Consider the following 72,089-nt stretch of genomic DNA (forward strand, 5'->3'; position numbering starts at 1 on the left):
ATAGTTACTCCACTGTATGGTGGCCTTACATGTAAATTAGAAATCAGTATGCCGGCCTCTACCAAAAGAAAATATAGATTAAAGGGGTAGTTCATCAACTTTTAGTAAGTTATAGAATATCCAATGTCTGGCAAGTTTTTAATTGGTCTTCATTTTTCATTTCTTACAGTTTTTTGTATTTTTTTTAAATACGTTTTTTTCCTCTTCTGATTCTTTCCAGCTTTCAAATGGGGTCACTTACCCCAGGAGCCAAAAAGCAATTGCTCTGTGAGGCTAAACATTTTATTGTTGCTTTTAATTACTTATCTTTCTTTTCAGAAAAGATAAGTAATTAAAATCTGCTCCTTAAGAGCTGAATTTCCAGATAATAAACTGGAATCGCCCCTGAGTATAGTCATAATACATTCTCTAGCCCTTGTTGGTCTACAAATGTCTTTATACCCCATTACAATTTATCTATTAGGAATGCTGGGAAATGCAGTTCAGTATCAGCTGTGTGCTACAAGTCAGACACTCTTCCTATACAGGTAGGGATCTGTTATCTGTGAACCCGTTATCCAAAAAGCTCCGAATTACAAAATGACCATCTTCCATAGACTCCATTTTATCCAAATAATACAAACTTTTAAAAATGATTTCCTTTTTCTCTGTAATAATAAAACAGTAGCTAAGATATAATTGATCCTTATTGGAAGCAAAACCAGTCTATTGGGTTTATTTAATGTTTACATGATTTTCTAGTAGACTTAAGGTAAGAAGATCCAAATGACAGAAAGATCCGTTATCTGGAAAGCCCCAGGTCCTGAGCATTCTGGATAACAGCCCCTATACCTGTATTACAATATTTTCTTTTAAGGTCCTTTAAGTGAGTATGAGATATGGGAGCATTCTCAGAATGAAACTTGATCTTTGTTTGACATGCCTAGAGACCAGAGCATCTTTATAAAGTACAGCTGAAGATTTATTTCATTTGCTATCATATTTTGTTTTTTCCCCGCAGATGTTTTGCCAAAACACAATTACCTGTGCCAGTCCATAATAACTGGTGTAGGGGAAATTAATCATTTGTCATTAAATCTCTTAATAAAGGCATAATCATTTTGTAGAATATGCATTTAATATCAATTCTCAACAGATTACCCACAGAAGTATGTACTAATAAACGATCAATACCTAAAAGACCGTATTTTAATCTCACAGCATTTGTCCAAATATCACCACGTTTCTGTAGCAGTCCAATGGCGTAGGAACCAAACACTCCGGGAATGTATGCTTCCCTTCTAATGAGTACAGATTCAATTTATTGTCTGCTTTCTTGTCCAGAACAATTTGGCAAATGACAGAAAAACCAATGTAACATTTTTTGGAACAGGTAAAAAGGACATTTCTGCTTAAATACCATAAAACAGAGAATCCCAGATTTACACAAACACAAGGTGCATGAATAGCAAAGCCCACATTTCATAGAGGCCCATATTATAGTTCTGAAATAAGAATTTATTTAACTTGTTTTGATTGTCTGGCTTTTTTAGTTCATACAGCACTGATATACTTAGAATGACAAAAAATTTGCCGCACATTGTTATCCAGTGTCAGACTGGCCCACCTGGATACCAGGAAAACTCCCGGTGGGCCCAGTAGTCAAAAGGCCCTCCTGCTTCTAAACATTTGGCCTATTTCATGGCCATTCTCTATTTGTATAAGAACAAAGAGACTAAACAGATGGAATAATAGATTATAGGTTTTTGCGTGGGCCCCTGGTGTCCCAGTCCGACACTGTTGTTAGCCTGGGGAAAAGGGGTGCCCGGACCGCAGCATCTGCTTCCTTTATAGCATTCAATTCCCCCTCCCCGACAATTCTCGGTATTCGAGGGGGAATTGCAGACAGCACAAGCAGGAGCACCTATGTGTGGGGAGGGAGGCCAGGCTTGCTCTTGTTATGTCCCTGACCAAATGTATTCACCCAAAATATTTACTTTAACAGCAACTGGCTAAAATTAAGTTACAATTATTTATAAATCTAGTGTTAACTCAGCAGGACTTGTTTTAAAACAAATATATTGTTCAATATTTTCAGTATATACATCAGGTCCAACCTGCTGCCCTGCAGTTATTCACAAACTTTTCATGTTAATTACCTACCTACCTACCTACCTACCTACTGTTAGGGAATAGAGAACATTGCCCAGTGGTACCCCCTAATTGGCCGAGATTTTACACATCCACATTTACCTTACATCAAACATGTTTTACATTTATTAATGTGACATAACATCTGCCACAGGTATAGATAAAATATTAGGTGTGTATAGCTCTTATTATTTAGTAATAATAAGGAATGTATTTGCGTCTGGCAGATGTTACTTCTAAAATGAATTAAAATTAAAGTTGAAAAATAATGGCGGTAGGATTTGTTTCTTGATCACTTGGTCACTGTTTCATTTAAGTCTAGGGTATTTATAAAACTGTGCCCTGAGAAATGATGCTGGTCCAACTTATTGTTACAACTCCAAATATGCAGCTAAATAAGTCATCTGTGGCAATTAATAACATGCCGGTACATTTCACTATACATTCATACAAATATAAATGTTAAAGTACAAAATATCAAATCATTTTTTTTATATATATAAATAGGGGCATTTTCCTTTTAAAGGAACAATAACACTAAAAAAAAGAAGTATTTTAAAGTAATGAAAATATAATGACCTGTTTATTACAATTGGTGTTTGCTTCAAAAACTCTACTATAAACAAGCTGCTGTTTAGCCATAGGGGCAGTCATTCCCAGCTGAAAAAAGAGAAAGGACACAGGATACACAGCGGATAACAGATAAGCTCTGTAATATACAACGAGAGTCTTCTGTGATCTATTGTGCATCCCGTGCTTGAATGGCTGCCCCCATGGCTACACAGCAGCTTGTTTATATAAACTTTAGTTGTGTTTATGAAGCTAACACATGTTTTACCATTGCAGAACAACAGTACATTAATAACATTGTCATTCCTTTGAAACACTTTCATTTTTTGGTGTTACTGTTCCTTTAAGGACTGGGGAATGTAACAAGTATACCAAGACCCAGCTTGAACAAGTTCTAATCAATATTCAAATATATTTCTGGGTGTTCTTTGTTTAACATGAAGACATGCTATTTGTTTTAATTAAAAAAAACAATCTCACTGTATACTTGGATAATCAAATAAGATAATACGTTCTTTTGTTTATCCAGAAAGCTTGTACATGCCTTAATATAATTAATTTCCTTGTCATCTAAGATTATTTCCAATTGTCCATTCCTAGAATTCCGAGAAAATTACATTTTCCTTGTTGGGCATCAAGCATAATTGATACAGATGTGAAGAAATCAAATTTCTTTGTCTGCACTTTGACACAATCAGATTAATTGAATGCTAGTTTGTTCTTATGCAGCATTAGTTGAAGGAAGATTGTTCAAGAGCGAGAAGGTCTACATATGATCCAAAAAGCACAATATGTTGTTATAGGGTATTACTTTACCTATCTGCATAATTTTAATCACAAAAAAATGTATGTCGTTACATCTAGTACAATATTTGAACTTTTTTAGACATTAACAAGTAATAAGAGTGCATGCAATGGGCCCATGCAGTTTTAGCAGTTGGCTTTACACTATGGGGCAGATTTATCAAGGGTCGAATTTTGAAGTGTAAAATACTTCGAAATTCGACCATCGAATTAAAATACTTCAAATTCGAATATCGAAGTATTTTTCACCGAATTTGGCCACCGAACGATCAAAGTAAAATCGTTCGATCGTTTTAGCGTACGATCGAACGATTTTACTTCGATGTGTGAAGACTTTGAAAATTCCCTCGAATTCACTTCGACCCTTGATAAATCTGCCCCTATATGCATGTTTTTTTAAAGGGATACTGTCATGGGAAAAAATGTTTTTTCCGAAATGAATCAGTTAATAGTGCTGCTCCAGCAGAATTCTGCACTGAAATCTATTTCTCAAAAGAGCAAACAGATTTTTTTATATTCAATTTTGAAATCTGACATGGGGCTAGACATATTGTCAATTTCCCAGCTGCCCCAAGTCATGTGACTTGTGCTTTGATAAACTTCAATCACTCTTTACTGCTGTACTGCAAGTTGGAGGGATATCACCCCCTCCCTTTCCCCCCCCCCAGCAGCCAAACAAAAGAACAATGGGAAGGTAACCAGATAACAGCTCCCTAACACAAGATAACAGCTGCCTGGTAGATCTAAGAACAACACTCAATAGTAAAAATCCATGTACCACTGAGACACATTCAGTTACATTGAGAAGGAAAAAACAGCAGCCTGCCAGAAAGCATTTCTCTCCTAAAGTGCAGGCACAAGTCACATGACCAGGGGCAGCTGGGAAATTGACAATATGTCTAGCCCCATGTCAGATTTCAAAATTGAATATAAAAAAATCTGTTTGCTCTTGTGAGAAATGGATTTCAGTGCAGAATTCTGCTGGAGCAGCACTATTAACTGATTCATTTTGAAAAAATTTTTTTTTCCCATGACAGTATCCATTTAAGTAACACGAAGGTTCATGGGCTGGTTCACGGTGCACCTTTGCAATAATTTATAGCAAGGAGTCCCTTGTTTGCCTTTATTATTCCATCTGTACTATATTTATCAGTACTTATTTATGAGTCGGGATTGTGTCACACAAATTCAATGCAATGTCAATGAATGAGCTGTTTCCAGTAAGAGCTGTATATGTCAAAAACAAACCGTTATTGAGAATGGGAAAAAACTGAAAATAGAAAAAATATATAGTGTAATATGTCAAATAATATTTACAACCATGACATTTAGAAATCTGAATCAGTGCACACCAACTGATACATAGGTATAAGTTATGAATAGTGAAAAAAGTGTTACATCACACGTGTTCTATAAAGTGGATGAGAGAGATTCAGGTAAACGTAATACCCACACTGAGGACAACTATACTCACTAGAGCCCCAAGTAAATATAGCATGAATCTGATTGTAATTGTCCCTTTGTTGTTCTTAATCTTCTTTTCTCCTTATGTGGACAATAAGATTGAAGCGTTTAACAAATCTTTAATAAATAATTAAAAACACACAAACATTTGTGGAAAAGGCGCATGTAAAATCCAATAGACAATATCCGTGATGCAGATAGAGTTCCGCCTTAGCGTCTCTTGGAACCTACTGCGTATGTCTCTACTTCCATGTACCACACTTCTGCACCTAAATTGTTTCATTCCTGTATTTAATTAGCTTTTATTCTCGGCTTGCAGGTTACATGCGCCTTTTTCACAATTTTTTTTGTCAATCTTATTGCCCACATAAGTAGTGATGGGTTAATTTGGGGCATTTCGATTCACTGAAAAATTTGCAAAAGAGCGCCGGCGTCTCGTTTTTGACGCCGGCGTCCATTTTTTTATGCTGGTGTCCATTTTTTTGACGCCGCCGCAAATTCGCTGGCAAAAATGTGCTGGCGTCCATTTTTTTTACGCCAGCGAATTTTCGCTGCAGTTTCGCTAATTTATTCACTGGCGGTGAATCGTGGGAATTTGCTGCGAATTCCCGCCTGGCGCATAAATTTGCCCATCACTACACATAAGGAGAAAAGAAGATTAAGAACAATGAAGGGACAATTACAATCTGATTGATGCTATATTTACTTGGGGCTCTAGTAAGTATAATCAATCACCGGATTTACTGTGTAATACCGTCAGTGTGGGTATTACGTTTACCTGAATCTCTCTCATCCACTTTATAGAGCACGTGTGATGTAACACTTTTTTCACTATTCACAACTTATACCTATGTATCAGCTGGTGTGCACTGATTCAGATTTATAAATGTCACTGGTGTAAATATTATTTGACACATTACACTACATATTTTTTTTATTTTCTGCTTTTTCCCTTTCTCAATAACGGTTTGTTGTTGAGATATACAGCGACTCTTACTGGAACCTGTTCTTTGAAGGCAAAAGAGGGCCTTTTTGGATCGCTGGACTGGGGTTACACCAGGTTTGAGATTCAACTCAATGAATGAGCTGTACCTTTACAGCAAATTAATTAGAAACATCATATATGCATGCATTTATTTATTGTTAAATGACAAAGTATGGAGATCCAAAGATCCGTTATCCCCAGCATTCTTAATAACATACTTCAGGGTTCGCGAAGCCACATCAACTTACATCACTTTTTAAAAAAAAATATATATATATATATATATTATTCAATATAATTTCAACACAAGTCCTATTTTTGGCAAAGAGATGAATACTGAATGAAGGGGCTTTGTTAGGGGCGACTGCTTGAATGATTGAAATAACAGGAGAAAAGAAGACGTGCAGGGACGTTATGGCTCCTCATCTACTGGTTCATTGAGACAAACCTGCCTAATCACAAAACATCCTGATGTTACACAAGTACCTAAAAATGTACAGTTTTGTCTGTATGGGGATAGTCAGCTTAACAATCATTAGCCTTTAAGAAACAGCCTTGAGAGAGAGAGGGTGGTCTTTCATCATGTTATAATCATATTTGGTTTATATATAAATTGGGGCAAATTTAGTAAGGGTCGAATTGAAAATTCAAATTCACATTTTTTTATGGTCAAAACTGTCAAATCGAGGGAATTATCAAAACTCGATTTTTCGAGATTTGTCAAACTCTGGCCCTTTAAGAATTAGAAATTCAACTATTCGCCACCTAAAGCCTGCCGAATTCATGTATAAGTCAATGGAAGAGGTCCAGTGACCAGTGTCGCCTTCCTGACATTCAAGTTGTTTTCAGAGAATCAAGTTTTCAGGTCAGTAAAATTCTTCTGAGTTACAGATATTCTATTTATTTCTTAAATAACCCCCAAGTTGTATATTCGAATTCAAGGGAGTTTAAAAAAACTCACATGAATTTGAAATTCGACCTTTGATAAATGTGCCTCGTCATGTACTGTTCTTTGCTTTAAAAATAAAAAAAAAATAAAAAAATGATTTCTGCTTTATCTAGATTTGAATTGCAGATATTGGAAACGTTATCGGGTAACTCGTTATCCAGAAAGCTCCGAATTACGGAAAGGCCATCTCCCAAAGACTCCATTTCATCCAAATAATCCACATTTTAAAAAATGATTCCGTTTTTCTCTGTAATAATAAAACAGTATCTTGTACTTGATCTAAACTAAGATATAATTAACGCTTATTAGAAGCAGCCTTTCGGGTTTATTTGTTTACATGATTTTCTAGCAGACTTAAACTATGAAGATCCAAATTACGGAAAGATTTTTTTCCGGAATACCCCAGGTGCAGAGCATTCTGGATAACAGGTCCCATACCTGTATTTAGATAAAACCCAAAGCTCATACATATATAAATGCCATTATTATTGATTTTATTATAATGGCAGAACATATACCTGAAAGAACTGTAGCATCTGAATAGCTGGAGTATTTCCAGAATTCTCCCTCAAAGTCCTTGCTCAAGATATCATCAGGGAGAGAGTCGGTGATGTTTCAGCGGATTATCCGATTCTAACAGTTGTGACAGGTGACTCCATACAAAAGATCCCTCTGAAATGACAAACCCAGGTTGACATTAGTGCTAAAGATTTCTCTCTACTCATGCATTTACTCCTCAATCAAACTCAATTAAGTTGTAATAATTTAACTTTTCATGGCACGGTTGGAAGTGCTTTTTTAAGTGGGTGTCAAATATAAACATAAATCTAAAAAATCATTTCAGCTCCAGATTGTAAATGCATTCTGTCTAAAGAAATCGATTCCCTAATGAAGTTGTCTAATGTCCCTCTTGGTTTTTTTAGTGGCCGGCCGTGATGGGCATTCCATTAAGGCATCTGATTTCATTTGAATGGCACTTTCTTGAATATTACTTTTAAAGAGGACCAGACAATATGAACAGTATTTATATACTCAAATATAAACACGTATAGGCGATTGGCAAGTTGAATTCTTAGGCTAAGGCCACACTAGGCGATAGCGCGGCGATTTGACTCGAGGCGACTTTTCGCCGCGACTTTTAAGCCGCAATCGCTGTGGAAACTTTTGCGCTGGCGTCTATGGGGAATCGCGAGCGTAAAAACACACGCGGCGATCTTTTTTCTATTGTCGCTCGAAATCGCCTCGCTAAGCGATTTCGAGCGACAATAGAAAAAAGATCGCCGCGTGTGTTTTTACGCTGGCGATTTGTCGCGATTCCCCATAGACGCCAGCGCAAAAGTTTTCCCAGTGATTGCGGATTAAAAGTCGCGGCGAAAAGTCGCCGCGAGTCAAATCGCGGCGCTACCGCCTAGTGTGCCCTTAGCCTTACCAACCTTCTCTCCTCATCCATAAGTCAGTAACAGAAATTCAAGAAGAATATATAATATATCAAGAACATCCCTTTCAACCAAACAGCTGAATAAATTATTTCTTGTAATTTTCGTTCATTCGTCCACCAGTTGACTCCAAATAGGTTCTAGGAGGTCCCCCATAGGCTAAAACAGCAATTTGCAGCTTTTAGATGGTGAATGGTTGAAGTCGAATTTTTAAAGAGACAGTACATGAAAAATTTCGATATTCGAACCAAATTTGGACTATTCCCTAGTTGAAATACACAAAAATTAGCTCGACATTTGAATTTTTTTGATTTGAAAATTCATCTCGACCTTTGATAAATATGCCCCATACTGTAGTTTTTGATGTGTTAATTATATATAATGAAATTCATTTGCAGCACTCTTTTGCAAGGAATTGCACAGTATGTTCTTCCCATAGTTGCCTGGGTTGTTTTTTCAATTCCCCCTCAACACTAAGGGGCCGATTCACTAACTTCGAGTGAAGGATTCGAAGTAAAAAAACTTCAAATTTCGAAGTGTTTTTTGGGCTACTTCGACCATCGAATGGGCTACTACGACCTTCGACTACGGCTACGACTTCAAATCGAACTATTTGAACTAAAAATCGTTCGACCATTCGATAGTCGAAGTACTGTCTCTTTAAGAAAAATCGTCGACCCCCTAGTTCGCCATCTAAAAGCTACCGAACTCAATGTTAGCCTTCGATCCAAAAAACTTAGGAAAGCCTATGGGGACCTTGCCCATAGGCTTTCCTAAGTTTTTTGGATCGAAGGATATTCCTTCGATCGTTGGATTTAAATCCTTCGAAACATTCGATTCGAAGGATTTAATCGTTCGATCGAAGGAATAATCCTTAGATCGTTCGATCGCACTATTTGCGCTAAAATCCTTCGACTTTGATATTCGAAGTCAAAGGATTTTAATTCCCAGTCGAATATCGAGGGTTAATTAACCATCGATATTCGACCCTTTGTGAATCGGCCCCTTAATGAGATACTGAAAGCTACTTATAACTTTGACATAAAGTATTTGCACAATGCTTTTACATTACCCGTCTGGTGTCCCATGTTCCTGTATGAGGGGGCTGCTATATTAGTGCAACATGACCTATAGGTAACTTTTAGGGGCAGATTTATCAAAGGTCGAGGTGAATTTTTGAATGAAAAAAATTCGAATTTCAAGCTATTTTTGTGTACTTTGACTAGGGAATAGTCCAAATTCGATTTGAATTTTAAAAAAATTTGAAAATTCTAATATCGAAATGTATCATGTACTGTCTATTTAAAAATTTGACATTCGCCATCGAAAACCTGCCAAATTGCTGTTTTAGCCTATGGGGGACCTCCTAGAACCTTTTTGGAGTCAATTGGTGGACTTTGGGAAAAACTTTGAATCTAATTCGATCTAATGCGTTATTCCTTTGATTCGAATTCAGCCGAATACGGACCTATTTGATCAATAACGGACCTTTTCGACCAAAAAAAACCTTTGACTTAATTTCGGTTAGTCTTTTTGGATTCAAATTTTGAAGTTTTTTCAATTCAAAATTTGACCCTTGATAAATATGCCCCTTAATGTACATTCATATTTTTTAAAAAAGTAGTTTTTTAGTGTCAGTATCACTTTAAAAAACATACAGGCATAACTATTAACTTACTTAACATCTGAAGGCTGCAAAGAATTGTACCTAATAGAGAGGTGCCCGCCTGCTCTTGTCCTTCCTAGGCGCAGCTTTCCCTCCATAACTCGCCCCTTCTATGAGGGGAATGAATATATCATTTATAGTCACACTTACATCCCTTACTGACAAGTTGGGTACTGAATAATGAAGATCTTTGTAGGTGTATAACTGGACCTTCAACTTGGCACAAGTAGTTCTTAAACAAAACAAATTTATATTACATAATTAAATTACATTAATCAGTACCTTTTACATGGTACGGTCTAGGATTCTCAAAATCACTCATGGGGGTTCCATATTATCAACCTCTTCCTTAGGGCACTCAGTGAGACTATTGGTTATATCCATGATAGCCATATTGATAGATTCTATTGGGTTACATACGTCACAACTACTCCTCAAATGAAATTAGACTACTCAGTTATTCAGCCTGACTATCTAGTGAGATTGTAGCAGCATCTCTCACCAGATTTTGTTCACTGTATAAAACAGACCTTGGACCAAAGAAATGAATGAAACATTAACTCTGCTTATAGACTGACTATGCTATGGACAACCTATTGCCAGCCAATTCAAATGTGCACCTAGATTACCACCATATTTTTATTTTTACTGCTTTTCAAGTGCTGGCACAGAGCAGGTAGTAATTCTGTAGTTCTTTATTATCAGTGTCAAGTAAATCTGCAAGAAGAATATTTTTAGACTATATTCAATGCCAGAAACATTAACGTATTTCTGCTCATAATTTACACTAGAGAATGAAATATTGTCCTATTTCCGCTGCTAAACTGCTTGTCACTTCGGCTTATCACAAGCGATATCTTAAATTACGAGTGAAAGGGAATTAAAATATTGATAGGGGAAATATTTTTCCATTTTCTTTAATGCCCTCTTGATTAAAGTCAATAAACATTGTTCATTAATAGGGATGTAGCGAACGTCGGAAAAAAAGTTCGCGAACATATTCGCGAACTTGCGCAAAAATGCGAGCGGTTCGCGAACGGTTCGCGAACCCCATAGACTTCAATGGGAAGGCGAACTTTAACATCTAGAAAAGACATTTCTGGCTAGAAAATGATTTTTAAAGTTGTTTAAAGGGTGCAACGACCTGGACAGTGGCATGCCAGAGGGGGATCAAGGGCAAAAATGTATCTGAAAAATCTGCCTGTGTGTGCTTGGAAGAGATAGTGTAGGGGGAGAGCTGTTAGTGATTTCAGGGACAGATGATAGTAAGTTGCTGGCTAGTAATCTGCTTGATACTGCTCTGTATTGGAGGGACAGAAGTCTGCAGGGATTTGAGGGACATTTTAGCTTAGGTAGCTTTGCTGGCTAGTAATCTACTGTTCTCTTTAAACAACTGCCATACGTTGACCTTGTAGGCATTGTTTGCCCAGTTTTTTTTGGACGCAGCCACTGAAGCACAGTTGCCAGAAAAAATATGCCATATAAATGCTGAAAATAGTCATTTTTCGCCATACGTTGACCTTGTAGACATTGTTTGCCCAGTTTTTTTGGACGCAGCCACTGAAGCACAGTTGCCAGAAAAAATATGCCATATAAATGCTGAAAATAGTAATTTTTTCGCCATACGTTGACCTTGTAGACATTGTTTGCCCAGTTTTTTTGGTTGCAGCCACTGAAGCACAGTTGCCAGAAAAATATGCCACATAAATGCTGAAAATAGTCATTTTTTTGCCATATACGTTGAGTCAACGTATGGCAAAAAATGACTATTTTCAGCATTTATATGGCATATTTTTTCTGGCCTCTGTGCTTCAGTGGCACATGTGTTAAAATGCCTAGTCTCAACGCTGCCAACAGATTGCTTCCATTGTCACACACCACTTTTCCGATCTGCAGTTGGTGTGGGGTCAGCCACCGATCGGCCTGTGACTGCAGAGATGACAGGAGTACAGATCCGGTATGGTTTTTGCTTTCCAGGCACGTCATCCCCAAGACAGCGTGACAACGGCGTACCTGGCACGTCGAATAGCCTAGGGGAGCTGGGGTGCACAGGTGTGGAGGAGGAGAAGGAGGACCCAGCAGCAGAGTAAGAAGAAGACGAGGTAGAGAGCGATGGAGGAGTAGAGGTGGTGGCAGAACCGCGTGCAATCCGTGGCGGTGACACCAACTCCACTGTTGTTGTTGAGCTACCCATTCCCTGCTTCCCAGCCATTACCAAGTTCACCCAGTGGGCAGTGTAGGTGACATACCTGCCCTGACCATGCTTGGAGGACCATGCGTCAGTAGTCATATGGACCTTTGGCCCAACACTAAGTGACAGAGATGCGGTAACTTGGCTCTGCACATGTTGGTACAGGTGTGGTATTCCCTTTTTAGAAAAAAAATTGCGGCTGGGTACCTTCCACTGCGGTGTCCCAATTGCTACAAATTTGCGGAAGGCCTCAGAGTCCACCAGCTGGTATGGTAAAAGCTGGCGGGCTAAGAGTGCAGACAAGCCAGCTGTCAGACGCCGGGCAAGGGGGTGACAGTCAGACATTGGCTTCTTACGCTCAAACATGGCCTTCACAGAAACTTGGCTGGTGGCAGATGACTGGGAATGGGAACAGGTGGTCAAGGTGGAAGGCGGAGTGGAGGGTGGTTCAGACGGGTCAAGGAGAGCAGAGGTAGAGCAGTAAGATGCTGGACCAGAAGGAGTGTGGCTTTTAGTTTGCCTGTTGCCTTTGAGGTGTTGCTCCCAAAGTGCTTTGTGCTTGCCGCTCATGTGCCTTCGCATAGAAGTTGTACCTATGTGGCTGTTGGGCTTACCAAGGCTCAGTTTCTGACTGCACTCATTGCAAATTACAATGCTTTTGTCAGAGGCACACACATTAAAAAAATCCCACACTGCTGACTTTTTGGAAGTGTGCGATCTGGCGGTAACAGTAGAAGTTGGCGGTATTGGCGGCAATGGCGGGTGCGTTGGCCGGCTGAACACAGGTGCCGATACATGTTGTTGCCCTACTGATCCCTGCGGGCTGTCCTCCCTGCTTCTTCTAAGTCTTATTCTCCTACTGCCTCTCTGACTCTCCGTCTCTCCATCTGAACTACCCTCCTCTTGCTCTCTTCTACTAGGCACCCACAAAACATCAATCTCCTCATCATCATTCTCCTCAGATGCATCAATTTCTTCTGACACATCACAGAAGGAAGCAGCAGCGGGGACCTCCTCCTCATCACTCATTATGTCCATCTCTATCGTGTTCTCTGCCAGAATTAAATCTGGTGTAAGGTCCTCATCTCCTTCATCTTCTTCTGGCAATAATGGTTGCGCATTACTCAGTTCAAGAAACTCATGGGAAAATAACTCCTCTGACCCCAGTGAAGAAGGGGCACCGGTGGTGGAGGAAGTGTTACGTGGGGTGGCCATAGCAGTGGAGGATGAGGAGGATGTTGTGGTAAAGTTAGAAATGGTAGAGGATGGGGTGTGCTGTGTAAGCCAGTCAACTACCTCTTCAGCATTTTGGGAGTTCAGGGTCATTGGCTTTTTAAAACTGGGCAATTTGCTAGGGCCACAGGATTGCATAGCAGCACGGCCCCTAGCACGGCCTCTGCGTGGCGGCCTGCCTTTGCCTGGCATTATTTTTAAAAAAACAACAACAACAACAAAAACTCAGTTGGTTTTTCTGGAAACGATAATACACACAGCTAGATGGCGGGTTGAAGAAAACACTGTGCAAATAATGCCTACAAGGTCAACGTATACACTACTACAGCGGTGGATACGGATTACGTAAAATATATGAATGCTGCTTGAAAAAAAGTAACTCAAGTGGTTTTTCTAGAGACGATAATATTATCAATATTTAGACAAAATGTGAACAAGGTCACACAGCTCGATGGCGGGTTGAAGAAAACACTGTGCAAATAATGCCTACAAGGTCAACGTATACACTACTACAGCGGTGGATACGGATTACGTAAAATATATGAATGCTGCTTGAAAAAAAGTAACTCAAGTGGTTTTTCTAGAGACGATAATATTATCAATATTTAGACAAAATGTGAACAAGCTCACACAGCTCGATGGCGGGTTGAAGAAAACACTGTGCAAATAATGCCTACAAGGTCAACGTATACACTACTACAGCGGTGGATACGGATTACGTAAAATATATGAATGCTGCTTGAAAAAAAGTAACTCAAGTGGTTTTTCTAGAGACGATAATATTATCAATATTTAGACAAAATGTGAACAAGCTCACACAGCTCGATGGCGGGTTGAAGAAAACACTGTGCAAATAATGCCTACAAGGTCAACGTATACACTACTACAGCGGTGGATACGGATTACGTAAAATATATTATGGCTGCTTGAAAAAAGTGACTCCGGTGTTTTTTCTGGAGACGGTAATATTATGGATATTTAGACAGAATGTGAACAAGGTCACACAGCTCGATGCGGGTTGAAGAAAACAGTGTGCAAATAATGCCTACAAGGCCAACGTATACACTACTACAGCGGTGGATACGGATTACGTAAAATATATTATGGCTGCTTGAAAAAAGTGACTCCGGTGTTTTTTCTGGAGACGGTAATATTATGGATATTTAGACAGAATGTGAACAAGGTCACACAGCTCGATGGCGGGTTGAAGAAAACAGTGTGCAAATAATGCCTACAAGGCCAACGTATACACTACTACAGCGGTGGATACGGATTACGTAAAATATATGAATGCTGCTTGAAAAAAAGTAACTCAAGTGGTTTTTCTAGAGACGATAATATTATCAATATTTAGACAAAATGTGAACAAGCTCACACAGCTCGATGGCGGGTTGAAGAAAACACTGTGCAAATAATGCCTACAAGGTCAACGTATACACTACTACAGCGGTGGATACGGATTACGTAAAATATATGAATGCTGCTTGAAAAAAAGTAACTCAAGTGGTTTTTCTAGAGACGATAATATTATCATATTTAGACAAAATGTGAACAAGCTCACACAGCTCGATGGCGGGTTGAAGAAAAACTGTGCAAATAATGCCTACAAGGTCAACGTATACACTACTACAGCGGTGGATACGGATTACGTAAAATATATTATGGCTGCTTGAAAAAAGTGACTCCGGTGTTTTTTCTGGAGACGGTAATATTATGGATATTTAGACAGAATGTGAACAAGGTCACACAGCTCGATGGCGGGTTGAAGAAAACAGTGTGCAAATAATGCCTACAAGGCCAACGTATACACTACTACAGCGGTGGATACGGATTACGTAAAATATATTATGGCTGCTTGAAAAAAGTGACTCCGGTGTTTTTTCTGGAGACGGTAATATTATGGATATTTAGACAGAATGTGAACAAGGTCACACAGCTCGATGGCGGGTTGAAGAAAACAGTGTGCAAATAATGCCTACAAGGCCAACGTATACACTACTACAGCGGTGGATACGGATTACGTAAAATATATGAATGCTGCTTGAAAAAAAGTAACTCAAGTGGTTTTTCTAGAGACGATAATATTATCAATATTTAGACAAAATGTGAACAAGCTCACACAGCTCGATGGCGGGTTGAAGAAAACACTGTGCAAATAATGCCTACAAGGTCAACGTATACACTACTACAGCGGTGGATACGGATTACGTAAAATATATGAATGCTGCTTGAAAAAAAGTAACTCAAGTGGTTTTTCTAGAGACGATAATATTATCAATATTTAGACAAAATGTGAACAAGGTCACACAGCTCGATGGCGGGTTGAAGAAAACAGTGTGCAAATAATGCCTACAAGGTCAACGTATACACTACTACAGCGGTGGATACGGATTACGTAAAATATATTATGGCTGCTTGAAAAAAGTGACTCCGGTGTTTTTTCTGGAGACGGTAATATTATGGATATTTAGACAGAATGTGAACAAGGTCACACAGCTCGATGGCGGGTTGAAGAAAACAGTGTGCAAATAATGCCTACAAGGCCAACGTATACACTACTACAGCGGTGGATACGGATTACGTAAAATATATGAATGCTGCTTGAAAAAAGTGACTCCGGTGTTTTTTCTGGAGACGGTAATATTATGGATATTTAGACAGAATGGGAACAAGGTCACACAGCTCGATGGCGGGTTGAAGAAAACAGTGTGCAAATAATGCCTACAAGGCCAACGTATACACTACTACAGCGGTGGATACGGATTACGTAAAATATATGAATGCTGCTTGAAAAAAGTGACTCCGGTGTTTTTTCTGGAGACGGTAATATTATGGATATTTAGACAGAATGGGAACAAGGTCACACAGCTCGATGGCGGGTTGAAGAAAACAGTGTGCAAATAATGCCTACAAGGCCAACGTATACACTACTACAGCGGTGGATACGGATTACGTAAAATATATGAATGCTGCTTGAAAAAAGTGACTCCGGTGTTTTTTCTGGAGACGGTAATATTATGGATATTTAGACAGAATGGGAACAAGGTCACACAGCTCGATGGCGGGTTGAAGAAAACAGTGTGCAAATAATGCCTACAAGGCCAACGTATACACTACTACAGCGGTGGATACGGATTACGTAAAATATATTATGGCTGCTTGAAAAAAGTGACTCCGGTGTTTTTTCTGGAGACGGTAATATTATGGATATTTAGACAGAATGGGAACAAGGTCACACAGCTCGATGGCGGGTTGAAGAAAACAGTGTGCAAATAATGCCTACAAGGCCAACGTATACACTACTACAGCGGTGGATACGGATTACGTAAAATATATTATGGCTGCTTGAAAAAAGTGACTCCGGTGTTTTTTCTGGAGACGGTAATATTATGGATATTTAGACAGAATGTGAACAAGGTCACACAGCTCGATGGCGGGTTGAAGAAAACAGTGTGCAAATAATGCCTACAGGGCAAATAATGCCTAAAAGGTCAACTTATACACTACTACAGCGGTAGTAAAATAAAAAAAAGTAAAATAAAAAAAAAATGAATATTAAAAAAAAAAAATTAAAGTTGGTGCTGCTGAACTACTAGGAGCAGCAGATTAGCACACCAGTCCCACTCCCCAACACTGCTAGACTAATAGCACTGGGCTCTTATAGTAGTAGTAGTAGTAGTAGTAGTAAAACAACAAAAAAATAAATAAAAGCAGTCCTTACAAGGACTACTGTTATTGCAGCAGTCAGCAGATGAGATCAGAAGCAGGACAGCTGCCCACTGCAGCTACATACAGAGCACTGCAGTAGAAGGTAGATTACTAGCCAGCAAAGCTACCTAAGCTTAAATGTCCCTCAAACCCCTGCAGACTTCTGTCCCTCCAATAACAGAGCAGTATCAAAACGATTACTAGCCAGCAAACTTTCAACTGTCCCTGAAATCACTAACAGGCAGCAGCTCTCTCCCTACACTATCTCTTCAGCACACACAGGCAGAGTGAAAAAACGCTGCAGGGCTTCGGTTTTATAGGGAAGGGGAGTGGTCCAGGGGAGAGCTTCCTGATTGGCTGCCATGTACCTGCTGGTCTGGGGTGAGAGGGCAAAAAAAAAGCGCCAACAATGGCGAACCCAAAATGGCGAACGTCGCGCGACGTTCGCGAACTTCCGGCGAGCGCGAACACCCGATGTTCGCGCGAACAAGTTCGCCGGCGAACAGTTCGCGACATCTCTATTCATTAAATATCAAGTACTAATGTGTGTGATTTAAATGAGAGTAAAAAAGAGAAATGCATGGTTCCAGTGACCTTAAAGAGACTCTGCTTTCTCAAGCAAACCATAAAGTGTGAAGGATCTTTTAAATGAATATATGCTTTTAAACTTTGTACAGTTCTGGAAAAAAAAAACAAATTAATCTTAGTAAAAGCAAGGCAGCATTCCTATACATCAATTTAGAATATAGAATTGGGAATTCTCTAAAGTGCTATGGCGGCAGGTATATATTTATATACATATTTATAGTTTCAAGAAAGGGTTGGACAAATGCAATAAAAAGACATCAGCAATGCAAAAAGTGATTTTTCTTTTTCTGTACAAATAATTTTTGCTTTATGCAATTTTAAAACAGGTTTCGTGAACAAAGAAAGTATTTAGCGACTCCATCTTCCATTGGAAAAATGACTGTGAATTTTAGTCTGCACCAGGGTGTGGTGTTATTAATAGTGATGGGTGAATTTGCACCATTCGCCGCCAGCGAATAAATTCACAAAACGGACGTTTCGCGAATTTCGCAGGAAATTCACAAATTTTTCAGGGAAGTGAAATGACGCAAATTCGCTCATCACTATATATTAATAAAACTATTTGCTAAAAAAGTTACATTTGCATAAAAAGAATATGCCACTTTTTACTACGCCTTAAAAATGTGCAATATAATAACTGCTTAATGAAGTATGTTGCATTGTAGAATATAAATATTTGTTCTTATTTATGCATTTTTTTAAAATCACTTTTATTACTTTACCCTCTTAGTTTACAGCTGGTTTGGGGACTAATACAGTTGACCTTTAGAGTCAATATTTTTTTCCTCTTCGAGGGTAATTTGGGATCATTTGGAAACAGATTTAGCCTCCGTCTGGATCAGTCATGAGGATTTACTTAGACAATAGACTGAATGTACAAGTGTCTTTTCTAACCCTCAGGTGCTATGCAACTATATTAAAGTACTGGCAATAATGACATTTTTGCTTTTAGCAAAGGCTTTTAGGAATTATGTATGGGGACAGGTCAAGGCAACATGGGCAACTCACACAGCCTGAACCAGGGTTCAGTTGTTGGGGGAAGAAAGGGGAAATAAGTTTCTGTATTGAAACTTACAGATTTTGCCTAACCTTTGGCACTTTTTGTATACTTACACTTACTTACACATACTTCAGCCAAACTAAATCAGAAGACTTATTGAAATGGTATGGTATAGACTGTTTTTTGGGGTTTTTTTTTGCCCTTTTGTCATTCAAAATGTTTTGATTTCTGAATAAAAAGCTAAATAACTCAAAAACCTTCAATAATAAAAAAACTAAAACAAATTGTAAATTGTCTCAGAATATCACTGTCTACATCATACTTACCATATCATATTTATCAAAGTCCGAATTTATCTCAATATTTTCTGCTCAAAAACTCAGATCAAATACACTCGGGTATTTTGTGCTTATTTATTATTACATTCTCCCGAAAATTTGAGAGTAAAAATCAGATTTTCACGATATTTTCTGATTTTTCATCTGATTTTCAAGATTTTTTTTGATTTTTCACCAGAAAACTCAGATTTTTACCCAAAACTCTGTATACTTCGAAAACTTCGGAGTTATTGCACAAAACCCTGCGCACATCAAAAAATCATTGGGACTTTCACCCATTGACTTATATGTTATATTGTCTGAGATGCCGGATTTTCAGATTCTGACTTTTCCATCCTCTGGGTTTAATAAATTCCAAAATTGGTGATTTTTTTAAAAGTCCGATTTTCTAAAAAAAAAAAATTTTACGGGATTTTTGCATTTGCAGTTTAGTAAATAACCCCCTTAAAGGTGCACTAGCAAAAGTAGAGAACACAGTCAAATGGTCAAATGCATTTGAAAAGATACAATAGAGATACAATAGAGACCCATTTATCAACACTCTCATTTTATTGGTTTTAGAGACCATATTCTTTAAAATCCCAAATGTCATGTAATTTATTCAAAGATCCACATATAAAAAGAACAAATGAAAAATTCTGAACGATGCACTAAAAAGTATGAAAACCTTGAAAACTGGGAAAGAGTTTTTCGGACAATTCTTAGCAAAAAAAAAAAAATAGCAAACCTCTAAAGGTTAAAATTGTGCAATAGGATGAGCACAGCTCAAATTGGGGTCCGTTTACTAAAGTGCGGTAAATCTGACTTTAAGTTTCCGCATGTTATCGCTGAGAATATTTTTACGCCAGAATATTCGCAGCGACTAAGTTTACTAAACAGCGATACGCTCAGAAGTCATTGCGATCACTTGCGGTAACTACGTTAAGGAACCAGCTTACGTTAGCGGTAATTTTAGCGAGTTGCGAATTTTCTGGCGAAAAATTAAGTTTTTGCGAATATTTATGCTATAAAATAGTCTTGTTTTATGGCGGTTATTATGGCAATTTTTACTGTGACATTTATGGCCAGAAATGCACCTTCAAAACTTATAAACTTTATTGACTGATGATTATACCATCCAACAACATCACCAGAGTAACACCAATCAAACATTTATGCATCATATAAACCCTTCTGCCAATAGAATCATAGGAAATGATACCAGTCAATCTCTTTGCTTCATAGAAATGCACAGTTTAATGTAGCCAATCACAATGAAACCAAAAAAGTGGAGAGGCTGACGAATCCTTGGACTGTGATAATACACCTCTGAGCTGAAACTGCTGCTGTTGCACCAGATAGAAGCAGAAGCCAAAACATCCTGTCAGCAATAGCTACAGATCTCTCTCTTGTCAGCAAAGAATGATGGGTAAAAAAAAACAGTATTATTGGATATTTCCTGCCCCTTGAGAATTTTCCGGCCGAAAAAAATACTTTTACGCCACTACATAGGTGGCGGTAAAAGTTTGCGTAAATTCTGGCATTAATTTTGTCTTTAGCACATTTCGCTGTTTAGTAAACCATGCCTTAATGTGTACGTAGCGTTATTTTCAGCGAATGCGATAACTGGCGAACAATTATTCTTGCGCAAGAAAATTCGCAAATTTATATTTACCGCAGGTTAGTAAACTGGCGATAACATATTTGGTGAAAATTCTGTCTATATATTGTGCGAATATTTTTAATGCACTTTAGTAAACGGACCCCATTGACTTCTAAAGGCCCTCACAAGATTCTACTTGGCACATTTTTGTATTAAAGTGGTTTTTACACATAATAGATCTCAAATGTTTTCGAGTTTTAAAGAAATGTTAAAAAAAAACACATTTTTAGAGATTCGTAAGAAAAATAGAAATTCGAATTTCAGTAAGTAGGCCCCATTGTAAACAAATGAAATTATGCATTGGCCATTTAACAGAAGAATTCTGACATCAAAGTTTAGGTTAGTGAAATATTCCCAGTGCTTCGCTGATTTAAATTCTATGGGGAAAATTCACTAAGCAGCGAAAATGCGATAGCGACACCTTCGCCGCGCTTCGCCAGGCGAAGTTTCGTCAGGGCGGCGCTAATTAACTAAAATCCAAAGTTGCGCAAAATAGAGTTGTTTTTTTGCCCTATACATGTGCCTACTGTATAGTTTAGGTGCCATATGTAAGGAAATGTAGGGGGGAAGGAGGGTGCCCCCAAAAAACTTTATGATCTTTTTCAGCCTATCACCCTTAAAAAAGGAAAAGTCGCCAGCATTTTTTGGGATTTCAACTTTTTTTGAAGCAATCCATATCTACTCTATTGCACTTCGCCTGGTCTGAGGGGGCGAAGTCAAGTCTGGCACAAGAGGTAGCGTTCAGTAAAATGTACGAGTTAGTGAATTAGCATAGTTACGTCGTCCCTTCACCATAGCGCAACTTTGCCTGTCGTAAGGGTGCGAAGTAGCGCTAGAGTAGCTCAACTTCGCTAGCGAATTTACGCCAGCACCCGTTCACTAGCGTTAGTCACTTCGCCCTTTAGTAAATCTGCGCCTATGTTGGGATGGAGATAAAGGTATGACAATTTTTCCCTTTTTGTTAGTTCTAAATCAGAATTAGCTCTATTGCTCAGTAACCTCATACACAATTGGCAAATAAAGAAAATCTAACTGATTGGTGAGAATGGACTTGCCAGGTAAGTGCAGTCACCTCGACACCTATAAGTAAATTTCCCCAGAAATATTCCACTCCCAGTATTGTAATATATCAAATGTCTATATATAGATTTTTATAAAGAACATGCCTTTCACGGTAGGAAAGATCACTTAACCTACTTTGTAAGCATGGTATTTATTGTACTAAAGCCTTTGTTTCAGTTTACCTTTGGAACATCATCAAAATGCTTTCAACTATGATGAGTTCTGGACTGTAGTCTCTGTAGCCTGAAAGTATTGTACAAGGTCACAGATTATATGTGCCCACAAAGGCATCTGGTGATTTCCTGCTGCTTCAGTATATTGTAAATCACCTGCATAAAGTGTTTTTCAATAAGTGAATGCTTGAGCAAGTACAGTGAACCCAATATTCTGATGAGTCAGTGACAATAGTATAACATTCCGTATGTTACTGATAGTTCCTATATTATATATCTTAATTAAAGACCATACAACAAGATTTATCTCCGGACTGCATAATAATAGAAAACACATACCTCAACATATTCACTTAGATATGATAAAAATACTTTTAAGAAGCCATTGCTTGCATGTGGACATTCCATAGGAAATGGGGACTAAATGAAAAAGGCAAGGGCAGAGTGGGCTAAGGGGTTATTTATCAAAGTCTTAATTTATCGTATTATTTCTATTAAAAAAGTCCTTGCTTGGTTAGTTGAATAAGCTCCCAATTCTCTACACCTGAGATTCCTGGTTCACGTGCCTGAATGGCCACTTCCCAATTCTCTTGCCAAAAATTCCTTAAAGGAAAACTATACCCCCTAAACAATGTAGGTCTCTATAAAAAGATATTGCATAAAACAGCTCATATGTAAAACCCTGCTTCATGTAAATAAACCATTTTCATAATAATATACTTTTCTAGTAGTATGTGCCATTGGGTAATCATACATAGAAATCTGCCATTTTAAAAAATAAGAGCCGCCCCCTGGGATCGTACGATTCACTGTACTCACAAACATACCAAACAAAACATTCTTGTTAGGTCACGAGCCAATTAACAGACAGAGTTGTGTCTTTTGCTTCAACACTTCTTCCTGTTACAGTTAGAGCTGTATTATTTCTGGTCAGGTGATCTCTGAGGCAGCACAGAGACCATCACAAAATAGTGGTTCAAGACAAGAGATGTAAAAGGGCAATATTTACTTAAATATATATTCCAGTTTGGTAAGATTCTTTAATATGCCACTTAATATGATGTAAACTATCTGTTGCTTAAGTGTTCAATTTAGGGGTATAGTTTTCCTTTAAAGGGATACTGTCATGGAAAAACATGTTTTTTTCCAAAACACGTCAGTTAATAGTGCTGCCCCAGCAGAATTCTGCACTAAAATCCAATTCTCCAAAGAGCAAACAGATTTCTTTATATTCAATTTTGAAAGCTGACATGGGGCTAGACATTTTGTCAGTTTCCCAGCTGCCCCAGTCATTTGACTTGTGCCTGCACTTTAGGATGGAATTACTTTCTGGCAAGCTGTTTTTTCTCCTACTTAATGTAACTGAATCAGTCTCAGTGAGACTTGGCTTTTACTATTAAGTGCTGTTCTTAGATCTTCCAGGAAGCTGTTATCTTGTGTTAGGGAGCTGCTATCTCGTTACCTTCCCATTGTTCTGTTATTAGGCTGCTGGGGGGGGGAGGGAGGGGGTGATATCACTCCAACTTGCAGTACAGCAGTAAAGAGTGACTGAAGTTTATCAGAGCACAAGTCACATGACTGGAAGCAGCTGGGAAATTGACAATATGTGTAGCCCCATGTCAAATTTCAAAATTGAATATAAAAAAATCTGTTTTCTCTTTTGAAAAATGGATTTCAGTGCAGGATTCTGCTGGAACAGCACTATTAACTGATGCGTTTTGAAAAAAACACGTTTTCCCATGACAGTATCCCTTTAAAGTACAGCACCGCAAATGTTTCTTTGAATAAAAATGCCTTTATTTGAAACACTGGCAGGACCTGGATAAGTGACATTTCAGGCTACACAAAGCCTTTTTTCAAGCTTAACAAATACTAAACAATACAGCTTTTTATAGAGAAACATATTGCACCATCAACATTCGTTACAATCTTCAACAGGTTTGTTACAGTGTCACAAGATTATTTCCTATTAACTCTTAGAAGGCTGAACAACCAAAAGCAAGCCAAAGTATCTGTAAAACACAAGATTTAAAAACAATTAAACCCGGAAAATAACTTGCAAATTGTATTCCTTATTTAATCCCTGGGGGTTATTAAAAAAGTCCGACCAACTCCGAATTGGCGATTGGACAATATTTTCTGATTCTGAAAATCTGATTTTCGCACAATAACTCTGATTTCCTGCCAAAATTGGACTGTTGGCGCCAAAATCTGAAAAAAAATCAGATTTTTGGCCACAACTCAGCGTGGACCATGATATTGAAATGGGACCTTTGCCGTTGACTTCTACAGCTTGGAGATTTTTGGATTCTGACTTTTTTCAGCCTCGGGGTATAATAAATTCCGGAAAAAAAGTTTTGTCAAAAAAATCTGAATTTTTCGGGATTTTGTATTCGGAGTTTGATAAATAACCCTCATAATGTAAGAAAGACAGCAGAGTGGGGAGATTAGGTACTTTGCTCAAAATCATAAGGAATTTATTCACAAACCTCACTAGTCATCCTAGTCAAAATTGGTTGATTTGAGCATTGAGCAATTCCTTACCCCCCTTGTTTCAGGATATAATGCATTATAAAGCAACTTTATACAAAAGAAAACAAATGTCTAGGAGTTTATGAACTAATTGTTAGCCACAGGTTGCCTGTCCCTGATATTAATCAAACCATAACTTCTCATCAACATGAAAGAACATTCTATTCTATGAGCGAAAGAACGAGCCTTAAATAACTAAAAGTTTCCATAACATAAAGGTTCTAGCGGTGTGGTAACATAAGGGTTTGTTGTTTTAAGGTATGGAACTTTTTTATCAGTTAGTTTAAAAGTAATATCACTCTTCTTGTAATCTTCAGTTCTTTTTCTTTTTAAAGGACAATATATACAAGATGAGGCTATATACCAAAAAAACTTCCATTTAGTAACAGTGTGCATTCAAGTATTTTTTGAGGGAAGGTTTAGGAATTTCAAAAGAAAATTTCCAATGGCTTTTTGACAATACAAGGTATGCAAAATTCCAGACAACAAGGTGCTTGTATTCAATATGCTGTGCCCGTATTTTCCCATAAGGTGGGTTGAGTACAAGGCCAATGCATGTAGAAAGCTAAAGCTGGCCATACGAGGAGAGATCCGCTCGTTTGGCAATGTTCAGTGCTGCTCCTGCCATGAGGCAAGGTGAGAGGGGCAGCAAAAGCCGAATTTCCGTTTTTTAAAGCGGAAATTCGGCTTTGCTAGTGCAGAAAGCGTTTTAGTGCTCATTGGGCTAGCGATGCAGCCCCTTTGGAGAGGGGGGCAGCAGCCCACGGATTGCCCCTGGCGATGTTGCCAAATGAGCAGATCTCTCCCTTGGGCATATCAGTGCAGTCAGATCACGGGGGCTGCATCTATCAACAGATGCGGCCGCAATATGACGGGATTTTTAACCCTGCCCGATCGACATCTGCCCGACTTTCGGCAGAAAAAGTTTTCTTATGATTTATCATGAGAAAACTCATGTATGAGATTCAATTCGAGGAGAAATATGTTTTTCTGAATTGAATTGCATCTCAAACTGAATCTCCTCCATGAGTTTTCATGTGATAAACCTTTTCTCACTGAATTGAATCTGGTCCGTTGTCTACTGAAAAATCACTTGAATGTTAAATACATCCCACAAGATTGTTTTGCCTCCAGTAAGGAATAATTATATCTTACTCAGGACTAGGTTCAAGGTACTGTTTTATTACTAAATGGAGAAAGAAAATACATTATAAAATGTTGAATTATTTGATAAAAATTGAGCCTATTAAAGATGGCCTTCCTGTAATTCAGAGCTTTTTGGATAATGGGTTTCTGGATAATGGATGCCATACATGTACTTGACAGAGCCAAGCAGATTAACTTCCATGTTTGTTCCTGTATATAGAAGTGAATTAAGATTTGCCTCAGACTGAGTTGTACACAGGAACCGATTGGATATTGACTTTAAACAAGCAGGAGACCAGAAAACTTCAATATGGAGAAGTAAAATCTTAAAAAAAAAAAATCTCAGTTGGATTTAGTTGAAATGCATGAAAATATTGAATAATTCAGGCTTATCTGCCCCACAATGGTCTCTACAAGTAATAAGCAGGACACAGTTATTAAATCATGCTGTATAACTTTTGGAAATACCATGTTAAGTCACAGTCATAGACTTTAAATATGTAAGTCATTTTAATGAAAAATACCTTAAAAGGATTATATGAGATTATATGAAATATAGGTATGAATTTTAATAATCTTGTTAATAATCTGCTTTTCTAAACTTCTCCATTAATACAAGAAAACTGGGCACCATTCTAAAAGTAGACTAAAAGCTAGAGTTCAGAAATGTGATCATACTTTTGTAGGCAAAGTAATCATGTTATTGAAATGCAGCCGTGAACAATTACAATTAGGCATATTTTCATATTTAGGCCGCATTGATTAGTCTGAACACTTGGGTCAAAAGTTCCTGGGGAATGCAAGATTTAAGCAGAATTAATACTAAAATATCTTTTCTTGAGGAGCCTACATGCTTCCCAGAGTTATTCTATTTGCTCCTAATCAGAAGTCCTTCAATAAAAGAATGCATTGTAACGGAAGGCTTCCACTGTGATAGATTGGGCAAAAGACACGTCATCATTTGACAAGAGGTGCCAATTGTGGTGTTCATGCAAATGGTCTGTAGATGTCACTGTGCTCATACTTATACTGTGCATACTTCCTGGTATCTTAAAAGTGAAAGCTTACTGTTGTGTAATGCCTGCATGACTCTGCTAATAAAGCACTGTTATACGCTCCTCATCCTCGGCTACCCAAAACATAACACCAACCAATTCTTCTGGTGAGATTAGATTTGCATCACAATGGAAGCATAAAGGACCATGGGGTACAAATGAAAATCAGCCATCTCAACAATTCGGCAGGCGTAAAATCACTCAGAAAATGCTAATTTACTAAAATGCGAAGTTGCATTCAGGACGCCGAACGCTTGCGAATTTTCTCTAACGTTACTTCAGCAATGCAAGCAAATCAAAGCGAAGATGCACTTGTGTTCAATTCTGAGCAACTTAGTTAGAGTTCTTCGCTCAGGCTAATTGTCATACGGAGGGAAATTTAAAGTTGAATGGACGTATATGTTGCAGCAAATACATTACATTACACAAGTCCAGGGAACTTTAATAAATAAAATAGAGTTGTTATAATGCCCTACACATGAGCCCACTGTATAGTTTATGTTCCATATGTTAGAAAATGTATGGGGGAACTCGGTTACCCCAAAAAAAACTTTAAGGACTTTTGCAGCCTATCACTCTGAAAAAAATGAAAAGATGTCAGAGTTTTATGGACTTACAAACTTTTTCTACTAAAAAATATGATGTATGTAAATAAGACACTCCAATTGTTATCATTATTGTATTCCTGTTCTATATCGAGTCTCCATAACCAGTTTGGAGATGCCTCATTTTACAACTTTGCATTTTTGTTAAATTCCTACGTTTTTTTGTTTTAAAACTCAATAAAAACATTTACATGAAAAAATATTATGTAAGTTACAGAAGATTGAGGAAGATCTATGCACTGCAATGCACTTCACCTGGTCTGAACTGGCAAAGGCAAGTCTGGCAAAAGATGTAACTTTCAGTAAAATCTGTATCATGGTGAATTTGGCGATAGTGTGAATCACCGCTTGTGTCTGTCTCCTTCGCTAGCGAAGTAACGCCTTCATCTGTTAAATCGGTGAAGTCCCTGAAAACGGTAACGCTGGTAAATCTTCGCCAGTGTTAGTCTCTTCTTCCTTTAGTAAATCTGCCCCTAAGTTTAATTTAGTTGCTTATAAGAAAGACAATTGGGCTTCATTATTAAAGGGAAATAAGACAAATGTTCACAGGCTGTGTGGCATTGTCTTATGGAGTAGCAATGAGAAAGAACATGTATGTACAGATTTTTTTTTTATATACTATAAGTTGTGTGTGTGTGTCTACTCCTGTGTGTATGTAACAGGGATATTTTACTGATAGGATTATAATTTCTTATTAAAGGGGAACTCCGGCTTCCAAACCAAAATTTGATAATGAGGCCACATAACACAGAAACCCCTAATATACCCATCACAGTTACCTGTTTCTTCAAAAAGTATGAATTTTTGCAATTTTCTATGCTGAAATCCAGCTGTTGAACAGTTCTTCTCTTTCTGTATCATTTGAAATCCTGGCAAGGAAGGAGGGACTAAACACTGATGTTACAAATTGTAACAACTTCTCCACAGCTTACAGACAACATGCAGGAACTACATAACCCACAATGCATTGCACTGTGATGTTCCTTTACTTATTGAAATCACGTGTGCAGGGAATTGTGGGGTTTGGAGGATACAGGCTTTGGAGGACAGATGGCTGTTGATACAAAGTAACAGTAGTCAGCCAGCTCAGCAAAGTAGTAGACAGATCAGCAGGGGAGCAGGGGGCTAGACCCCCTGCAAACCATTAAAAATCACGAAGTCTGCATTTTTTTTTTAATTGATGTATATTGCAAAGTTGGTTGAAATTATGTTTACTTTTCAAAAAGCTTAAGTTATGTTTGTGTGGAGTTCCCCTTTAAGTGAAATTAGGGTCCTGTCTTGTCCTTAATATACTGTATAAGTCATTATATAGTCTTCCATATGACATGCCACTTTTGCCAACTGTCAATGTTACAATACATTTCCATCTCAGTTAAAAGCGGCCATTAGAAACAGTCAATTTTACTGATAAAGTAAATGTTTTGAAGCAAAAACCTCAGACTGAATTTCTAACAAACATTTTGGAATTTTAGTCACACAGACAGCAAATCATATGCAGTTCTCTCATCTGGATAGTGAACTCTGGCAAGCAAGGACCTGTCTTTCTATTTGGGAGGAGATGATGCAAGTCTAGAAACCCAGAGTAACAAATCAGTATGTTGTATTACAAAAATGGCTCTCTTGCATGCATAGGTGGATTTTCATTAAGGCTTGGGGGTATATTTATCAAAGAGTGAAGTTAGAGATCACCAGAGTCTGCTTGAGTGAAATTCCACCACTCTCCATTCATTTCTATGGCATTTGTAAAAGAGCATTTATCAATGGGTGAAAGTGAAAGTTCATCCTTTGATAAATACACCTTTCAAAATCCCATTGAAATTAATGGAGAGTGGCAGAATTTCACTCTAGAGGACTGTGGTGATCTAACTTCACTCTTTGATAAATATACCCCTTGGAGAGGCTAAGCCTCCCCAAACCTGTTTGCCTAAAGAATTATAAGAAAAGTTAAAAGACTAAAATGTAAAATCTTCTGTCTCACCAATGTATCTATTTGAGTTTGTCTGGGGGAGGGGCAGAGGGTGCTGCTGACTAGTGTCTTTAGAAAAGAAATCTGGTGACTCTAGTGACTTTGCACTGAAAACTAGTGATGGTTGAATTCCCGCGATTCGCCACCGGCGAATAAATGCGCAAAACCGCAGCGAAAATTCGCCAGCGGCAAAAAAAAGGACGCCAGCGGCAAAAACGAGATGCCAGCTCTGTTTCGCCAAGTTTTAGCCGTTTCGCAAGAAATTCATGAAATTTTCGTGGAAATGAAATGCCCCAAATTCGCCCATCACTACTGAAAACCCTGTGAGATTTTGGATGGGAAAGCTTAAAAGCTGATCTGTGTGTGCCAAGCACATTTAGGAAGTAGGTGAGATTGAGCTTTAAAATTTAAAAGTTTTGGGGTATGAGCTATCTTTATAGTAAGAACTGTGCACAGGTCCACTTCCAAATACTTCATATGAATTAGAAACATGCACAGCTTCTCACTTAAAACATTTATTTGTGCATTTTATTCACAGCAAAAATTCTTATTAATCCATTTCAAAAACACACTACAGTGCAGTGTCTCCCCCCGGTCTACCTAACTTGTGTTAGCCACTCCCTCCTGACACGTTTTGCACTATTGAGCGCTTCATCAGAGGAGATTGAGCTTTACCCTGGAAGGTTGTTTGTGCTGGGGATCAGGGCTAAGAGAGAAAAGATGCTGATCCTCCACTTGCTTGCCTGGTATGTGCAATTTACATTACACCTCAACTCATCGTGGATAAGGTTTTGGAAGGAGTTATTGAAAGGGGTTATTCATTGGCACAAAGCATACTTATTAATGGTAATTCCATTGAACTATTCAGGTAGAGGTTATCTGAAGCTCTGAAGGTGTTGCAGTCTTATGGCGCCATTATGACACTTTCACACCTCTGTGAGTTTCAGCCAACACCTACCTGAGTAGTTCAATGGAACCATTGTGATTGAATATTGGTGACGGTTTCCTTAAAGGGTTAAAGGCCCTAGTAACTTAGCTGCCTATCAAATAAATTTGACATTGCTTTTTACTGGATTGCTGCCTTAATTTGTATCACAGTTTAGACTGCAGCCCACATGCCTTTAATGTATTTCCCTATTTCTCTGGGTCAGCTCGCAGATCAGTTAGGCTACTTTCCCATAGTCTCATATACTATTATATTGAATTACTGCAGTAAAAAAACAAAAAACAGCCACTGTTTTGTGCAAGGGGACCAAAATATATCTGCATTACTTTCTCATAAAGGACACAATTAGCATATCCCTTGTGCTTTATATGAAAGCATACCAATAAACATAGTTTAATGTTAACAGCCCAATCATTAGCCCTGATTTTCAGTAATGTGGATGAACTGAACTTTCTCTAGAATTTTGAGAATAGAGTGCTATGAATATTATTTTCAAAATAGCCTGGACTTTATCCATGGCAAGTGGAAACTTACTTAGTGTTTAACCATTCAGTCTGTGGGAGCATCAGTTAGTAGCTATTAAGTCAGCCCATGTATGGGACAGAGTTCAGACTGTAGTGCTCCGACAGGGGAATTACAACTTTGCCAATGCTTATAATATGGAACTGAATCAGCTGTTTATCTGCCAGTGGAAAATCATTGTGCGCGATGACAGAGAGCTCAACCCAATTCAATAATTAACACTTATTAATAGTGCAAGGTGCTTACCCAGAAGACCCTTCCCTTGCATTAGGGTCAGTAGAGTAATTGCAAAAAAATCCGGATGCACACCTGTTTGTTAGAGTTGTATCAAAAGTATTAAGTATTAGTATTGAACCCATATACATCACAAAAGGGCCAAGTTTCAGACCCCTCCAGGCCCTTTATCAAGCCCTGTAGTGCTCCGACAGGTGAATTACAACTTTTGCCAATGCTTATTATATGGGACAGAATCACCTGTTTATCTGCCAGTGGAAAATCACTTATGTGCAATAATAAAAAAAATGTGAATTACAGTTGATTTAACACAAGGACTAAGCCCGGTGTATTTGCTGCACTTACCCTCCAAAGAGCAACGTTTGAGGAAGGCTGTTACTTCTCTGCCAAGAATAACATTCATCAGTTAGTACGTGTGTTTAAAATACATTTCAGCGGTTCAGAAAAGTAAAAACATGTTTATGGTGCCATCTTATGGACAAAGTGCAAAACAACAATGATGGAGTCACTTTCATGTTTGATGACAGTGGGTTTATAAAATCCCCACTTCTCTGTTTGCTTTTTTAAACAAATTTGTATTTAGGGGTTGCAGATCCACTTGGAGCTCTGCATTCTTTAGCAGTAGTAGAAGTTATTGGCTGCTGCATCTGCACTGAGAACAAGATGGGAAGAAAATACAAAATTAAACATTTTCAGATTTTATTTTTCCTCCATACTGTTTCCAGAAAATATCAAATCAATTTTTTATACTGACAGTACCCCTTAAAGTGTTCCATAGAGCACATTTTAGGTGTGTGAATAACTAAGTTCAATTTCTGTGGGTAAAATATAGCAGAACAGAGCATTATATTTTTGTCTAGATCTTTTCCCACCATTACTCCTATTGTGGGTCCCCATAAACCATTTTTGACACAAGAAACCCTAAGCACATATGTGACTAGCATATAATGGGAAATAGTGCAGAGTGGGAGACAGGGCTGGTCTGGAAGTAAAAAACCCTGGCAAAAAAAATCAAAGCAAAACATTTATAATAAATGCACAACACTGGCAGCCAGCCATTGGTTTACTTTATATATAATGAATATTTGTGTATGTAGTTTGAGGACACATAAAAGGTGTCTATTAACATCCAATATGCAGCAAATTAAGGCCAATGTGCTACAGTATTTATTAAAAATGGGGTGAGGGGAAATGCTTTCTCAACCTGTAGGATGGGGCAATAAATTCAATTGAAAATTTTCAAAGCAATTAATCGATCTGGTATTCGGTCCCTTCTCTTCATTTGATTGCATGTAATGTGGGATCTAATATAGCTGGCACTGTGAAAGTCGAAGAAGTCACCCAGCAATCAGTAAAAATTGGTGCTAGGGCTGGTGCGAACGGAGGGTTACCCATATGAGAAATCAATAAAGAAGAATATTGAAATGTATATTGGAATTTAGTATGTTGCCAGATATTCTGAGCATATGCTGTGGGGACATCTAGTTTAGTTGCAATAAGAGCAGATCACAGGATTGGGACTTGCACCCACATGTTACACAAGGTGCAAGAAAGCGGCTTGCGGATACCCATGGGGGAGAAAATAATAGGTGTTAATATAAACTCTCTGGTACATTGGAGCATCTTACGTGCACAATCTTTTAAATGAAGGTACAGGAGCTTGAAATAAACACCCATGGGCAACATCACAATGATCTCTGCGGATATCCCAGGGGAACCTTTCATACTACAGATGCCCATACTTGGGACAAGTCTCGTTGTTCAACAGAGCCAGTGAGCAATCAAGTGCTATTGGTAAAGGACAATTAAACTGATCCGTGTATTAAGTCAATGGAGCAATGGAGCAAGCAGCCCACGCAAGCCAAAGACAGAAATCAAGAGACCTTACATTTTTATATATTTTTAACAGACCAGTGACAAGGCAGAGTGTTCTAATTGGCCTATGAGTAAGGATCCGAGAGATATGAATGCATAATGCGGTGAGGTTGTACCCTTGAATTCTACAATAAACTACTTTTATGTTTTGACAAGCCTGCCTTGAAGACTGGTCTCTTTCTACGGTGGTCCGCTCCCTAAGCCGAGGGTTCAGGGCGATGCACCTGGACCTCCCTTCATAACTGGTGAGTTCTATCCATAATTTGTTCTACTTTCTATACTGACTTCTATCAAAAAATAGCGTGTGATTTATATATGTTCTAAGGTAGAGTCCTGCAGCGGGTTGGGTACCCGCGGGTTACTGGCAAAAACCTGCGGTACCCTGCGGGTTGAAGTTCCAGGTGCGGGTATAGACGCGGGTCGGGCCGCGGATCTTCTCAATAGTGATTTTTACTCTTTTTTTTCTGATCACACCTACTTCCGATGATGTCACTTCCGGTTTACAATGACAACACTTCCTGATTCTTGATGGTCAGCAGGGTCGCTGGTCCAGGTAGCAGAAAAAGGAATTTGCGGGTCCAATCGGGTAAGAATGCGAGTTGCGGGTCCGGGTTCCAAAAAATGGACCCGCCCAGGACCCTACGCTAAGGACCATATCACATTCAAGCTTTTACAATGGCTTAGATCTCCCTTTAAAACTCTTCATATACAGAATGCTACAGTGTTTGCTCTCAAGTTACACAGTGCCAGCGCAGTGAACACTAGGCTCCTGGTTTCCCGTTTACTCAGTGTTGAAAATCCTGTTTGTGGGAAGTCCTCAGGCATTCATCGGGTTAAATAGCTCAGCAACCTTCTTTAGCCACACCTATTTATTTATTTTTGTAGCAAGTTCCATTCCAATATATTTTATAAGGAAAAACACAGGCACAATGCAACATGTGAGTAAAATAACTCCATTTATTGATTACAATTAACTGAAAATACATCACATTGGAGTTCTGCATCATCCACTTTTTATTAGTTGTAAACATATTGCAGCTTCAACAGAGGGCACATTTGGTCCATTCGATCTATTGCAGTACTCTCTATAAAAGCATGGCAGTCACTCTAGAGGCACAATGTGATCTTTAACAAATACAGAACTACAATGCTATACTTAGTTCAGATTTCATATACAGATCTGCTATAAATGATTCGCAGCTTTCATAAAAAAAAATGACTTGCAACATCTATACACTAAAGCAGAAGCAAAACTGCAGCCAAAAAAACAAACCATGGGGCATGCAAACGTTTCCCTCAGTGACTCCAACAGCCGGGCTGATTTCCCGGGTCTGAGCTCCTTTTAGGAAAAAAAAAAATGCACTGGCCCAGGAAATAAAAACACTCTACATATTTAATTCCGATATAACAAACATTGCACTAACGGAGTTGGGGAAGGGTACATATGGCAGTATGAGACCCAACAGACCTGTGGTCTGGAGAGAGATGCAGTCCATGTTCTAACGCTAAGAAAAAAGGTTGTCTCCATCTATGAAACCAATGTTTCCAGTGAGAGGTGCACATGTAGGCTGTAGCATCAGCACTCAGAATACTGGACATACTGGGCACATAAAACTTTAGCACTGGCTTACACCCAATAATCAGACTTTGCTGCTCAGTAGAGCAACCAATATTCACACATATTATATATATTAGAAGTACTACTAATATAAATACAGACCCCTTGACTCTGGAACATGGGATATTAATCACCCAATGACTATCTCTAGTTAAAGGCACTCTTTACACCTAAGAGATCATGCTAGACATGACATATCAAACTTAAATAAGTTCCTATCATACAGACTCAATACCCCCCATCACCCCCAATTTTCATTAAAAGGAAAGGGTCGCTTGTTAAAGGAACAGTATCATCAAAAAAATTCAGTACAGGTTCCATTGTCTGAAAACTATTTCTCCAGAAATCTTTAAATACAACAATGTTATTTCCCACAATGTTTCCTTAAAGCTCTTCTGGCCAATTACCGTATAATTTCTGTATAAGAGAAAAGCTAGCAAAGACTTAAAACAGGTGTTTCACGTTTAAGTTAACTTTAGGGGGCTGATTCACTAAGGGTGAATCAGTAATTAACCCTCGATATTCGTCTGGGAATTGAAATCCTTCGACTTCGAATATCGAAGTCGAAGGATTTAGCGCAAATAGTGCGATCGTACGATTATTCCTTCGATCGAACGATTAAATCCTTCGAATCGAACGATTTGAAGGATTTAAATCCAACGATTGAAGGAATATCCTTCGATCAAAAAAAAGTTAGCCAAGTCTATGGGGACCTTCCCCATAGGCCAACATTGACTTCGGTAGCTTTTAGATGGCGAACTAGGGGGTAGAAGTTTTTTTTAAAGAGACAGTACTTCGACTATCGAATGGTCGAATAGTCAAACGATTTTTACTTCGAATCCTTCGATTCGAAGTCGTAGTCGAAGCTCGAAGTAGCCCAAAAAACACTTCGAAATTCTAAGTATTTTTACTTCGAATCCTTTACTCGAAGTTAGGGAATCGGCCCCTTAGTATGTTATAGAATGCCCAATTCTAAGTAACTTTTCAATTTATTATTTAGTATAGTTTTTCTATTATTTGCCTTCTTCTTCTCTGACTCTTTCCAATTTTCAAATGGGGGGGTCACGGACCCCATCAAAAAAAACAAAACAAATACTCTGTATTCATATTCCAGTCTCTTATTCAAGTCAATGTATGGTTGTTAGGATAATCGGGAACCTAGCAACCAGATTGCTGAAACTGCAATCTGGAGAGCTGCTGAATACAAAGCGAAATAACGCAAAAACCGTAAATAATAAAAAATGAAAACCAATTGCAAAAGTTAAAGGGATACTGTGGCTGGAAAACATGTTTTTTTTTTTCATAAAAAAAAATGTGCTGCTCCCAACAAATTTCTGCACTGAAATCAGTTTTTCAAAAGAGCAAACACTATCATTTTGCATTAAGGCATGGTTTTCCATATTGCACAAAGATACCTTATCTTTCCAGATAAAGGATCTCATACAGTACCTAGTTATGTCTAGACCTAGAAAACTAGTACAATGGAAAGATTTGTAATCCACTCATGGTTTTAAGGAATTATAGGAAAAGCCAAAATAATGTCAGCAGCAATTTTCTGCTTGTCTGAAGTGGACAGAACAGCCCTGCCTTGTGACTGTATAGATAAAATAGTTATTATAGTAATAAAACTTTAAAAGCAATATTCTCCTATTTGGACCCTATAATAAAGTTAAATGCATGAAAACAAACCCTATTGATAAACAATTATTTTACCTTTTAAATCCAGTTGATATAAGAAAGTTATTCCCTTGAACAAGTAAATGCTTTGTCAGTTAACCTTTTGGCTCTAACAACGTAAACAGTCAAGAGATTCACAGTAAAATCAGTGACATGTAAATTTTATACATAGCCAGAAATGAAATTTCAGTTTTACTAACAGAAATGTGCAGCAAGGGTATCCAATGTACATGTTCTTGTAGGAAATATATAGAAAGATGCACACATGGTTTATCAGGATTTTTTTGGCATACAGGCAAGGCTAAATTTTAAAGGCACAATTACAAATACAAAAAGCCCTTAATTGAGTTCCTTTGAAACTACATTAGCATTGCTTGAAACGACAAAGAAAGTTAAACTAAAGAAGTAGGTAGAAATGTTGCAGATTATGTTTTAGGCTTCTGTACCAGCCCAAGGCAACCACAGCCCTTTAGCAGTAAATATCTGTGTTTCCAAAGATGCCCCAGTAGCTCCCCATTTTCTTTTCTGCTGATTCACTGCACATGCTCTGTGCTGCTGTCACTTACTGAGCTTAGGGACCCACTCACAATATACAGTACATATAGAATAGAAATGTCACAATATAAGGCTGATTAGTAATTAATACAGATAATTACTACATGGCAGCACAGAAACCAGTGCAACAAGCATTATCATTGAATATTCCACCCCATAGCATCAGCTTTTATTACAGACTAACCTCATTTTCTGCTGGATAATTTGCAACAACCCCTAAGCTTAGCTTCTCAACAGCTGCTCAGAGCCCACTTTCACAGACACTTTCCAAGATGGTGACCTCCTGTGACAAATTTGAAGTCCTAGATCATTGCTGCTATTGACAAGCTGAAACTTTAGGCTGGTGCAATAAGTTCAGTACATAAAACATGGCATTTTTAGGGTTTAGTTCTCCTCTTAATGTGCAAACTGTAATACAAAATTACTTCTGTAGTAACAAAATTCCACAAGTCTTATACAGGAATTTTATCCTTTAAAACTCAAAGTCATACAGTCTGTATACAAATATGTTCCTTATTTAAATGTAATAAATGCATTCTGGCATCAGATATATGTACAATGGCACATTTTTTTATTTTATTTTAAACATTCTGGTTTACGAGAAAAAAATATTTCGACTGTAATGAAGAACGGATAACTCTACCAGCAGCGTCCTCATGCTGCCAGCTAATACTACATTTCTTTTCCTAACTTTAAAAATATACATATACATCAGATTACATACAGATTTTAGAGATGCTGTAAAGTAAACACCCTAAATATTCTTCTGAAAAGAATGTTGCAATACTGCAGAATCGGAATCAATTTTCTTTACCTTTTGGAACTAGAAATGAACTAAATGTGTATTAACATTAATGGCACTGAAAAAAGTCTATATGGGTGGTTGCATATTATATATGGCTTAAGACTATGTTCCTTGGTGGTTCTGCTCTATTTTTGAGTCCCACCACAGGTATATGCTATATTCAGACTCCTGAATTCAATAATAATTCATATTGTTTTCATCTAAAGCATAAAAAAAAAAATAAAAACATAAAATAGTTCTGTTCATCGTATGCCTTCCTTAGATCCGTTTATAACAGCCGAGCAAAGAGTGGCAGTTTGGGCAATAGTGATCGACATCTTTTAGGGAGTCAATGCAAAATGGAATCAGACAGCAGCCACCTATACACCTGTATAAGACAAAAACATGGTTGGGAAGAGATATGGTTAACATGTTAATATGTTCATAGTAGGGACTATGCAGAAGAACACTTTGCAAACTTGTAGGGGGGTTATTAATCAAAGTCCAAATACCAAAAACTTGAAAAATTATAGTTTGTTTTACTATAAAATCCAATATTTTAGTGAAATTTTTTTTTTCGGGATTTATTATACCCCAAGGATGGAAAAAGTCAGAATCAGAATATCCGGCATCTCAGACCTGCCGTGGTTGTATATAAGTCAGTGGGAGAAGTCCTGAAGATAACCTGTGCTGGGATTCGTTCAAAAATCCAAAGATTTCATGGTTTTTGGGCAAAAATCCGAAAAATTCTTAGGATTTAAATTTTCGGACAATCTTCACGAGTTTTTCATTTTTTTTCCGCAAAATGGAATTTTTCGGGAGAATGAATTGATAAATAACGGGAAATAACCTGTGCCGATTTGGATGGAGTATATTTCAGAAAATAGGATAAGTTTGGATTTTGATAAATAACCCCTTAAGACAAATGGAAAAGTTCACCCTCATAGTAATCATTTTAGAGCCAATACTCATGCATTAATGCCACTTTTTAGAACATAATTAAATTAAGGATGCACCGAATCCACTATTTTGGATTTGGCCGAACCCCTGAATCCTTTGTGAAAGATTCGGACGAATACCTAACCGAATCTGAACCCTAATTACCATATGAAAATTAGGGGTGGGAAGGGTAAAAAAATTTTTTACTTCCTTGTTTTGTGACAAAAAGTCACGCTTCTTCCCTCCCTACCCCTAATTTTCATATGCAAATTAGGATTTGGTTTGGCCGGGCAGAAGGATTCGGCCGAATCCGAATCCTGCTGAAAAAGACTGAATCCTGGCCAAATCCCAAACCGAATCCTGGATTCGGTGGATCCCTAATTTAAATGTATCAATCTGCCATTGGAATCAGTAAATCTCAAATATGTCAGTGGTGCTTAAAGGGATCCTGTCATGGAAAACATGACCTGGGGCAGCTGGGAAATTGACAATATGTCTAGCCCCATGTCAGATTTCAAAATTGAATATAAAAAAAATCTGTTTGCTCTTTTGAGAAATGGATTTCAGTTCAGAATTCTGCTGGAGCAGCACTATTAACTGATTCATTTTGAAAAAAAATTTTTGTTCCCATGACAGTATCCCTTTAAATAAATGGACCAAATAAAAACTTTAAAAAAACAAGCTAATCTTGGGACTTGAAAGTGCAATATTAACCTATAAAGTTAAAGGGGTTGTTCGCCTTCAAACAACTAGTTTTCTCCAATGACTTTCTAATTTCTATGCTTCACCATTTTTCTAAAACTGAAGTGTAAAGTGTCATTTTTCACCTTCTAAAGCAGCTCTGGGAGGGGGGGTCACGACCCTGTGAACTGTTCTAAATGGACAAATTTAGTTGATACATTTCTTATATTTGTCCCTGCTGAGCAGAATCTCTGGGTTTCATAAAAGGCAGCTGTTAGAATTGATACAATAGTTGCTAATTCTCCAGAGATGCTGCTGAGAAATGGATCAACTCAATGTTGCAAAATTGTAACAGTTCAGAGTCTGCTCCTGGATTGCTGAGCTGCCAGACTGAAGCACCAGAGACAGGAACATAACACTTTAAAATTATATTTTGAAAAAACAGTAAAAATCTTTATTTCTGGAAACAATCTGAACAACTGAACTGAAAAAAAGTGTTTGGAAGGTGAACAACCTCTTTCAGAGCCAAATAATATGGTTTCCATGCAAATTCCTAGGGCTCATTTACAAGGCAGATTGCAGATTATTTTTTAAACTCTATTAAATTAAAATATACTAGAAATTGGACTGGGGGGGTTATTTATATAAAAAAAAATTGAATATTGAAAACTCAGACAAATTTTGACTAATACATGAACTCGGCAGGTTTTAGGTGGTGAGTAGTCCAATTCGAGTTCTTAAGGGCCAGAGTAAGATAAATCTCAAATTCAAATTAAAACAAATCGAGTTTGGATAATTCAAAATTCTAATTTGAGAGCTTTGACTATTAAAAAAATTCAAATTTTCAATTCGACCCTTAATAAGGCTGCCCCTAAGTGTTCCTGCACTTGCACCCCTGGGGTAAGTAAGTGACCTCTACTATTTTCTAATAAAAATATAAACCTATATACACACACCTTTGCTGAACACAATATATTGGATTCTGACTATTTTTTTCATTTACACAAAAAACCCCAATATTTTAATTTTTTCTTTTATAAAGCCCTAACTGATTGTTTAGTTCATATACCCCTTTATTGTACTGCCCTGCAGTATATGTTGGCGGTTTTGTAAATACATAATAATAATAATAATAATAAAAATATTTACCCAAGTTAAGGAGGAGCTTATTGTTACAATAAATACCTGGTTCATTTTTATATTAAAGAGGGTAACTACGGGTTAGTCAATGGATTGGTAATATTACCCTGTTAAATATACAAATTAATCAGGTATACTTTTCTTTAATAATATGCAAGAAGTATTTTCAGCACAATTAAATAATTTCAGCTAATTTTTCACTAATGACATAAAAATGTAGGAGGCCCATACCCCAACAGGCACAGACCACCACAGGATAGCCAGGCCAGAGCTCCAGAACTGTATTCGAGGCGGGTAGTAATCATACTGTTGCATGATCTGCAGCACATCTGAACTGGACGGTCATAAAGTGTCATTGCCTGCTGGACGTAAACTGTCTGAACTGTAACTGAAAACAGAAACAAATTGGTTAAAATTGCCAAATGCAAAGAAAAATATAACTTGCTAATCACACACATACACTAAAATGATTTATATATACATTTTTTTGGTAATACTGCCTAATATTCCTGCAAAGCAGATTTGCATTCTAAGAAACCAGGAGGTCAGTGGTGTAACTGGATATTACAGGGCCCACAGCAAATTAATTCTAGGGCCGCTACCATATCCAGAGGTTGCCCTTTTTGGCCAATATATGTTGAACTTGCTCATTATTTAGGGCCTTATGGGGCACCCAATACCTCCAGGCCCCCCCTGTAGCCACAGGATCTGCTTCCTCTATAGTTACGCCCAGGAGGTGGTGCTCCACTGGAGTAATAGTATAGTATAGTATATATTTTCTGAAAATACAATGGAGCAGGCAGTCAAAATGAAGGCAATCTTCCACCAGGCAGTTAAAGCAAAGTGATAAGGTTTATTATGTCCTCAGGCTGAGGATATAATTACCTTACCTCTTTGCTTCAACTTCCTGGTGGAAGATTGCCTTCATTTTGAGTGAATGTTCCATTTTATTTTCGATTTATCCACTCCCAGAGCTGACGGCTCAGGGCAGTGCTCCTGGGCCACTTCCTTAATGTGGTGAGTAACAACTTTACTATTTACTACACTCATCCAGACTTTATTAGTATATATTTTGTGTATTATAACAATGTGAGTCACCTATGCACTTAATAAATATTTTCTTATGATTGTGGCCTTTCAACTATTATCAGTGTTGAGAGCATTCTTGATTTTGTGTATTTTTTTTTCTCTTTGAAGTGAATTAATAAAGGTATAATAATTTACTAAGTGGCACCACCATCTAAAAGTGTGCTACATGCAATTAAATATAATGCACAGTTACTCTGCACAAAGGAGATGGCACACAGGGTGCTTTATCACCCAGGAAGAAATAATACTCATGGGGACAACAAAGGTAATTGCACCATATGAACCATGATTTCCCCACAAGAGACAAAGCTCCTAGAATGTAATCACACTAAAAACGCACATTAATCTCAGAAACACTACTACAGTTTATTTAAATAAGGTGCTGTGGCCATGGGGGCAGCCATTCAAGTTAAACTGGGCAAAAAAGGCACAACGTTACACGGTAACAGAATATCTAGAGTACAGATATGCTGAATAGTGATGAGTGAATTTATTCGCCAGCAATGGATTTGCAGCGAAATTCTGAATTTCTCCATGTGTGAGTTTTTTTCAAGAAACTGCAGAGAAAATTTGCCATGGACAAATTTGCCATGAAAAAATGCCCATTGAATTTAATGCAGTTGGCGAAAAAAGTCACCATAAGAAAAAACGCCCATTGAATTTAATGCATTTGGTGAAAAAAAAAGTCACCATAAGAAAAAATGCCCATTGACTTTAAAGGGATACTGTCATCGGAAAACATGTTTTTTTCAAAACGCCTCAGTTAATAGTGCTACTCCAGCAGAATTCTGCACTGAAATCCATTTCTCAAAAGAGCAAACAGATTTTTTTATATTCCATTTTGAAATCTGACATGGGGCTAGACATTTTGTCAATTTCCCAGCTGCCCCTGGTCATGTGACTTGTGCCTGCACTTTAGGAGAGAAATGCTTTCTGGCAGGCTGCTGTTTTTCCTTCTCAATGTAACTGAATGTGTCTCAGTGGGACATGGGATTTTACTATTGAGTGTTGTTCTTAGATCTACCAGGCAGCTGTTATCTTGTGTTAGGGAGCTGCTATCTGGTTACCTTCCCATTGTTCTATTGTTTGGCTGCTGGGGGGAAAAAGGGAGGGGGTGATATCACTCCAACAGTAAATAGTGATTGAAGTTTATCAGAGCACAAGTCAAATGACTTGGGGCAGCTGGGAAATTGACAATATGTCTAGCCCCATGTCAGATTTAAAAATTGAATATAAAAAAATCTGTTTGCTCTTTTGAGAAATGGATTTCAGTGCAGAATTCTGTTGGAGCAGCACTATTAACTGATTCATTTTGAAGAAAATTTTTTTTTTCCCAAAGAAGTCACCAGAAGAAAAAACACCTATTGACGTTAATGCATTTGGAGAAAAAAAAGTCACCATAAGAAAATATGCCCATTGACTTTAGTGCATAAGGACAAAAAAAGTCGCCATAAGAAAAAACACCCATTGACTTTAATGCATTCGGAGCAAGAAACAGTCTCACATGTAAAAATTTCTTAAAAATGCCCGTTGACTTGCGTTTCGCCGTTTTACAATTTTTTTGCCGAAACAGGACATATTCTCTCATCACTAGTGCTGAATACTATGGGTTTAGTTCTTGCATGGAAGATAAACAGTAGTAGTATTACCAAAGATGTTGCCCAATCTAACTCCCGTCGTTAAAGTGATACTGACACGTTCCTATAAAAATAGGAACGTGTCGGTATCAGTGAAAAGAAGCTGCACGCAAACTATAAGCAGTGAAAAGCTCCCCAAATCCGCCCCCAGTGTGGCAAACCTTAGTAACAGTGACCCTCCCTCACCATTAAATCATCTTGCTGGGATGTTTCAGTCACGCTGGACTGGGGGTGGCGCGATCCCTCCATAGGCTGGAGTATTGTTTTCATTTGTAATTAGCCTATCAAGGGATCGGGCAGCTTTGGGGAGCTTTTATCGGATTATATTTCATGCGCAGCTTCTATTTACTGATACCGACACGTTCCTATTTTTATAGGAACGTGTCAGTATCACTTTAACACAGAACCATGTTTATTACTTGCAAACTTCAACATAAACTGTAACCATTTACTATTCCCAGCTCATCCACTCACACTCATATCTTTAGTCACCCTTTTAGCAATATACCTGGAGGTTGCACAGGTATTGACTGGACAATATATGGAGGATTCATGTTCTTTGCATCCATGCCTGGATGGGGTGGTGGATACGGGTGAGGCTGAAATGTGGCCTCTTCATATGAAGGAGGTGCTGATGGCACTGTAAAGCCAATGGGAACAGGATGATAATTTCCTGAGGTCTGCATTTTGCCTGAAAGGGAAAAAAAATGTCAAAATTCAAATAGATAAAGTTTTGTGTATGAAGCTTCAGAAAAGAGATACCATGTGTATTGTATTACTTGGCTGGCACCAGATGTGTGTAGGTTTTAAACACAAACACAAAAGTAAGGCTGTGATCTTGATACTTGATACTGTGGCTGTTTATAAAGAACACTCCCAGCATAAACCATATGTACAGCCACTGGATCATGGGAGTGTAGAGAAATGAACTCAGTGAAGCTTTCTCCGCAAATGAATAAAGAAAAAAAAAAGTAACAATAGGAATTTTTTTTTTTTTTTTATAAACACCAGGGACTCCTGCACATCTGTAAATTCAGTGATATTGCTTTTGCCCTATGCCACTGAAATCCCAGAATATGCGTCTGCAAAACTCTTGTACACACTGCACCGGGTGGATGACTTTCTGCTTCTCAAGCCCTTTTCCTCATTCCAGAAAAGCAGATACCATAAGGTTCCAGAATGAGAAAAATCACAATGGGACATTGGGGCTGCACAAAGCTGCTGCTGCTGGGAGAGAAACATATACGGTTTATTTGTATAGACAATCACAGCAATAGGCCTTGTGGGAAAACAACTGCACATTCATTGCCACATCCTCTGCATGTAGCACAGCAATAGGTTTCACTTTGTTCAAGAAAAGGACTATGTAGAATATATACAGTATATATGCACACAGTAGCTTAAAGGATGTACCTTCGATATCTCAAGGTGGAATGAAACTGCATTTTTCAGAGGCAAAAATGGCTTTAAGTAAACTGGTGGGTGTGTGTGTGTGTACATATGATATGTAGATGATTATGAAGAGGACCAGCACTCCGTTTCCAAAAATCAATAATTTATTGTAGTGTCACAGTATCTCAAACGTTTCGGCCCGCTTTGGGGCCTTTATCAATAAAAGCTTAATGGGTGGTCCCACATTAACCGCCAACGTCAAATAAATCATTCATGGTTCACATTTTTCCTCAGGTACTATTTTTACTGTTCAGAGTCTGCTGTTCATGTACTTTATGAAGCAAATGTTGTGGAACTTTGCCACTCATCTGGATGGCCAAAAAAAGCACTGACCCAACCAACCTCCCAAGCTGCATATTCTGGGCCAGCTTCCGCCTGACAGTAAAATGGCTACACTGTTTATCTTACTAAACAATGGAATGTACACGAGGCATGTGATGAGTGTTATGCAATGGACATGGTAGGCAGGCTGTTGTCTGTTTTTGTTCCACCCCCCCATTAGCATCAGTCAACACACCATTTATCTAACCTCTGAAATCACATGACAATCAGGTATATGAGATTGTACCACCATTATGGCCCAGTATCTTACATAGTTACATAGTTAAATTGGGTTGAAAAAAGACAAAGTCCATCAAGTTCAACCCCTCCAAATGAAAACCCAGCATCCATACACACACCCCTCCCTACTTTTAATTAAAATTCTATATACCCATACCTATACTAACTATAGAGTTTAGTATCACAATAGCCTTTGATATTATGTCTGTCCAAAAAATCATCCAAGCCATTCTTAAAGGCATTAACTGAATCAGCCATCACAACATCACCCGGCAGTGCATTCCACAACCTCACTGTCCTGACTGTGAAGAACCCTCTACGTTGCTTCAAATGAAAGTTCTTTTCTTCTAGTCTAAAGGGGTGGCCTCTGGTACGGTGATCCACTTTATGGGTAAAAAGGTCCCCTGCCATTTGTCTATAATGTCCTCTAATGTACTTGTAAAGTGTAATCATGTCCCCTCGCAAGCGCCTTTTTTCCAGAGAAAACAACCCCAACCTTGACAGTCTACCCTCATAATTTAAGTCTTCCGTCCCTCTAACCAATTTAGTTGCACTTAGTCTCTGCACTCTCTCCAGCTCATTTATATCCCTCTTAAGGACTGGAGTCCAAAACTGAACTGCATACTCCAGATGAGGCCTCACCAGGGACCTATAAAGAGGCATAATTATGTTTTCATCCCTTGAGTTAATGCCCTTTTTTATGCAAGACAGAACTTTATTTGCTTTAGTGGCCACAGAATGACACTGCCCAGAATTAGACAACGTGTTATCTACAAAGACCCCTAGATCCTTTTCATTTAAGGAAACTCCCAACACACTGCCATTTAGTGTATAACTTGCATTTATATTATTTTTGCCAAAGTGCATAACCTTGCATTTATCAACACTAAACCTCATTTTCCAGTTTGCTGCCCAGTTTTCCAGTTTAGACAGATCACTTTGCAAAGTGGCAGCATCCTGCATGGAACCTATAGTTCTGCACAATTTAGTATCATCTGCAAAAATAGAAACAGTACTTTCAATGCCCACCTCCAGGTCATTAATAAACAAGTTGAAAAGCAAGGGACCTAGTACAGAGCCCTGCGGTACTCCACTAACAACACTGGTCCAATTAGAAAATGTTCCATTTACCACCACTCTTTGTAGTCTATCTTTTAGCCAGTTCTCTATCCAGGTACAAATACTATGTTCCAGGCCAACATTCTTGCCATACTGAAAGGCAGCACTGGTTTCCCTTGTTCTGTAACGTACAGTTAGTATACACAGATTATTGTATGAATAAGAATTCACAAGGTACATACATACATACAAGGTTGCAATTCTTAAAAACATTCCATTGATCTTTAGTATTTACCTAGGTCCATAAGCACAACCCCATGCCCTATACACAGCAAAGGTTAAAGGGGTGGTTCACCTTTAAGACAGAGCCTTCGGACAACTACGGCAACTTCAGACAACGAAACGCTCCAAGTGCCACACCGTCTACATTTTAATCACAAAGATCTTTCGTTGCTGAACGATTGCTTTCAGTGCAATCCGACCAATCCGTCAAATTATCTTGAGTATAGTGGGAATCAAACGATCGTGCATCTTACGATTTTTCATCCGACATCTGTCAGAAATTGGTCTCAGTGCAATCTATATATGTTTGCAGGACCAACCCCTCAGTTTTCCTGGCAATATCACTTGAAATGGTCATTTTATTTGATGGACAAATTGTACATTTAAACGATCGTTCGAGATAATCGTGGTCTCACGATAACGAAAAGATCTTTTAAAAATCTTTACATCTATGGCCAGCTGACGGGAAGGCAGGGGAGGCAGTTCAGGCTTCTCTTCTTCGCCCTGAAGAAGAGGAGATTTGTCGCCCGGCGGCTAATCTCCCCAAATCTGAGCGTGTGTCTCTGCCCTTAAATTCATTTTCAGTATTTTATAGAATGGCCAATTCTAAGCAACTTTCAAATTGGTCTTCATTATTTATTTTGTATAGTTTTGAATTATTTGCCTTCTTCTGACTCTTTCCAACTTTCAAATGGGGGCCCTCATCTAAAAACAAATGCTCTGTAAATTTTTAATAATCATTTTTCAATTGAAGGCCCTCCTATTCATATTCCAGTCTCCTATTCAATTTAATGCAAGGTTGCTAGGGCAATTTGGACACTAGCAACTGGGTGGCTGAAATAGAAAACTGGAGAGCAGCTAAATAAAAAGCCAAATAACTAAAAAACCATGCATTTTAAAAAATGAAAACCAAATGCAAATTATCTCAGAATATCACTCTGTGCATCGTACTAAAAGTTAATGGAGAATTAAACTCTAAAATGAATGTGGCTTAAAATGCCATATTTTATATAATGAACTTATTGCACCAGCGTAAAGTTTCAGCTTGTCAATAGCAGCAATGATCCAGGACTTCAAACTTGTCACAGGGGGTCACCATCTTGGAAAGTGTCTGTGACACTCACATGCTCAGTGGGCTCTGAGCAGCTGTTGAGAAGCTAAGCTTAGGGGTTGTCGCAAATTATCAAACAGAAAAGGAGGTTTGTCTGTTATATAAGCTGATGCTACAGGGCTGATTATTAAATTCTGATGCTAATTGCACTGGTTTCTGTGCTGCCATGTAGTAATTATCTAAAATAATTACTAATCAGCCTTGTATTGTAACATTTATATTATATATATTCAGTATATTGTGCATCGACCCCTGAGCTCAGTAAGTGACAGCAGAACAGAGCATGTGCAGTGAATCAGCAGAAAAGAAGATGAAGAGCTACTGGGGCATCTTTGGAGACACATCTTTACTGCTAAACAGCTGTGGTTGTCTTGGGCTGGTACAGAAGCCTAAAACATAATGAACAGCATTTCTAGGTACTTCTATAGTTAACCTTTAGTTCTCCTTTAACAACCCCTTTACGTACATAACTAACAGCATGCCCCTGCATTATTGCATGCTGATGTCTCATCATTAGGCACCTCAATGTCCCACTGCATTCATTAAAATGCAAAATACATTTTAGTGCACTATACATGTCCTACAAAGTGCAAACAGCATGCTATTGGGTATTAAAAGCTCTTGTATTGTGCGTTAGTGGCGTGCAGTCAGATATAATACACAACATAAGCCAAAAAGAACATTAAATTTAAGTGCTACAGTTAGCTCTTTTGCTCTTTTTTAACCTCCAGTAGTCGTGTTGGCTCTGAAACAAAGAGTTGCTAGGCAATGCATGATCCTACTCATTAGAAAAGAAAATTGTCAGGAAGAATGTTAAAGATACTAGTTTTGTTTATTGCCATACAGAAGGCTGCTGTGCTGGCAACCCAGGAGTTAACTTATTATCAGCTGAATAACCTCAGCTTTCAACAGTTTCTTTCCATGGGAGCTTCCGGCCATTGAAAGCTGAAACTGGCAGACAAAACTGTGTTGATTATTATTGTTTTAAGTGCTCAGTCTAGAGTAAAGAGAATAATTAGTGAATAGTAGTGTTCTAAATATATATCCAAATGTAGAAATGCTTCCCTGTTAAAGTGAAAGATATCTGAATTGTTTAGTAAAGATAATGACATTAATATTGTGGTAGTGTATTTCACTGTTTTTAATTGTAGATAATCGTATTTAAGGATACGTTTTAAGTTGTCAGTTTATTTAAAAAAAGGTTAAACAAATAGTTATAATAAGCATTGAAAAGGGTTTTTTTTTCTTTTTTAATAGAAATTATTGATACACTTTACAAGATATTGGGGAGTTCAAAGTCTCAGTAACCTATAACTAAACACGTTGGTGGTAAATACTCCAATAAAATGTTTGTGACATAAACATATGCTCATAATGTGAAGCAGCTGTTGGGAGAATGAAACACAAGCTATATTACTCACATTGATATTTAGACAAAATATAGCCATTTTTGAATGGATCACTTGGCCCATAGAAGTATCTGAGCTGTACTAACAGCTGGAGGGATGGAGTGGCTTCTTTCCAGACCAGCATAGCATTACAGCAATGCAAATTAGTATTTCTCAGTAAATACATTTCTAATGGGGCTATTGACATGAAATTTACACCAGATGTCGGCAACAACCCAAGTAAAGTAGAATGCCACAGTCAATAAGTATTAAACACATGAAGGAGGTGCAAAACAGGCATGGAAAGCTAAGCAATCCTGCCCCCTATCCGTGCAAATTAATATCCACTGTTTTAGTCCTAATTTATGGCCTATAAAAAGGTTTCTCATTACCAAGATATCTAACAAGAAGCATTTCATGACGGGTAAAAGCAAACAGCTCTCTCAAGACCTTTGAAACCTTATTGCAAACCTCCCAACTGTCCAGTTTTTAGCAGGACAGACCTGCTTTTGACAGCTTAATCCGCAGTGCCGCATTTGTACTGAAAAGTCCAGACTTTCCCTGCACTGAACAGCCAGAAAAAAAATAAAGTTTCTAACTTAATTGGCTTTTGGCAGAGAATCCAGAACAGCTACCAGGTGCAACCAAGATACTTTGTAACAATTTTGAGATAAGCAAATAAGTAATTTTAACAATTAAGATAAGGGGGTCTCTTGGGAAAAGTAAAGACTCAGCTTAAAGGGCAATTCACATTCATTGGCAAAACTGTAAACACAGAAATATGTTCAAACTTTCATAACCTGCCAAATGTTGTACATGGTAATTAGGGGGTGTGGCCACAAAATTGGGCGTGGTTGAAAATTTGATGTGTGCAGCAAATTTTTTTTTGTCCCTCTTTTTATTACCAAAATGTTCGGAGGTATGTTATTGTTGTAAAACATACGGATGCCATTGGTTACAAACGTATTTCTAAGATTCTGAATGTTCCAGTGAGCACCATTGGGCCCATAATCTGGAATTAGAAAAGGAGTCAAAAGAATAATCAGAAGAGGTTTTCCAAAAGCCAAGGATCAATTGCGGTGAGCTTTTTCAACAATAGTCTTTACTCTGTATAATTTAGATTATAATATTAAAGCAGGTATGAGACCGGTTATCCAAAATGCTGGGGATCTGGTGTTTTCCGGCTACCTTAAGTCTGCTTGAAAATCATGTAAACCTGAAAAAAAGATGTTTTAAAGTAATGAATATATAATTTATTGTTGCCCTGCACTGGTAAAACTGCTGTGTTTGCTTCAGAAACACTACTATAGTTTATATAAATATGCTGCTGTGTAGCAATGGGGGTAGCCATTCAAAGGAGAAAATGCTTTACTTTAAAAAACAGATTTTTTGGAATTACTGTTCCTTTAAATAAACCCATAAAGCTGATTTTGCTTCTTATAAGGATTAATTATATCTTAGTTTGGATCGTGTACAAAGTAGTGTTTTATTATTACAGAGAAAAAGGAAATCATTTTAAAAAATTTGGATTTGATTATAATGGAGTCTATGGGAGATGGCCTTTCTGTAATTCGTCGCTTTCTGGATAACGGGTTTCCAGATAACAGATCCCATACCTGTATATTATTTTTGAAAATATTACATTGACACTGATGTATAGAAAAAGTGGCAGAATCAATTCTGATTCAGTTAAACAGTTCTCTGACCGTGAAAAACCTTCTAAATCTGTTGGTAGGATGACCCCTCTACTCCAAATGGAAGGGCTGGGAAGATCTGTCATAGGGTTTAACAACTTGATCTCCTCTGGGCATGACATAGTGCCAGTTTATGACATGTCTGTAGGTGCTGAAGAACAATAGTCTGTAGTTTTGCTCCCATTACGGCTTCCTTGCTGTTTCTATGACTTTCCCTACAGATCACCTTAATTTGCAGTGCTCCCCAACCAGTGGCTCACGAGCAACATGTTGCTCACCAATCCCTTGGCTGTTGCTCCCAGTGGCCTCAAAGCAGGTGCTTATTTTTAAATTGGTTTTGAGGCAAGTTTTGGTTGCAAAGAAAAAAGTTGGGGATCCCTGCCTTTATGTATTTTTTTTATGTAATGTTTAAAAACACAGCCTGCAACATCCACGGTGCAAATATCTTCCTGACAAAGCAATTGTGATGATACACAACAAACAATTTCCCTACACTGAATTGCCTCATAAAGTCCCCTGTTCTCTTTGGGAGGTTATAGTTATTGCATGATGTATGATTTAAGCATGACCTGTGAAATCTTTCATACTGCATAACTTTATATGACTTTTAAGCTTAGGCCTATGGCACACAGACCATTTTCTCTGCTGCCTTCAGTGCAGTCAAGTTTCAAGAAACCGATACCTTCACGCAAATATTAAAATGCCAGTGACTTTTCCACCAATAACATGAATTTCTTTTTCAAAACTAAACTACTGCACACATATTATTCAAGTAAAAATATTTTGTTTTTATTCTGAACAAATCATTTTTTTTAAAGGGGTAAGTTCATCTTTAAATTAACTTTTTAGAATGATATAGAATGATGTTCTTCAGATAGGCATTAAGTGAGGTCACCAAACGAGTGGATCTCTCCCAAATATACCCCAATATACCCACCTTGAGGTGGGCGATATCAGGCTGATCCAATCGTGGGTCCTAGGGCTGACTTTTGGCCAGATATCGATCGGGGAAGCCTGTCTGAGGGCCCCATACTCTATTAGCTTTAGACATTTTGCAACTGATCTTAATTTTTATGGTTTCTCAGTTATTTCGCTTTTTGTTCAGCAATCTGATTTCTGGCGTCTTATTTCCCCCAGCAACCAGGTAGTTGTGTGAATAAGAGAGTGGAATAAAGAATAGGACAATAAATACTAAAAAATAACAATAATAATAAAATTGTAACCATTTTTTGCCTACTGGGGTCAATGACCTCCATTTGAAAGCTAGAATGAGGTTGAAGAGTAAGCAAATCATTTAAAAGAATAAATAATAAAGACCAACTGCAATGTTGCTAGGAATAGGGCATTTTATAAAATACAGGTATGGGACCTGTTATCTAGAATGCATGGGACCTGGGGGTTTCTGTAAAGGATCTTTCCGTAATTTGGATCTTCATACCTCAAGTCTACCAGAACATCATGTAAACAAACCCGACAGGCTGGTTTTGCTTACAATAAGGATTAATTCTATCTTTGTTGGGATCAAGTACAAGATACTGTTTTAGTATTACAGAGAAAAAGGTAGGGATGCACCAAATCCAGGATTTGGTTCTGGATTCGGCCTTTTTAAGCAGGATTCGGTCGAATCCTTCTGCCTGGCCAAACCGAATCCTAATTTGCATATGTAAATTAGGGGCAGGAAGGAAATCATGTGATTTTTGTCACAAAACAAGGAAGTAAAAAATGTTTTCCTCTTCCCACCCCTAATTTGCATATGCAAATTAGGGTTCAGATTCAGTTCGGTACTCGGCCGAATAATTCACAAAGGATTTGGGGGTTCAGCCGAATCCAAAAAAGTGGATACGGTGCATCCCTAGAATAAAGTAATTTGTTTTAAAAATTAGGATTATTTTATTATAATGGAGTCTATGGGAGACAGCCTTTCCATAATTCAGAGCTTTATTGATAACGACTTTCCAGGTAATGGATCCCATACCTGTACTAAAAGTTAACTTAAAGGTGAACCACCCCCTTTAAGGAACACACTACAGAAAGGTTTTCTGCAGGGTCTTAACAGACCCGATTTCTAGCTAGCAACAAATACCACCACAACACAAGCATAAACTTTATTTGAAGGGTCTCAGTGTGTATATCCTGTATTCCGCCGTCACATTCTTATTAAACTGTGTAGAACAGCACCCATAATAACGGCAAATATGGTATTTATTGGTAGTAACCAATAAGACAAATTATAAGAGTGTGGATATAAATATGTTTATACCATTTAATTGATTTGTCATAGGTGAATCTTTTACTACTGATATTTCAGGTTTTGGTAAAGACCTGACTTATCCAGGACGCTGCAATCTTCCATTTTAAAACCTCAAGGTGGCTTCTATTTGACTTTATGGTATTAAATGGGAACACCCTGACAGAACCAGTAAATGTCACAGTCCCCAATTAGAGAGGCCAAATAAAATATGCAGAAAAAATTGTGTTTTTGTACTCATGTTACACCTAACCTTCAAAGCAAAAAAAAAAAAAAAGAAAATCATCAAAAAAATAATAACTGCATTTTTCCTCTCTTCATAGAATAACAATTCCCCAGCACTTCCAGAAACAGGTTGTAACAGGACTAACTGGAAATGTTACTTTTCTTTATCTAGAAAGAGCAGTGAATTCTTCCCCACATAGAGCTCTGTAGGAGCAACAATGACCAGATATAATATACATATCGAAGATATACAAAATGACCGACCACCACAGCAGCTTAAGCATACAAAAAAGGTTTAGGCTACCGTCACAGTTGCCATTTTAGATGCTGAAATATTAAGCACCAATTTGTTGACCTATATGTCCCACCAGCAGCAGGGTCAAAACTGCACCCATGAGTGACAGGTGGATGCCATGCTGAAACACAGGCCTGAAGTGGCTCAACATTTTTTTCAGCGAATGTATTTATACCAGCGGAGAAACCGTCATGTCACCTTGACATTAGACCTAGCGTTAGAAACTCATTAATTCGCTACTGGAAAGTATGAGAGGGGAAAATTAAACCAACTTGATTTAAAAATTTTAAAAATACAGTACAGGAATGGGATCCATTATCCGGAAACCCATTATTCCAGAAAGCTCTAAATTACAGAAAGGCTGCATCCCATAGACTCCATTATAATCAAATAATACCAATTTTTAAAAATGATTTCCTTTTTCTCTGTAATAATAACATAGTAGCTTGTACTTGATTCAGACTAAGATATAATTAATCCGTATTGGAAGCAGAACCAGCCTATTGGGTTCATTTAATAGAGGGGTGCCCAAAAGGGTGGATCGGAACTACCAGTAGACCTTTAGCTTGTCATGAGTAGATCTTAAACAGCTTGTTTAAATCACCCTCCTGTTTCATGCTTTTCATTTAGATATTTATTATGTTAAGGTTACATAAGTAATAGCTGTCTGTTAAATATGGCAATATGTATTTTCCCACAAATCAGTATTGAAGTAATATTTTCCATTGAACAGAATGCTATCATGGATAGACATGGGACAACATCACTAAAAGTAGACCTCACATTGGTAAAGTATGGGAACTCCTGATTTAATGTTTACATGATTTTCTGGTAGACTTAAGGTTAGAAGATCCAAATAACGTAAAGTTCCGTTATCTGGAAAACCTGAGGTCCCAAGCATTCTGGATAACAGGTACCTGTAGAGTAACAAAAAAAATCTAAGATAAAAAGTACATCACGAGGCCTGACTCATGACTCAGTTGGTATTTGAGAACACATGCTAAAAATGAATTTTCCTTTTTTGATGTTAATGTCTCTTCACCAGCACTAATATGTATAAGAAACGGATCCGCACACACACTGATTAATGCAGTCGGGGAATATCCCCTTTTATTCAGCCACCAAACATCAACGTTTCGGGGGGGGAACACCCACCCTTCATCGGGTGGGTATTTCCCCCTCGAAACGTTGATGTTTGGTGGCTGAATAAAAGGGGATATTCCCCGACTGCATTAATAAGTGTGTGTGCGGATCCTTTTCTTATACACATTGGTTGCTAAGGGACCCGGCCGGGTCAACGGAAGGAACGCACCACCAACTGCAGGATTGGTGAACTACAGGTGTGCGGTAGGAGAATTACATTGTCTTCACCAGCACTATGCAGCAGCTCAAACTATCTGGATTAATACCTGGTACTGCTCTAGGCAAGCCCCTGGCCACCTCTGCTATATTTGTACAGGCTATGTTTATTTGCAGATTGGGTAGGAGAGGGGAACCTCAGCCGGTGTCTGGTGGCAAAAATTACTAAAAAAATGGTAGCCATGCTTCCCAAATAATTAAATAGAGAGCAAAAAAGATCAAAGTGCTGTGTGAACCATGGTCATAAAATTAGTGTTCTACAAGTTGCCTTCGTTTTCGACATGTGCACCAAGAATTAAACTCTTGAACTGCTTCAGTGTAAGAAAGCTTGTGCACTCGGCGTGGCTTAGTCATATTAAATTACAGGAACATTAAGCAACTTCATAAATTCCATGACATTTTTGCTCACATAAGCGAAAGAGAAGTAGCTAAGGCAAATGCATGACCTAGAGTAGAGAGGCTCTGTAATGCTATCTGAAGCTCTGCCACCGAACTTCCATTTAACCACACTCAAGAGTGTACACAGACTAGACATCCTCTGAGGTCCTGACTGTAGGATCCTGCATACATATGTAATTACATTTGACCACAGGCAACTAGAAGTGAAGAAGCCAGCAAAGACAGAACAAAACCCCAGTTTAAGCATTTAAAAATAAATTCCATATAGAACGTTTAGCCCCACATCATACAATAAAATAAAAAACACAAAACAATCATTATTACCTAAACGGCAGCTCCTGCAACTGCAACTGGTAAATGTGGGTATTTAATGTTATGTGCAAGCTGGCCTCTCTGTGTGACAGTAATCAAATATTCAATATAACGGAAAGGGTTCCGAAAAAGTGAACAAGGTACCACAGCACCAAGTCACAAATATTACTTCTCCAAAAGAACAAAGAAACATGCCCTTCTTCTAGGCTTGTTTAAAACTTAGTAGAAACACTACATTTTTTTTAAATAGATAATCAATACACACTATTTCATGTATAATGAGAAAAAAAGTCTGTCTCTGACTCACAGAAATGATCTCCCAACTGGCAGTTAGTCATTTAGTCATTTAACTCCTCCCTCATCTTGTTCCATGTGAATGAGTGATTTTGGGCCTTAAAGTTCCTTTGCTTTCCAGTACACAGACTTCAAGTCACAGAATCCATTAGATCATCATGAAACAAAACAAAGTGAGGGTAGGATTGAATAATGGGGGGGGGGGGCTTTTTTTCAGGCCGCCAAAATGTCTAGAGATTGAGCTGTTTTACCAATTTTTATTGAAATTGTATATAAATTAGGGCCTCCTGTGGAGGCTTTAGTTCTCCTTTAAAGGCAGCTGTTAGAATTGATACAATAGTTGCTTATACTCCAGAGCTGCTGCTGAGAAATGTATCAACTAAATGTTGCAAAATTGTAGCAGTTTAGAGTCTACACCTGAATTACTGAGCTGCCAGACTCAAACATCAGAGACAGGGACATTAAACTTATATTTTGGAAAAACTGTAAAAAAAAAAAAAAAAAAAAAAATTAAAGTAACTGAAAAAAAGTTTTTATTTCTAGTGAACTATCTGAAAACAATTGAACTGAAAGAAATTGTTTGGAAGGTGAACAACCCCTTTAAGACAAAATCATTCAAGTCAGTGAGTTTTAATCTTTACAGAGTGTAAAGGTGGCCATACACTATAAGATCCGTCTTCGCCACATATGCCCACTAACGGCTGGGAGATATCGGGCGAATCCCTGGGGCTGAACGGTCGGATTACAATGCTACGAATGGGTACCAACGAGTTGCAGGACCGCAACTAAAAAAAAAAAAAATCAAACTTGACCGATCGATATCTGGCTGATTTTTGTCCTGATATTGATCGGGAGGATTTGTCGGGAGCCCCCACACATGGGCAGATAAGCTGCCGAATCGGTCTAAAGGACCGATATCGGCAGCTTTAATCTGCCCGTGTATGGTCACTTTTAGTCTAGTTTCATGCCTTGTTGCTATACTCCTCTGCCCACACACAACGGGATAGTGTCACCCTGCTAGGTGCTCAAACCAGTCACATAATTAGGGTTGAAACCTGGCTGGTATTCTACCGGCCTGGCCGTTAAAAATGATGGTGGATCCCAATGTTATTAATAGGGAAAAAAGATAAATATATAGCAAGGCCAGTATTTTTTTTTTTCCAGAAAATGTGGCGACCCTAGGAATAAATAGAAATTACTGGGCCCCGCAGCAAATTATTTTTCAGGCCCCAATATTTTTCAATATTTATTGAAATTGTATATGAATTAGGGCCCCTATACTTCCTGGCCCCCTCTGTAGTTACACCCATGGCACGCACACACATATACACACACATATACACACATATATACACACACATATACACACAAACCTGTAGCACATAAAGGAAAAGTTGACATTTAGGAGCAGATTTATCAAAGGTCAAATTTCGAAGTGAAATATACTTCGAAATTCGACCATTGAATGGAATGGCGATACTTCGAATATCGAAGTCGAAGTTTTTTGTTTTAGAATTTGACCGTTTTGCGAAGTAAAATTTGATCAGCGATCGATCGAACGATTTTGCTTCGACTACAAAAAACGTAGAAAAATGCATTAGAAGGTCCCCATAGGTAATAAAGAAGTTTTTCTGATTCAGACCCCAATGTTCAGTTCCTTACGGCTGCAGGTGTCTGTGTCACAATGTTGTGTGCCTACACTGTGGGGCACATTTACTAAGGGTCGAATATCGAGGGTTAATAAACCCTCGAATTCGACCCTTGAGGTAAAATCCTACAAATTCGAATATCGAATTCGCAGGATTTACCGCAAATCCTACGATCGAACGATTCGAAGGATTTTAATCGATCAAAACCTTAGAAAAGTATTGGGGAAGGTCCCCATAGGCTAACATTGTACCTCGGTAGGTTTAAACTGCCGAAGTTTTTTTTAAAGAGACGGTACTTTGACTATCGAATGGTCGAATAGTCGAACGATTTTTAGTTTGAATCGTCAGATTCGTAGTCGAAGGTCGTAGTAGCCTATTCGATGGTCGAAGTACTTCGAGCTTAGTAAATGTGCCCCTGTGTGTCTACACTGCTAAATAAACACACTGCAGTTTAAAAATACTGCTTGATTCAATTTGCTTTCCTGATAAGGTCCTCATAGGCTAACATAGCACTTCGGCAGGTTTAATTTTGCGAAGTATTGAAGTCGAAGTTTTTTTTAAAGAGACAGTACTTCGACTATCGAATGGTCAAATATTCGAACTATTTTACTTCGAAACGAATTCGAAGTCGCATTATGCTATTCGATGGTTGAAGTATCCAAAAAATGACTTCGAATTTTTTTACTTCGAAAATTCACTTCAACCCTTGATAAGTCTGCCCCTAAGTAACATCTTGTTGCACGTTGAGCAGCTGCCATATTTCCGCTGCTGGAGGTTACTGGCAAAGCAGCATGACACACACCCCCAGATAAACAAACCACAAAAGGATACGAACTATACACGGAAAGACATCTCATAGTCAACACAACTTATTAGTGATCACGTGAAGCTGCTTCTAGCAAAGGCAGCAAGTGACGTCATTCCTTATTCGTAGTTCGCCAGCTGCGGCCGGACTACATCTCCCAGAATTCCTAGATTCAGCCGCACAGCTGGAGGGACAGCGGTTTCACGCAGTTTCCCGAAGAGTTAAAAACTCAAGAGGCAGACAGCGAAATAACCAGGTAAGATTCTATGAAAATAAGCACGAACCTTAAGAAGGGACAACTAATGCTCCCTCGGCTATAAATCGTCTGAATAAAATCCACTGGCCGCTGCGCAACGACAGGCTCCAAATGTGCCACACAATAGTGAGCGACTATACTCCCACAGCTCTGGAAACATATGGAGAAGAAACTTGTAGAGGGCGTGGCTTGGGAAACTCCGCCCTATTCCGCTGTTACAGCCGAGGGGCGTCGCTGGTCAGGAAGCGCTAAGAATAGGAACACGCACAGGTTGACTCCCCTCGCCCTGCGCTTACTTTGCTCTGGAAAATCGAAACTTCTGCACCGGAAGTCGATGTGATTCTGTTTGGAGTAGTTTCAGTTCTCAAGGAGGTGAAGGTTATGCGCATAGAGTTGCCAGCCCAGCTCTCACAGGGGCGCTGTATTCCTTCAGAAGGGTCCTGGCAACTGCAAACAATGATGGAGCTGTTGCTAAGGGTGGGCTTCAGCTGACGGGACAACTATTTTTAGTCTGTTGGGCCTCCTTGTACTTGAATTATTATGAAACATAAATCTGGCCAAGTTCATTACACACCAGTAACACTTTAGGGGGGGTATTTATCTGTAAACTTAAAGGGGTGGTTACTTTTATTATGTGACAGAACAGCCAATTCTAAGCAACTTTTCAATTGGTTTCCATTGTTTATTTTTTTAATAGTTATTTGCCTTTTTTTCTTTTGACTCTTTGCTGCTTTCAAATGGACGTAGGGTTGCCACCTTTTCTGGAAAAAATACCCGTCTTCCTATATATTTGTCTTTTTTCCCTATTAAAGGGATACTGTCATGGAAAACCATGTTTTTTTCCAAAATGCGTCAGTTAATAGTGCTGCTGTAGCAGAATTCTACACTGAAATCCATTTCTTAAAAGAGCAAACAGATTTTGTTATATTAAATTTTGAAATCTGACATGGGGCTGCTAGACATATTGTCAGTTTCCCAGCTGCCCCAGTCATGTGACTTGTGCCTGCACTTTAGGGTGGAATTACTTTCTGGCAGGCTGTTATTTCTACTACTTATTGTATCTGAATCAGTCTCAGTGGGACTTGGCTTTTACTATTTAGTGTTGTTCTTAGTTCTTCCAGGCAGCTGTTATCTTGTGTTAGGGAGCTGCTATCTTGTTACCTTCCCATTCTTCTGTTGTTAGGCTGCTGGGGGGTGGGGAAAGGGAGGGGGTTGATATCGCTCCAACTTGCAGTAAAGAAAAATTGAAATTTATCAGAGCACATGTCACATGACTGGAGGCAGCTGGGAAATTGACAGTATGTCTAGCCCCATGTCACATTTCAAGATTGAATATATACAAAATTGAATACATACAAAATCTCTTTGCTCTTTTGAAAAATGGATTTCAGTGCAGAATTTCCATGACAGTATTCCTTTAATCATTTTGGGATTTTTATATATTTTTTAATATACCGGCCAGATGGCAACCCTAAATGGGGGTTGCTGACTCGCGAAAAATAAATGCTCTGTAAGGCTACAAATGTATTGTTATTGTTACTTTTTATTACTGATTCTTCTGAACCCTCTCCTATTAAAATTCCAGTCTTTTGTTCAAATCTATGCATGGTTACTAAGGTAATTTGGACCCTAGTTAGATTGCTTAAGATGCAAATTGAAGAGCTGCTAAATAAAAACTAAATAACTAATAAACCTTCAATAATAAAATCAGGTCCACTTTTATGGTATTGGAGACGGCATTTCCACTGGGGAAAAGGGTAGATTTAAATACAAACAGCTTCATAAAATGTATAACAGTCTGCATATTCGCAGATGGCCTCCACTGAACAACTTGTAAGTCTCTTTCCCTGACGTGCTCTCATATTTGTTTGTTTCAAGGGGATGCCTATAGACTCCATATACTGCAGGTGTGCCTTTATCCTCAGAAGACCCGTGGTATGCATTTGTAATGACTGGAACTGAGCCAGAAGAATGTAACATCACTCCAGTGGCATTCTCCAGTGGACAATGAAGTTAGTCCAAGTCCAAACTACTTTACTAAGTAGACAAAAACGGTGCTTTGTCTAAATATTCAGCGACTTCGGTTTTTCACATTTTGTTGTGTAACAACCTGGAATTGCTTTTAGAACTGAGTTTTTGCCACTGATCTACACATAATAGTCCATAATGTCCACATGGAAAAATAAATATTTTTTTCAAAATTATCCACAATTAAAAACTAAAAAAAGGCCGTATAAGTATAGTTAAATATGTATATGCCCACACTCTTTGTATTTCAGATGACAATGTTCAACCCACTTTTGCTTCTTTAACACTGAGATTGTTGTAGATCCAAAGTGGGGCTTCACCCGTCTGTCCTCGGCTTCCAGCTCTTTCAGTGGCCACAGAGTACAAAGAAAGTCTCCATAAGGAAAATATAGAGAGGCTGCTAAATAGTACAAGAGGACTAGATACCCAATAACTTCTGAATTATTCCAAAAGCTTATTGACATAGTCACACAGATCTAGCAATAAAGTCATACTTTTTCAAGGCCAGATTATTTAATATAATTTATTATTAGTCTTTATATAGTGCAGACATAGTCCCCAGCACTTTACAGAGATTATACATCATTCGCATAAATTCCTGCCCCAGTGGAGTTTATCCATCCTCTAGACTAGCATGCTTATGTTAAAAGTTACACAATATACAAAAACGTATGTAACTTACTTAGAAGCTTGTGTAACATACGTAAAATTAAACTTTCATGATGCCGCTAGCCTACACAACAGGACCTCAACCTGATCAGTTAACCAGTGCATTAGCTCAACGATGTGAAACATAGAGCTACACACCTTGGAAAATGGGTTAGTAAATACCTTATTAGCCCCGCCCATCTGTTCCACTTCCTGCTGCCTCCTTTCCCAAGCCATGCAGAGGAGCCGGTAGCACTCATCACACTGTACTGTAGGATAGGAACCAATCAGCAGAAGGGGAACTGAATTGAGACTGCAGGGCTGTGATTGGCTATTCCCCTCCTATTGTGCTTCTGGGAGGGACCATTATGACGCACCCTTTTCCATTCAAATCCAAAGAAACAGGAATCCCCCTCTAGGTGGCACAATGTCAATTATTGTAAAAAACTTAAGGAATTTTTAAGGGATTTAAGGAAGGAAATAAATATTACTTGTTCTTGGGTGATTAGTTAATAACAAATTATATAATCTTCTGTTATTGTGTTCTCCATTACTGCTGAATTCAAAAATATATTCTAAGAAATCCTATATAGCCCAGGATCATGGCAGCCTAAGAACTTCTACTTGTTCAGAGATGTCAGCCCAGGCTATGTTAAAGCCAGGGCACTTGCCGCTAAAACATTTAGCTATTTTCACGTGGCACTATCAGAAGTGGGCAAGGCTCACCGCCATCACTGCACATGCACAAGCTCATCTGACAACACTGAATGCTTACTGCACATGTGCACATTGAATTCAGTGCACGAAACGGGGAAAACTTCAGGAAATAGCAAAAAATTCAGAAAATGCATGGAAGTCAATGGGCAGCAAAATTATTTTGCTACGCAACAATTTTGACATGAGCGACAATTTTTATATGTGTGACTTTTTTGTTCAAATGCATTAAATTCAATGGGCGTCTGAACAATTTTTACGCTCAACTCTTTTGTCCAAATGCATTAAAGTCAATGGGCGTCCGAATAATTTTGACATGTGACAGTTTTGACGAGCGAAATTTTTTTTGTTGCAGTGAATTTTTCCATGATGAATTTTCGCAGCAGTTTTGCAAAAACATTTGCAGTTGGCCCATCACTAAACATTACATGTTAAAGGAAAACTATACCCCCAAAATTAATACTTAAGCAACAGATAGTTTATATCAAATTGAATGACATATTAAAGAACCTTACCAAACTGGAATATATATTTACATAAATATTGCCCTTTTACATCTCTTGCCTTGAACCACCATTTCGTGACTCTATCTGTGCTGCCTCAGAGATCACCTGACCAGAAATACTACAACACTAACTGTAACAGGAAGAAGTGAGGAAGCAAAAGGCAGAACTCTGTCTGTTAATTGGCTCATGTGACCTTACATGTGGTTTGTATGTGTGCACAGTGAATCTTACGATCTCAGGGGGCGGCCCTTATTTTTTAAAATGGCAATTTTCTATTTATGATTACCCAATGGCACATACTACTAAAAAAGTATATTATTATGATAATGGTTCATTTACATGAAGCAAGGTTTTACTTATGAGCTGTTTTACTCAGTATCTTTTAATAGAGACCTACATTGTTTGGGGGGTATAGTTTTCCTTTAACATTTAAATCTTTTGGATACCTAGTCTGTAAGCTCCAGATTCAATGACACTTGTTTTCCAGGACTGACCAATCCTTGTAACTTTTTACACGCCCCCTAATGCATTGTGCGCATGCATGCGCAGAACGACGGAGGGGAGGGAGTTAGGAGAGAGCCGGAGGGGAGGAGAGAGTGTTGGAGGGGAGGGAGGCAGGGGAAAGCACCTGAGGGGAGGGAGGTGGAGAAAGCACCAGTGGGGAAGATCGCTGGAGGGGGGGGTGAACAGCGCACATGGGCTAGGGGTAGGCAAAAGACAGGTACCTGCCCAGCTCCCCCTTTTCGTTGTGCCCTAGGCAGGTGCTTCTTCTGCCTACCCCTAGCTCTGGCCCTGCTGTAACACTGGCAGCAGTTTAAATTTCCCCATTGAAAGTCAATGGGTGAAATTTGATTGGCTGTTGTTGGGCATCCATATTTCCTGTCAAAGTCAATGGAAAACTTGGGGTGTTCGGAGTGCCGTCCCTGTCCCAAAAAGAGGGAGATTGCTTAGAAAAGCACAAGCAACCAGTTCTGCTATAAGATGAAGAAGCGTGAAGTCTGGATGTTGTACCCCTAAAACTATAGGAGGAGAAGCATTTAGAAAATGGGGGGCGCTAAGAAGAAGAAGAAGCGGAAGACTAAGTCAAAGAACAATATGATGGTTTTTTCAAATGTACATAACCAATAATAATTTATAAACAAATAGAAAATACGGAAGATACTGTGTAGGCTCTACTAGATACCAGCAGATGGCAGTAGCTGCACACAAATGATTGGTGCTTTTACTTATGTATATATAAGTATAACTAGTTTGTGCTGTAGCTTTCCAAAAGAGATCACAGTGTTGTTTATCACAGTAAAAGTTTATAGAGGCAGCATGGGATCTATTATCAGAATGCTTGGGACCTGGATTTTTGTCTTGTGGCTTTCTATACAGGTATATGATCCGTTATCCAGAAAAACATTATTCAGAAAGCTCTGAATTATCGAAAAGACCATCTCCCATACACTCCATTTTATCCAAATAATCCACATTTTTAAAAATTATTTCCTTTTTCTCTGTAATAATAAAACAGTAGCTTGTACTTGATACAAACTAGATATAATTAATCCTTATCGGAGGCAAAACCAGCCTATTGTGTTTATTTAATGTTTACATGATTTTCTAGTAGACTCAAGGTATGACAATCTAAATTACAGAAAGATCCGTTATCCAGAAAGCCCCAGGTTCCGAGCATTCTGGATAACAGGCTCCATACCTGTACTTTAAAGGATATGTAAACCATAGAAACAAGTTTAGGTAAAAACTCATAGTACTCTTCTAAGTACTTTTGCAATTTACATAAATTCTTTTTTCTATTTCATTTTTATGATAGACATTGGATGTTTTAATGAAATATTTAAAATATAATGAAGTCAATTTACATGAATTATATTTTCTATTTAATTTTTAAGATAGACAATAGATGTTTTAATGAAATATTTCAAATGTAAGAGTAAATGAAATGTAAACTCTGCCCATCATTGCCTTACTGTCTACATTCAGGAATAAAAACAACTAACAAAAAGAAAGGTGTTGTGATGATGCTCTTCCTCGGAACTTAAGTTAGGAAAGTCATCTGGTGTTTAATTACAGTAGTTAGTTTAGGGCTCTTACGAGCGCATTTTAAACGAATGCTGAGCATAGAAAGCCGCATATATTGCTTTTAAATGTGTGGTTTTTTTTTTCATTTCAAACACAACCCTCAGTTCTGTTGATAGCTGAACGTGCGTCAGGCACAAGTAAATGCAACATGCACTGAAACGCAAATGGAGTAAAATGCAGTCATATGAAAATTTTCGGAACCCCTCTTAAATTTGTAGCGTTTTGTTTATCATTGGCTGAGCTTTCAAAGTAGCAACTTCCTTTTAATTTATATAACATGCCTTATTGAAACAGTAGTATTTCAGCAGTGACAACTTTATTGAATTAACAGAAAATACACAATATGCATCATGACAAAATTAGACAGGTGCATAAATTTGAGCACCCCAACAGAGATTGGGACTGGCCCTGTGGGGCACCAGGAAAAAAGCCGGTGTGCCGCCGTTCGTGTATGCACCACTTTCATGCATGCACGCCATTACGGTTGGGGGCTACCGACCCTGCTTAGTTGAGCCTTCTTTTGCAAATGTAACAGCCTCTAGACACCTCCTATAGCCTTTGATGAGTGTCTGGATTCTGGATGGCAGTAGTTTTGACTATTTGTCCATACAAAATCTCTCCAGTTCAGTTAAATTTGATGGCTGCCGAGCATGGACAGTCTGCTTCAAACCATCCCATCGATTTTCCATGATAATCAAGTCGGGGGACTATGACGGCCATTCCAGAATATTGCATAAATGCCTTTGTAGATTTCGAAGTGTGTTTAGGGTCATTGTCTAGTTGTAATATCCAACCCCTGCGTAACTTCAACTTTGTGACTGATGCTTGAACATTATCCTGAAGATAATGTTGATATTGGGTTGAATTCATCCGACCATTGACAAGGGCCCCAGTCCCTGAACTAGCCACACAGCCCCACAGCATGATGAAACCTCCTCCAAATTTACAGTAGGTAGCAGGTGTTTTTGCTTTTGCATACAACAAGTGACTGGTTAGTTGTGTGAGTGCAGAAATTGCTTCTTTCTCATCACCCTGCCATGCAGATGTTCTTTGTGCAATTTGCACTGAATTGTAGAACTATGTACAGATACGCCATCTGCAGCAAGATGTTCTTGCAATCCTTCCATTTCCTGAATAAATTCCAATTTTCAGATCTTTTGAGAGTTGCTTTGAGGATCCTATGCTGTCACTCTTCAGAAGAGAGTCAAACAGAAGCACAACTTGCAATTGGCCACTTTGAGTACTGTACCTTTTTTCATGATTGGACACAAACCAAACACAAAGGTAATCCAACCAATTTGGTGTTGCCAGTAATCAGTTTTGAGCAGTTACATGGATTCAAATTAGCAAAATAACAAGGGTACCCAAATTTTTGCACAGCCAGTTTTTCACATTTGATTTAATTTCATACAACTGAATACTGCTTCACGAAAAAATCTTTTTTCAGAAAACACCCCAGTACTGAAAGACACCCAGAATGAAAGACATATCACTTATCTTTTTTGTTGAAAGTCGAGTAAATTATTATGCAGGCTGAGAGGGGTTCCCAAAGTTTTTCATATGAATTTATGTACCACCAGGTAGAATATAATGGAATCAATTAGTGAATGCATTTATTTGTTTTCAAACCTGTGTTTCAAACCTGACTTGGGGCAGCTGGGAAATTGACAATATGTCTAGCCCCATGTCAGATTTCAAAATTGAATATAAAAAAATCTTTTTTCCCATGACAGTATCCCTTTAAACACACAAGATAGAGAACAGTATGGGCATATCTCATTTGCAGGCATGAAGATAAGATTCAGCAGAAAGACTACACCCGTTGGGGGCAAATTACCCATAGCAACCAATCAGGGTTGAACAATGAAAGCAAATATTTGCTTGGGTACCAAAGGTTACTGCCTGGGTGCATATTTGCCCAGTGTTATAATTGAGCCCCGGGATCTTGCTTCTGGTTTGGAATATTCTCTGTCCCTCCTGTCTATCAGTTTCCACAGTGAAAGACTTGAGAGTGGGTAGAGGGCACGGTCTTTATCACACAAAATGTTTTGGAAATGTGTTGGCTACAGGCTTGGTGCAGATTTTGGGACCTCCCCATTCCAACCATGAGAAAGATGGAAGTACAGCATCACACTCACTCAGCACATGGAAAGCAATGGAGAGAAGAGCACGGACTTATTTTTACATACAACTAGTATGTTGCTGCTGAGTGATACTGTGAGCACCTCATGTAAAGAGCACATGAAATAGTTTAGACTTTCTGAACCCATCTTAATTTAAAATTAGAAAAAAAAGAAATTGCTTGCCGCTTGTAGTGTTTTTTGTTTAAAAGTACAATTATTATTATTATATCACCATGTAAAATGAACCTGTGACAACATATGAGAAATTGTGCTTGTAAATTAGCAGTCACTATGGAGATGTTAGCAAGTCACCAAATTGCTAGGTACAGTAATTACATGACATTACATCATTGTGTGTGAGGGAACAGCTCCTGATCAAACAGGGATAAATCACAGTTAAGTGTAGGTTTGTGGTTTTTAATGCAGACATAAAAATACTAATAATGGCACATCTGCAGCATGATGGCTCGTGGCCATATGCTCTGGATTTAATGGTTCATTGAAGCATTCTGTAAATATGCAAATCTATAGGAATATCTGGATAACTTGGATAGCCTAATCACATGGCAAAGCAAATCAGATTAATGTATGTTGAGTGAGTCCTGAAGAAACGTAGCTATGGGTATAATATTGCTATACATTATATACGAAAAATGGTATTACATACTTATATTGTCAATAATAAATATACTGTACATACAGCTGTATATATATTTGTATATTTTTAAGGAATATCGCAGACTTTGGGGTATATTTATCAAAGAGTGAAGTTAATAGTGAAGTTCCACCACTAGAGTGAAATTCCGCCACTTTCCATTCATTTCTATGGGATTTTTAAAGGCGTATTTATGAAAGGGTGAACTTTCACTTTCACCCGTTGATAAATACGCCTTTCAAAATCCCATAGAAATGAATTGTGAGCTGTGGAATTTCACTCTAGTGGCGGAACTTCACTCTTTGATAAAGTTACCCCTATAATTTGGTGGAATGGGTGCTCTTGCATTATTAAAGGATACCTATTATGCAACATTTGTTTCCACCTCCAGATGTGCGGGCTAATAAAAGCCCACACTCTGGTTAGAGCTAACAGTAGTATTCTTTGTAGAAAACCCCTTGGGCAAGAGCTATGTTGCTCTGGCAGCAATGTCGGGGCACAGAAATACTGAGCAAGTACCCCAGCTCACTTTTTATGTGTGTACTGTAGGATAAGGGGAGGCAATGGTCCCAGGGTGTGTGGTGTAGTGTACATGAAGGGGTTTTCTCCAGAAAATACTATTGTTTCCCCAACCTGCAGTGTGGGCCCTTTTAGCCCACCTACCCATGTGGGAAGCAATTTTTGGCGCGATAAATGCCCTTTTTACACTTGTAGATACTGATGTATCTGCTGTAGACAAACAGTGATCAGGCCAGTCATTCAGTTTATAGCATTGTAGGATGTGATATATTTCCTGTTCCCTAACGTATAAAAGTAGTGGGAACCCCTTCTTCCTCCTCTTTGGACTTTCTGTCCATGGGCAGCATATGATCACATTTCTCTCTTCTGTGCAACCTGTCTTCTTACTTGTTATAACCAGTGTAATGTCAACTTTTTGGGAAATCATCTGATAAGAATGTATATAACCTGAGCAAGCAGGTCAATCAGGCAAAACAAAACAAAAAAACCCCAAAAAACATGACCAAGAGTAACCACAGTTACCTAATCTCTGATATTGAAAAGTTTTGACCCCCCTCGCAAAGAAAAATGTTTATTTTGCTGTGGCAAAACTGGCTGCTTAAATCACAATTAACAGCAAGAGGGGAGTGTATGTGCGTCATTTCAATGAGAATTTAATGTCTAGAAGCACTTTGGAGTGGGGGGAATGCTCTCAATTCCACATTCTTGAGTGAATCACTATCTGAATCTTTATTTTGTGCTGGCCTTGATAAAATAAATTGTCCTATATAACCTGGGTGAAGCAGGTAGATGATGTTGAGTCACCCATCTATTATTCTGGCAATTATCTTCCAGTTCCCATTCTGTATGGAAATATAAAAACGACATCACGTGAAGTTCTTATCTTTTGGCAGACAATTCTTCCATCGCCAAACATACCTCAAACTGTCAAGCAATAACCCACTGAGTAGATCTTACATTTTCTAGACTGTATATATATTTAGTAACAAAGTCATCAATCCCCCAAAAAATGCACACACAAAACCCCCTAGTCGAAGAGACCATTATAACAACTCCAGAGTCCTAAAATAAGCCTTAAACAGTATTAACGTACATAACATTTGCTTTTTCACACCTTCAGGAGATCTTTAGCATTTGCAAAAAGTACAAAAAAACAAGCACGTTTCAAATAAATCTACTGAGAAAACTCTAAAGATAGCAGTAACTGCTTAAAACCTAGATGGACATTATTTTTAAAATGTATTTGTCAAATATCACACTTTTATACAATGCCTTTCATAAACACTTCCCCTTCAATGACTCACAAACAACTAGACATTTTGTACATAAATAAAAGTGACAGTGTGACACCTGTGAACAATTAACACAATCATGTAGCTCCTTCTCAGTTTCATATGTGTTATAGTTTTTGGGGGCTTCTATAAAGCAGGGTCAGCTACGGAAGTTTTTCTCTTCCTAGTTTCAGTGAGGCTGCTGCCAGAAAAAGTGCTTGAGGAAATTCTGGGGAATATGCGCTGTAGAGCACTTTGGGTAAGGCAAGGCTATGATAACAATAATATAGTTGGTAAAAATAAATAGTTTTCAGTTTTACCAAAGACAACTGCCAAGCAGATGAGCGGTATCTGCACTGGATATTTAATGATCTCTATGCCATTTCATGCCATTTAGTCAAAGCACATTATATCAATACTCAAGAAAATCATATAGTTCACCATACAGAAGAACCTCCAGTTAATATGGTCAGAGATTTTATGGAAATGGAAAGCCCTGTGTTCTTAAAATACACTTTTAACTGCCTATTGATTCCATAATTGAGTCAAAGTACATTATAAATGCTTTGCATATCAGCTGGAAAGTCATGTGTATAGAGGTGTTCTAATGAGCCCTGTACACATGACTTTCCATAGGAAAATATGCAGAGCATTGCAAATATATACCTTTCATTTCTGTGGTCTACTTAAGTGGATAGCAGGGTACAAAGCAAAAAAAAAAATATGCATGATGCACCATTTTTAGTACTTTGCACTTTACCTTCCAACATATAAACGAGTCCTTATTTCTTTCATCAGCTATGCCTCCAGCCAAGGTGCATTGAGATAGAGGACAGATTATAGGGCTAAAATAATAAAAGGTGCAACATTTACTATAGGGCTAATGAACTATAGCAGCTAATCGGGGTGCAGTAACTGGTCACCTGTTTGAAAGGAAATAGTTGATTGGGTCCTATGGATTATTAAACCTGGCCACCTATTTTTTTTTTTTTCTTTTACTACACTCTAATACAACCTGTGGCCCAGGATGAATATGAATGCTGTCCAGCTTGAAGGAGAGAGAAAAAGAAGAGAAGGGAAAAAATAAATAAATTAAGAAATAAATGTATGGAAATACAGAGAAAACGAGAGTGAAATAACACTTTGTGCTCTCTAAGTCCAGACACATTAACCACCTCAGTCTGTCGTCTTATTAGGAACAGGCTTACTATGCCAGGTTGTAACAATGTGGTGACCTATGGAGTGGGGGGACTCTGCCCATTGCCCAGTTAGTAATAATAATATAATAATAAGTCCAGGTGTCCCATATTCCAATGTATAGTTCCATGTGGTTATCCAATTGGTATTGTAGTTCTTTTCTGCTTATTTTCTTTAATTTTACAAATCAAAAGTGTTTGTGTATTTTATGTGTGGCCCCAAACAATTTTTCTTTTTCCAATGTGGCCCAGAGAAGCCAAAAGTTTGGACACCCCTGCTCTAATACAATCTTTCACAACCGAAACTAGAAAGAAGAAAAGTAGCTGAGGATTAAAATTAGACCATTATTTATAAAAGCTGAAAACAAAACTCAAATACAGTGCAGGCGATATTCAAGTGGGTCAGGGTCACTTTAAAGGCTTGGATGTTCAGACTAGACAGTTATTGCCTAAAAGTAGTGTATGACGATGTTTTCTGGAATAAATAGTGCATGTTGATGACATTTTAAGTGACAGTAATAATAATATTAATAAACATAATAAAGAATATTTGGTCCTTGTACAAAGCAAGGCTGTCCAAGTAGAGACTTGTTGGACTGGTGCAACCCTCCAATGGAAAAGTATGGCTCCAGCTTGCCCTAGTGTACAATATATTTCAAATGCAACCACCAAAAATGCCCTTGACCTTGTACCCTGCTGCTGGCCTGACTTTGCCTCTGACTTACTTTTTCATTCTTCTAGTTTCAGATCTTGAACAGCTGCACAGTTCGATAAATGAAGGGGGATGTCAACAGAGAGGTTGTGATTGTCAACTGTATTTATTGTAGGTAGCTATGGCAGGAAGCAGTTGTAGCAACAACCCACAAAGATGGTGGAGACGTAAGCAGATAATGGCAAATTCACTTTTGATGAGCTGTTCAGAATAACAGGACCCCAAATATAACCAGAACTTAACTGCAGTATGTGGTGGCAATTTCTCTGACCACATCCCAGAAGGCAGGGCAGAGATACAAAACTATTCAAGCCTAAAGAGTTACATATAAAAATATGGGGCTGCTCTTATAAAGGGCAAGAATTACAACTATTACCCAAAGTAAGTACTTCTTCAGAAGACTGGTATTTAACAGATATTTATTTTCTTGCATTATTTCCCAGGTTTTCTCTCATCTAAAACACATGGGAGCCAAGAGATGCCAAGATCAAATCTTTCTAATGGGGCACACCAGCATTGCTTTTATGGAAACATTCTGGATTTCACTGGACTTGAAAAGCCTTGAGCTGGGTTAGTAAACCTATTGAGTAGAAGTCTACATGTGTTTAGGTATGATCTCATAAAAAAAATGTATGCAAGAAATAATATATGTGACAAATGAATACTCTGGCAAAAAAATAGGCATTGTTCTGTGATTTCTTACATGTGACACAAATCAAGAGAAAAATAGAAATTTTGAATTTTGATCAGCCCTTAATTTCCAAGATAAGAGGAGTCTAGATAACTGCACCCCTGAACATTTAGGTTTTTTTTTTTTACTAAAAAACATTTTCTCACTTTATTATAAAATTTTGAGCAAACTCCTGTAACGCCCACTTGGCCAACCCCCCTGGTGCCAAGGTCGTACCTGCTTACCAACTCGAATCCTGAGTCCCCTTTGCAAGGTAAAAGGGTACTGGGAATGCTTCTCTGGCAGTGCCTCCTCCTAATGGGATCTGGGAATACACCTGCGGTGGCCCCATTAGGACAAAAATTAAACACACGCTTTATTATATAACAAATATAACTTTTATGCAAATTTAAAGGGGAAGTAAAACTTTACATTCTCATTTATAAAAATGACCACTACCCTAGGAACCTGTAGCAGTCCAGTCCTGGTAATTCCCTGGCAGGAAAAGTCCCCTACTTTTCAATTTTGGCAGCCCAAGAGTCTCAATGCCTTGTCCCCAAAAGAGTACCAGTCCTAGGTAGCGCCACCTGCCTATACTTTCCCGCTGGAAAGTGCTTGCTCCCACGTGGCAGG

At 38.2% G+C, this 72,089-nt stretch overlaps 1 protein-coding gene across 1 annotated transcript; it reads right to left on the reverse strand.

Moving 5' to 3' along the window:
• Positions 1–37,224: 37,224 nt before the first annotated feature.
• litaf.S (lipopolysaccharide-induced TNF factor S homeolog) lies at positions 37,225–58,472 on the reverse strand. The gene is given in 4 exon segments (NM_001096336.1): positions 37,225–37,842; positions 40,446–40,602; positions 43,449–43,631; positions 58,358–58,472. Coding segments are annotated over 3 exon segments (444 nt in total). The 5' UTR covers positions 43,627–43,631; positions 58,358–58,472; the 3' UTR covers positions 37,225–37,733.
• Positions 58,473–72,089: the final 13,617 nt, after the last annotated feature.

Source organism: Xenopus laevis, chromosome 9_10S (assembly GCF_017654675.1).
Source record: "Xenopus laevis strain J_2021 chromosome 9_10S, Xenopus_laevis_v10.1, whole genome shotgun sequence".
Classification (NCBI taxonomy): Eukaryota; Metazoa; Chordata; class Amphibia; order Anura; family Pipidae; genus Xenopus; species Xenopus laevis.